Source organism: Triticum urartu, chromosome 4A (assembly GCF_056163025.1).
Source record: "Triticum urartu cultivar PI428250 chromosome 4A, HENAU_Tu73, whole genome shotgun sequence".
NCBI lineage: Eukaryota > Viridiplantae > Streptophyta > Magnoliopsida > Poales > Poaceae > Triticum > Triticum urartu.
The window spans coordinates 244,624,637-244,696,725 of NC_141876.1; the positions used below are offsets into that span (position 1 = coordinate 244,624,637).

Here is a 72,089-nt window from a genome sequence, read left to right on the forward strand (position 1 = left end):
GCTCGGAAGCGCTATGTCTGTTGTGTTCGGCCCGGCCGGATTTGTTGTATCCGGAGTGAAGATCATTGTCACATGCCGTAGGGCGCCTGCGCGATCCGTTGATCGATCTTGTTTGTCTTGCCTTATCCTCCAGTATGTCTCGCAGGTCAGGCGCATTTTCCCGTGCCTTAGTTGAGCGGTGTCGGGGCATGGCTTGGGTGGAGGGCCGAGAGGCCTCTCTATCGCGGCCGCGAGGTGGCCGGTCTGCCACGTCATGCGCTGGTGATGTAGGTGCTTCCTCCTCTGATCGGGGTAGCGGCCTGCGCTTCGGGTAACTCTTGGAGGGGCGTTCGAGTTCATACTCTTCGGCCGTAAGGACTTCAGTCCATCTGTCAGCTAGCAAATCTTGGGCAGCTTTAAGCTGTTGCTGCTTTTTCTTGAGGCTGCTTGCCGTGGCTAAAAGCCTGCGTTTAAAACGCTCCTGTTCGGCGGGGTTTGATGGTATGACGAATTCGTCGTCATTGAGGCTTGCCTCGTCTTCGGAGGGAGGCGTATAGTTATCATCCTCGACCTCTCGGTTTGCCGCTCTCTCATGAGGGTTGGCTTCTCCATCTTCCTATGCCGAATCTTGCTGAGGTGGGTGTTCTTCGGCGTTATCCGGGGTAGTATTATCTCCCGTGCCGGAATCACCGTTTTTGCTTTGGCGGGATTTAGGGCGGCGCCGCTGACGCCGACGCTTCGGCTGTTTCTTGGGGGCGTCATCCCCCACTGTTCCATCGCCATCTCTATCTTTTGGAGTATCCACCATATATATGTCATATGACGAGGTGGCCTTCCAGCGCCCTACAGGTGCTGGCTCCTGTTCGTCTCCTACATCGTCGTCCATGCCATTGATGTCTTCGGAGCTGAAGTCAAGCATGTCGGTTAGATCGTCGACAGTGGCTACAAAGTGGGTGGTGGGTGGGCTTTGAATTTCCTTATTGTCCGTATCCCACCCTCGCTGACCGTAGTCCGGCCAGGGCTCTCCTAATAAAGAGAGAGACTTAAGAGAGTTCAGGATGTCGCCAAAAGGCGAATGCTGAAAGATGTCTGCGGCGGTGAACTCCATTATCGGCGCCCAATCGGATTCGATTGGCAGGGGCACGGGGGGTTCGGAGTCCGGGGAGGAGTCCGGATCCTCGGAGTCACGGGCCATGCGGAGTGCGGGGCTGGAGTTCGGCTCGATCGCCTCTGAGATCTCAGCCCCTGAGGCAGCGTCTAACCGCTGATCCTTGATCGGCGCAGTATGCTCCGAATCAATGGTCGAAACTGATGCGTATGCGACCTCCAAGGTGCTGTTCGGCGGCAGAGCTATATCATGCCCATCAAGACAGTGTGGCGCGCTTGGCTGTGGCTCGAATCCGTCGAAGATCAAGTCCCCGTAGATGTCAGCCGTGTAGTTTAGGCTTCCAAACCTGACCTGATGGCCAGGGGCGTAGCTTTCGATCTGCTCCAGGTGGCCGAGTGAATTGGCCAGCAGAGCGAAGCCGCCGAAGACGAAGATCTGTCCGGGGAGAAAAGTTTCACCCTGGACCGTATCGTTGTTGATGATCAAAGGAGCCATCGGGCCTAAAGGCAACGACACAGAGGAACTCTCAATGAAAGCACCAATGTCGGTGTCAAAACCGGCGGATCTCGGGTAGGGGGTCCCGAACTGTGCGTCAAGGCCGGATGGTAACAGGAGACAAGGGACAAGATGTTTTTTACCCAGGTTCGGGCCCTCTCGATGGAGGTAATACCCTACTCCTGCTTGATTAATATTGATGATATGGGTAGTACAAGAGTAGATCTACCATGAGATCAAGGAGGCTAAACCCTAGAAGCTAGCCTATGGTATGATTGTTGTGTATGGAGTTGATTGCCTATGGACTACAACCCTCTGGTTTATATAGACACCGGATAGGGTTAGGGTTACATAAAGTCGGTTACAATGGTACGAGATCTTGAATATCCGCATCGCCAAGCTTGCCTTCCACACCAAGGAAAGTCCCATCCAGACACGGATGAAGTCTTCAATCTTGTATCTTCATAGTCTAGGAGTCCGGCTGAAGGTATAGTCCGGCTACCCGAACACCCCATAATCCAGGACTCCCTCAGTTTCCAAAGGCACTATGTCTCTCAATGGTATATCAGCCATCTCCGCGTGACATTTCTTTAACTGAGAAACGTGGAACACATCATGTACTCTTGACAATCCTTCGGGCAATTCCAACTTGTAGGCCACTTCTCCCATATGCTCCAAAACTCGATATGGTCCTACAAATCGTGGCGCTAACTTCCCTTTAACTCCAAAACGCTTTGTTCCCCAAAGTGGAGATACTCGAAGATAAGCTCTATCTCCGACTTCGTAAACTGTCTCCTTGCGTTTAGAATCTGCATAACTTTTCTGTCTGGACTGGGCTACCTTGAGCCTATCGTGAATCAACTTCACCTTCTGTTCAGACTCTTTAATCAAGTCAGGTCCAAACAACTGGCGGTCTCCAACTTCGTCCCATGACAACGGTGTCCTGCACCTCCTTCCGTACAAAGCTTCGAAACGGGCCATCTTCAAATTGGTTTGGTAACCATTGTCGTAAGAGAACTCTGCATATGGCAAATTATCGTCCCAACTAGATCCGTAATCTAGCGCACAAGCTCTCAGCATATCCTCCAAAATTTGATTGACTCTCTCGGTCTGTCCATCTGTCTGTGGATGAAAAGTTGTACTGAATTCTAACCTGGTACCAAAGTTTCATGCAACTGTTTCCAGAACTTTGAGGTAAACTGGGTTCCTCTATCTGATACGATACTCCTCAGAACTCCATGCAGACATACGATCCTGGTCGTGTATATCTTTGCCAACTTAGCACTGGTATAAGTGGTCTTTACTGGGATGAAATGAGCTACTTTCGTCAATCGATCAACTACAACCCAAATCGAGTCATAGCCTGAACGAGTCTTGGGCAATCCCATGATAAAATCCATGCCTAGCTTATCCCACTTCCATTCAGGTATCGGCAATGGTTGTAACAATCCTGCTGGCTTCTGATGCTCTGCCTTTACTCTCTGATATACATCACAAACTGCTACATACTCCGCAATATCCTTCTTCATTCTGGTCCACCAGAAAATATCCTTCAAATCCAGATACATCTTGGTATTTCCTGGGTGAATTGAATACAGTGAATCATGTGCCTCTTGCAAAATCAACTTCCTGATCTCCGGGTCATTGGGCACGTAAACGCGGTCTTCAAACCATAGGGTGTCGTGCTCATCCTCACGAAATCCTTTAGCTTTTCCTTTGCTCAGTTTCTCCTTTATAGCGGCAATCTCTTTGTTAGCTTTCTGAGCTTCTCTGATTCTATCCATCAAAGTTGACTGAATCTCCAATGCTGCTGCGTAGCCTCTTGGAACTATTTCCAAACATAGTTCACGAAGATTTTCTGCTAACTCCTTGGGTATTTCTCCCGTCATTAATGTATTGACATGGCTCTTATGGCTTAATGCGTCAGCTACTACATTAGCCTTTCCAGGATGATAATGCAATTTCATATCATAATCCTTGATAAGCTCCAACCATCTCCTTTGTCTGAGATTCAACTCCTTCTGGGTGAAAATGTACTTCAAACTCTTATGATCCGTGTACACCTCACAATGATTTCCAATGAGGAAATGTCTCCATGTTTTCAATGCATGCACTACGGCTGCTAATTCCAAATCATGTGTGGCATAATTCAATTCATGAGGCTTCAGTTGTCTTGAGGCATATGAAACAACTCTCCCTTCCTGCATAAGCACTGCTCCAAGTCCTAGATGTGAAGCGTCGCAATACACCTCATAATCCTTGGTCTGGTCTGGCAAAATCAACACTGGTGAGGTAACCAAACGTTTCTTCAACTCCTGGAAACTAGCCTCACATTCCTCTATCCATATGAACTTGGTATCTTTCTTCAACAACTCAGTCATAGGCTTCGCAATATTTGAGAAATTCTCAATAAATCTCCGGTAGTATCCTGCGAGTCCAAGAAAACTCCGGATCTCTCCAACTGTTGTTGGGGCTTCCCACTTGGTCACGGTTTCAACTTTAGCGGGATCTACTGCTATTCCTTCTCTAGATATAACATGTCCGAGGAATCCTACTTCCTTCAACCAAAACTCACATTTGCTGAACTTGGCATATAATTGATGTTCTCTGAGCTTTCCAAGTACCAAACGCAAATGCTCCTTATGTTCCTCTTCATTCTTCGAATAAACCAGGATATCATCAATGAACACTACGACGAACTTATCCAAAAACTCCATAAACACATTGTTCATCATGTTCATAAAATATGCAGGTGCGTTAGTCAGACCAAATGACATAATGGTATACTCGTGCAGCCCATACCTGGTGGTAAAAGCTGTCTTAGGAATATCCTGTTCTCGAATCTTCAACTGGTGGTATCCTGATCGCAGATCGATCTTGGAAAATACCTTAGCTCCTTGCAATCGATCAAACAGATCGTTGATCATTGGTAGTGGGTACTTGTTTTTGATCGTTACTTCATTCAATCCTCGATAATCAACAACCATCCTCAACGATCCATCCTTCTTTTCCACTAGAAGTACTGGCGATCCCCAAGGTGAAGAACTTGGGCGAATATATCCCTTATCCAGTAACTCCTTAATCTGCTTCTTAATTTCCACCAAATCCTTTGTTGGCATCCTATATGGTCTCTTTGATATTGGCCCTGTGCCTGGCAATAGCTCAAGTAGCTCAATCAAAAACTCAATATCTCTATCCAGTGGCATGCCTGGCAACTCCTCTGGAAATACATCAGGGAAATCCCTTACCACTGGTACTTCCTCCTTCACAACTCCTCTTAGGAAATTTACTTGAGTCCTCTTTGGCACATGTCGGGATACATACTTGATCCTTCTCCCTTCCGGGGTGGTAAGCAAAATTGACTTACTAGCACATTCAATATTCCCTTCATACTTTGATAACCAATCCATGCCTAATATCACATCCAATCCTTGAGATTCCAATACTATTAGGTCTGAGGGAAAAACATAGTTACCAATCCTTAATGGTAACCGATCACACCATAGACTAGCCACATACTCTGCTCCGGGTGAGGTTACTAACATGGGTGACCTAAGGGCTTGGGTTGATAGGTTATACTTATCCACAAATCCCCTTGAGATGTATGAATGCGATGCACCAGTATCAAAAAGAACGAGTGCAGTAAATGACTTAACCAAAAACTTACCTATTACTGCATCGGGCTGAGCTTCAACCTCCTCCATGCTAATGTGGTTCACCTGTCCCCTATTGAAAGGGTTCGGCTTCTTCCCAGAACTTCCATTGCCATTTTGGCCTTCAGGAAATTCATTGGCATAATGTCCGGTCTTCTGACACTTAAAACAAGTGACTTGGCTTAGGTCCTTCTTGGCTGGGGTTGATGGGTTGGTGCAGTTCTCGTCGTTGCTTCCTCCATTGCCATTACCATTCTTGGTTCCATTGTGATTGTGCGAGCTACCTCCTCCATGGGTATGCTGAAAATGTCCTCCCGGTCTAGGGGTAAAACGTGGCTTCTGCTGAACTCCTGAATTGTACTTTCCTTGTCCATACTTCCTCTTGCGGTTCTCAATTTGCTGTTGCTTCCCTTCAATCATAAGAGCACGATCTACCAGCTCCTGGTAGTTGTTGAAGGTGGCTACCATCAACTGCATGCTCAACTCATCATTCAGTCCTTCCAGAAACTTCTCCTGCTTAGCTGCATCCGTAGCGACGTCATCTGGGGCATAACGTGCTAGCTTACTAAAATCCTCCACATACTGGCCAACTGTCCGTCCTCCTTGGTGCAAGTTGCGAAACTCACGCTTCTTCATGGCCATAGCTCCTGCTGAAACATGTGCAGTATGAAAAGCCTGCTGAAACTGGTCCCATGTGACAGTGTCGACAGGGAAAGTGGCGGTGAAATTCTCCCACCATGATGCTGCGGGTCCTTCTAACTGATGTGTGGCAAACTTCACCTTCTCCGCATCTGTGCATCCTGCTGTGGTTAACTCCCTAGCTGTCTTGCGGAGCCAATCATCTGCTACTATCGGCTCGGTGCTGCTGGAAAACACCGGCGGATTCAGCCTAAAAAAACGGGCTAAGTGGTCAACAGGTGCTGGTGGTGGTGGGTTGTTGTTGTTGTTCCCCTGATTCTGATTCTGGACTAGCAACCACATCAATGTGTTCTGCTGCTGGATCAACTGGGTGAGATCCGGTAGGAAGGCAAATCCGGGGTCATGTCTCGGAGGCATCTGAGGGTTTAGAAAAGATGAGATATAAGAATAGAGGGGGTCTAAAGAGAAAACACTACCCATATGCACATGAGGCAAAAGCAAACAATTCACTTCAATCAATCAAACAAGGGCATACAATCGATCTATCTATCGCAGAAGTGCTCGGACTACTATGTTTACATGGTGGACTACTACTAATAATGAGGTGGTCTACTAGAAATATTCTTCGGTTGCAGACTCCATGATATCTGCTCCAGCTTCATCAACATAGTCATCATCACTACTATCTGGTTCCGAGTCGGTGCCGTCGATGATGATGTGGTCTTCCGGGCTAATCTCCTAGGGCTCTTCGTCTTCATCTACTGGCGTAGGGCCTCCCATAAATATTCCAATCTTCTTGATCAGGTCATCATTCTTCTCCACCAATACTTCAATTTCTTCTTCATAATCTTCACATGTAGCCTTGAGTTCTTCCTCCAGTTCCTTGATTCTAGTCTTAGCCTTCTTCAGGTCTATCATGTCGGCGCACATCTGGTTCTCCTGTCGTGGAATGTGCTGGTTTAACTCCTGGATAAAAGCTGCAATTGATCTATCCTTTCGGGTGTTGATCATCTCCCATTGCTCATCTCAGCGCCCACCAATCTGGTAGATAGTATCCTTGAGATCCTTGCGGTATACTTCTCCAATGCGTCCCATGGCGATGTTAGCTGCCATGCTCTTTCCTAGACTCCAAGTTGGTGCATCAAAAGAAAACTCTATGGGCTCAGTGACTGGCATGAACGTCCTTCCTGGAACTTGAACTTGAATCATCCAGCGCTCTTCTTTAGGTAAAGTGGCGTTGTAGGTTGCCGTGAAGCTTGGTACTCCTATGTTCAGGTATCTAGTGACTTCCTTCAAGTGTCGTCCAAAGGGTGTATCTTCATCCGGTTGTGTGAACTTATTCCTTGCATCCGCCATCCTAAAGAGTAGAAAAGATGATAGGTCAGAAGAGAAGAGAGTGAATAGTGATCTAGGTCTTTTGCTTAGTGGCCGTGTCCTATAGTCAGCGTGTGCTCCGATACCATCTCTATAGCGACCAGACCTCAAACAATCTGATCTCTGTGCTCCGGTGTCATCCCTGGATCAGTAATGCTGACACCACACAGTACTCGGAGGATTTATAGTAGAGTAGCAATCACACACTTATTACATCGAGTGTCTCAAAAGAGAACCTATTACAATAAATATGGCTTAAGTCCATCTAATAACGATAACAGCGGAAGGCCTAGAAGATAAGTGAGTCCATCAACTCCAATGGCATCACTGAGTATAGAACCACGACCTAAAAACTCCTTAAGCGTCGTCTGAAAAGTCTGCAACATTAACGTTGCAGCCCGAAAATGGGTCAGCACATGGAATATGCTGGCAATGTAACACATAGAGAGTAATGGAATGAAATAACTATACTATATGCATATTTGGCTGGTGGAAAGCTCTATGGTTACAGTTTTGCGTAAAGCCAATTTTTCCCTACTTCAAAGAAATAAAATTTATTTAACTATCATGGTAGTTGTTAAACATTGAGAATGGTTGACAGCATCCTCAATCCCAATTAAGCATCATCATTAAACATAACCCAACAAAATTAATTTAGAGTAACATGTTGAGATTCACATGATAATCCAAGTACTAGATACTCAAGATGTCCATAACCGGGGACACGGCTAACCATGATTAGTTTATTACACTCTGCAAAGGTTTGCGCACTTTTCCCCACAAGACTCGATCGCCTCCGTTTGGTTTCTCGCACTACATGGTGTTTGAGAAGACGGATGACCGAGACATAGTCTTTCAGAAGCGCTAGCACCTTACGATCGGGTAGACCGTACCACCTACATCCCCTACATCTGCTAGTCTACCACTGTAAGAGTTCGCACAACTAAGTCAACTATGCTAGAGCCCATAATAGCTTGTGGCTACACACGGAAGTTTCTAGTATGAATAGTCTCATGATCCCTTTGAGCCTGGGTGGCGGTCCAAAAGAAAACAGGCAAGTCCTGGAATACCCAGGTGCCTCAATCCACCCAGATGTGTGTTTAAGTTGCCACCTTAGATAAACAATTAATTAACAATCTCACATCTGTCATAGATTTCACTCACCCAATCCACGTCTACTGGCATAGCACGGCATAATAAGCAAAACGCGGAAGTAACTCCCAAAGGTTTGATAATAACAGGTAATAGGTACTACCTCATCTACTTCCCATCCCACAATTTAATTAGATCCTAATCATGCAATGTGTGAGGATTGATCTAATGCAATAAAACTGGGTAGTAGAAAAGGTATGATCAAAGTGTTACTTGCCTTGCTGATGATCCGCGAAACCTAACGATTTGAAGTAACAGGCGGCGCACTATGGGTACTCTATCGCAAACAAACAAACAAGCATACAATAAGTACTCATCTAATGCACGGGTAAAATTGAAATAAGAGATCTAACCAGAAGGTTCAACTTAAGAACTCCGGTTGGCAAAAGAATCAAATCGAACGAAGCAACGAAAGTCAAATGGCGAAAGAAAACAACTTCGTTCTAGTAATCTGGATCTAGGGCAAATTTTATAGTAGCAAAATCTTGTTTAAGTTGGTTAAACGGATAGAGGGTTTCGATACGAAACTCTAGGCGCTTGAATCGCCTGATTCCGATAAACGAGCGAAAAGTTATACTAAAACGAAAATCGGATCAGGAATCGCGATCAGAAAAATCGCGGATTTAATTCGAGAGAAAGAAAAACGACGAACGCTGATCTTTTTTTTAATATATTCCGCTCGGAAGAAAAAATAAAAAGAAATACTAAACGGACTCCAAAAATTCCGAAATAAATTTTCACGGGCTTCTAAAATCAAGCCGCACAAGGTGAACATTTACTTAGGACCTAAATGCAATTTTGAAAACGCACATTTTTTTCCTAAATTCAAATAAAACACCGAAAAACTCCGAAATAAAATCTTATTTGATTTTATTATTAAATCCTCAATATTTCTTTATTTTGGGAAAGTCATTTTATTCCCTCTCTCATATTTTTGTAATAGGAATAATTGATGATAAAATAAATAAAATCAAATGATCCTATTCTCAAAATTTGAGAGAACTCAAATATGAAAATAACGAAATCCCCAACTCTCTCCGTGGGTCATTGAGTTGCGTAGAATTTCCAGGATCAACCAAAATGCAAAATAAAAATGATATGCATGATGATCTAATGTATAACATTCCAAATTGAAAATTTGGGATGTTACAAGCACCGAGACCTTGCAGGGAAGCATCACAGAAAACTTCGAATGGTTTGGATTCATCAGGAGGAGTCAGAACTGGAGCTGTGACTAGCTTCTCTTTGAGGGTGTTGCAAGTTATGTCACATTCAGGCGTCCAGACATACTTCACATGCTTCTTGAGGAGGTTGGAAAGAGGCTTTGCAATCTTAGAGAAATTCTCAACGAATCTTCGACAATAGCTTGCAAGCCCAAGGAAACCGCGGAGCTGCTTCACATTCTGAGGCGGTTCCCAATTCACAATTGCAGACACCTTCTCAGGATTAACAGCTATGCCCTTGGCGGAGATGATATGGCCAAGGTAGAGAACCTCATCGAGCCAAAACTCGCACTTTGAGAACTTCGCATAGAACTGATGTTCTCTGAGTTTGTCTAGCACAAATCTCAAATGCTTGGCATGATCTTCCTTGTTCTTGGAAAAGACCAAAATGTCATCGAGATACACCAAGACGAAATCATTTGTGTAGGGGTTGAAGATGAAGTTCATCATGCGAGAGACCGTTGGAGGAGCATTGACAAGGCCGAAAGACATGACAGTATACTCATAAGAACCATAGCTTGTTCTGAATGTTGTCTTGGGGATATCTTGTTCACGAATGCGAATCTGATGATAACCCATACGGAGGTCAAGATTGGAGAATACTTGAGCACCTTTGAGTTGTTCGAAAATCTCATTAATGTTGGGAAGTGGGTACTTGTTCTTTATGGTCTTCTTGTTCAAACAGTAGTCGACACAAAGTCGGTTCATGCCATCCTTCTTCTTGACAAAAAGAACACCACAACTTCCTGATCTCCGGGTCATTGGGCACGTAAACACGGTCTTCAAACCATAGGGTGTCGTGCTCATCCTCATGAAATCCTTTAGCTTTTCCTTTGCTCAGTTTCTCCTTTATAGCGGCAATCTCTTTATCAGCTTTCTGAGCTTCTCTGATTCTATCCATCAAAGTTGACTGAATCTCCAATGCTGCTACATAGCCTCTCGGAACTATTTCCAAACATAGTTCAAGAAGATTTTCGGCTAACTCCCTTGGTATTTTTCCCGTCATTAACGTATTGACATGGCTCTTGCGGCTTAATGCGTCTGCTACTACATTAGCCTTTTCAGGATGATAATGCAATTTCATATCATAATCCTTGATAAGCTCCAACCATCTCCTTTGTCTGAGATTTAACTCCTTCTGTGTGAAAATGTACTTCAAACTCTTATGATCCGTGTACACCTCATAATGATTTCCAATGAGGAAATGTCTCCATGTCTTCAATGCATGCACTACGGCTGCTAACTCCAAATCATGCGTAGCATAATTCAACTCATGAGGCTTCAGTTGTCTTGAGGCATATGAAACAACTCTCCCTTCCTGCATAAGCACTGCTCCAAGTCCTCGACGTGAAGCATCACAATACACCTCATAATCTTTGGTCTGGTCCGGCAAAATCAACACTGGTGAGGTAACTAAGCGTTTCTTCAACTCCTAGAAACTAGCCTCACATTCCTCTGTCCATATGAACTTGGTATTCTTCTTTAACAACTCAGTCATAGGCTTCGCAATCTTTGAGAAATTCTCAATAAATCTCCGGTAGTATCCTGCGAGTCCAAGAAAACTCCGGATCTCTCCAACTGTTGTTGGGGCTTCCCACTTGGTCACGGTTTCAACTTTAGTGGGATCAACTACTATACCTTCTCCAGATATAACGTGTCCGAGGAATCCTACTTCCTTCAACCAAAACTCACATTTGCTGAACTTGGCATATAATTGATGTTCTCTGAGCTTTCCAAGTACCAAGCGCAAATGCTCCTTATGCTCCTCTTCATTCTTCGAGTAACCAGGATATCATCAATGAACACCACGAAGAACTTATCCAAAAGCTCCATAAATACTTTGTTCATCATGTTCATAAAATAGACAGGTGCATTAGTCAGACCAAATGACATAACGGTATACTCATACAACCCATACCTGGTGGTAAAAGCTGTCTTCGGAATATCCTGTTCTCGAATCTTCAACTGGTGGTATCCTGATCGCAGATCGATCTTGGAAAATACCTTAGCTCCTTGCAATCGATCAAACAGATCGTTGATCATTGGTAGTGGGTACTTGTTCTTGATCGTTACTTCATTCAATCCTCGATAATCAACAACCATCCTTAACGATCCATCCTTCTTCTCCACTAGAAGTACTGGCGATCCCCAAGGCAAAGAACTTGGGCGAATATATCCCTTATCCAGTAACTACTTAATCTGCTTCTTAATTTCCACCAAATCCTTTGCTGGCATCCTATATGGTCTCTTTGATATTGGACCTGTGCCTGGCAATAGCTCAATCAAAAACTCAATATCTCTATCCGGTGGCATGCCTGGAAACTCCTCTGGAAATACATCAGGGAGTCCCTTACCACTGGTACTTCCTCCTGCACAACTCCTGTTAAGCAATTTACTTGAGTCCTCTTTGGCACATGCCGGGATACATACTTGATCCTTCTCCCTTCCGGGGTGGTAAGAAAAATTGACTTACTAGCACATTCAATATTCCCTTCATACTTTGATAGCCAATCCATGCCTAATATCACATCCAATCCTTGAGATTCCAATACTATTAGGTCTGAGGGAAAAACATAGTTACCAATCTTTAATGGTAACCGATCACACCATAGACTAGCCACATACTCTGCTCCGGGCAAGGTTACTAACATGGGTGACCTAAGGGCTTGGGTTGGTAGGTTATACTTATCCACAAATCCCCTTGATATGTATGAATGCGATGCACCAGTATCAAAAAGAACGAGTGCAGTAAATGACTTAACCAAAAACTTACCTATTACTGCATCGGGCTGAGCTTCAACCTCCTCCACGCTAACATGGTTCACTTGTCCCCTGTTAAAAGGGTTCAGCTTCTTTCCAGAACTTCCATTGCTATTTCCCTTTTGTAATTCAGGACATTCATTGGCATAATGTTCGGTCTTCGAACACTTAAAGCAAGTGACTTGGCTCAAGTCCTTCTTGGCTGGGGTTGAGGGGTTGGTGCGGTTCTTGCCGTTGCTTCCTCCGTTGCCATTACCATTCTTGGTGACATTGTGATTATGCGAGCTACCTCCTCCATGGGTATGCTGAAAATGTCCTCCCGGTCTAGGGGTAAAACATGGCTTCTGCTGAGCTCCTGAATTGTACTTTCCTTGTCCATACTTCCTCTTGCGATTCTCAATTTGCTGCTGCTTCCCTTCAATCATAAGAGCATGATCTACCAACTCCTGGTAGTTGTTGAAGGTGGCTACCATCAACTGCATGCTCAACTCATCATTCAGTCCTTCCAGAAACTTCTCCTGCTTAGATGCATCCGTAGCGACGTCATATGGGGCATAACGTGCTAACTTACTAAATTCCTCCACGTACTGGCCAACAGTCCGTCCTCCTTGGCGCAAGTTGCGAAACTCACGCTTCTTCATGGCCATAGCTCCTGCTGAAACATGTGCAGTACGAAAAGCCTGCTGAAACTGGTCCCATGTGACAGTGTCAACTGGGAAAGTGGCTGTGAAATTCTCCCACCATGATGTTGCGGGTCCTTCTAGCTGATGTGCGGCAAACTTCACCTTCTCCGCATCTGTGCATCCTGCTGTGGTCAACTCCCTAGCTGTCTTGTGGAGCCAATCATCTGCTACTATCGGCTCGGTGCTACTGAAAAACACCGGTGGATTCAGCCTAAGAAAACGGGCTAAGTGGTCAACAGGTGGTGGTGGTGGTGGGTTGTTGTTGTTGTTCCCCTGATTCTGATTCTGGACTAGCAACTGCATCAATGTGTTCTGCTGTTGGATCAACTGGGTGAGCTCCGGTGGAAAGGCAAATCCGGGGTCATGTCTCAGAGGCATCTGAGGGTTTTGAAAATATGAGATATAAGAATAGAGGGGGCCTAAAGAGAAAACACTACCCATATGCACATGAGGCAAAAGCAAACAATTCACTTCAATCAATCAAACAAGGGCATACAATCGATCTAACTATCGCAAAAGTGCTCGAACTACTATATTTACATGGTGGACTACTACTACTGATGAGGTGGTCTACTAGAAATATTCTTCGGTTGCAGACTCCATGATATCTGCTCCAGCTTCATCAACATAGTCATCATCGCTAATATCTGGTTCCGAGTCAGTGCCGTCAATGATGATGTAGTCTTCCTGGCTAATCTCCTGGGGTTCTGCGTCTTCATCTACTGGCGTAGGGCCTCCCATAAATACTGCTAGCTTCATAGTTAGGTCGGCATTCTTATCCACCAATACTTCAATTTCCTCTTCATAATCTTCACGTGTAGCCTTGAGTTCTTCCTCCAGTTTCTTGATTCTAGTCTTAGCCTTCTTCAGATCTATCATGTCGGTGCACATCTGGTTCTCCTGTCATCGAATGTGCCGGTTTAACTCCTGGATAAAAGCTGCAATTGATCTATCCTTCCGGGTGTTGATCATCTCCCAGTGCTCATCTCGGCGCCCACAAATCTGGTAGATAGTATCATTGAGATCCTTGCGGTAGACTTCTCCAATGCGTCCCATGGCGATGTGAGCTGCCATGCTCTTTCCTAGACTCCAAGTTGGTGCTTCAAAAGAAAATTCTATGGGCTCAGTGACTGGCATGAACGTCCTTCCTGGAACTTGAACTTGAATCATCCAGCGCTCTTCTTCAGGTAAAGTGGCGTTGTAGGTTCCTGTGAAGCTTGGTACTCCTATGTTCAGGTATCTAGTGACTTCCTTCAAGTGACATCCAAAGGGTGTATCTTCATCCGGTTGTGTGAACTTGTTCCTTGCATCCGCCATCCTAAAGAGTAGAAAAGATGAGAGGTCAGAAGAGAAGAGAGTGAATTGTGATCTAGGTCTCTAACTTAGTGGTAGTGTCCTACAGTCAGCGTGTGCTCTGATACCATCTCTATAGCGAGCAGACCTCAAACAGTCTGATCTCTGTGCTCCGGTGTCATCCCTGGATCAGTAATGCTGATACCACACAGTACTCAGAGGATTTATAGCAGAGTAGCAATCACACACTTATTACATCGAGTGTCTCAAAAGAGAACTTATTACAATAAATATGGCTTAAGGCCATCTAATAACGATAACAACGGAAGGCTTGGAAGATAAGTGAGTCCATCAACTCCAACGGCATCACTGAGTATAGAACCACGACCTAAAACTCCTTAATCGTTGTCTGAAAAGTCTGCAACATTAACGTTGCAGCCCAAAACGGGTCAGCACATGGAATATGCTGGCAATGTAACACATAGAGAGTAATGGAATGAAATAGCTATACTATATGCATATTTGGCTGGTGGAAAGCTCTATGGTTACAGTTTTGCATAAAGCCAATTTTTCCCTACTTCAAAGGAATAAATTTATTTAACTATCATGATGGTTGTTAAACATTGAGAATGGTTGACAGCATTCTCAATCCCAATTAAGCATCATCATTAAACATAACCTAACAAAATTAATTTAGAGTAACATATTGAGATTCACATGATAATCCAAGTACTAGATACTCAAGATGTCCATAACCGGGGACACGGCTAACCATGATTAGTTTATTACACTCTGTAGAGGTTTGCGCACTTTTCCCCACAAGACTCGATCGCCTCCGTTTGGTTTCTCGCACTACATGGTGTTTGAGAAGACGGATGACCGAGACATAGTATTTCAGAAGCGCTAGCACCTTACGATCGGGTAGACCGTACCACCTACATCCCCTACATCTGCTAGTCTACCACTGTAAGAGTTCGCACGACTTAGTCAACTATGCTAGAGCCCACAATAGCTTGTGGCTGCACACGGAAGTTTCTAGTATGAATAGTCTCATGATCCCTTTGAGCCTGGGTGGCGGTCCAAAAGAAAACAGGCAAGTCCTGGAATACCCAGGTGCCTCAATCCACCCAGATGTGTGTTTAAATTGTCACCTTAGATAAACAATTAATTAACAATCTCACATCTATCATGGATATCACTCACCCAATCCACGTCTACTAGCATAGCATGGCATAATAAGCAAAGTAGAAGTAACTCCCAAAGGTTTGATAATAACAGGTAATAGGTACTACCTCATCTACTTCCCATCCCACAATTTAATTAGATCCTAATCATGCAATGTGTGAGGATTGATCTAATGCAATAAAACTGGGTAGTAGAAAAGATATGATCAAAGTGTTACTTGCCTTGCTGATGATCCGCGAAACCTAACGATTCGAAGTAACAGGCGGCGCACTCCGGGTATTCTATCGCAGACAAACAAACAAGCATACAATAAGTACTCATCTAATGCACGGGTAAAACTCAAATAAGAGATCTAACCAGAAGGTTCAACTTAAGAACTCCGGTTGGCAAAAAGTATCAAATCAAATGAAGCAACGAAAGTCAAACGGCGAAAGAAAACAACTTCGTTCTAGTAATCTGGATCTAGGGAAAATTTTACAGTAGCAAAATCTTGTTTAAGTTGGTTAAACGGATAGAGGGTTTCGAGACGAAACTCTAGGCGCTTGAATCGCCTGATTCCGATAAACGAGCGAAAAGTTATACTAAAACGAAAATCGGATCAGAAATCGTGATCAGAAAAATCACGGATTTAATCCGAGAAAAAAAAACGACGAACGCCGATTTTTTTACGATGGCACGGAAAACGAGGCGGCGACAAACCTCAGGCGACGTGTGGCGGCGGCGGCGGGCGGCGGCGCGGCGAGGCGGCACGGCGGCGGCGGGGGTGCAGCGCTACGGTTGGGGCGCGGGTGGCTGGCTTCGGCTGGGCCTCCCCCCGGCTTTTAAAGCCTAGTGGGCCGGGAGTCCGGGTTGGACACGGCCCCTAGGTCGGTGCGTTTTTTTTAAATTATTCCGCTCGGAAGAAAAATAAAAAGAAATACTAAACGGACTCCAAAAATTCTGAAATAAATTTTCACGGGCTTCTAAAATCAAGCCGCACAAGGTGAACATTTATTTGGGACCTAAATGCAATTTTGAAAAACACACATTTTTCCTAAATTCAAATAAAACACCGAAAAACTCCCAAATAAAATCTTATTTGATTTTATTATTAAATCCTCAATATTTCTTTATTTTGGGAAAGTCATTTTATTCCCTCTCTCATATTTTTGTAATAGAAATAATTGATGATAAAATAAATAAAATCAAATGATCCTATTCTCAAAATTTGAGAAAACTCAAATATGAAAATAAGGAAATCCCCAACTCTCTCCGTGGGTCATTGAGTTGCGTAGAATTTTCTAGGATCAACCAAAATGCAAAATAAAATATGATATGCATGATGATCTAATGTATAACATTTCAAATTGAAAATTTGGGATGTTACACCTCTCAAGTATGTCAGACGGATCGAGAGTCTTGAAATCAGGGCGTCCTTGATTCATCAGGGCCAGGGTGTCGAATGAGCTATCAAGCGATCTCAGAAGTGTTTTGACGATTTCGTGCTTGGTGATTTCAGTGGTGCCGAGTGCACGAAGCTCATTTGTGATATCAGTGAGGCGATCGAGTATGAGTTGGAAATTCTCATTATCATTTGCCTTGAAGCGGTTGAAGTGGTTGCGGAGAACACTAATCCTTGAGTCTCTCTGGGTTGAGACACCTTTGTTGATCTTGGAGAGCCAGTCCCAGACTAGCTTCGCAGTTTCTAGAGCACTCACACGGCCATACTGTCCTTTGGTCAGATGACCACAAATGATGTTCTTGGCAGTCGAGTCCAGTTGAATGAACCTCTTGACATCAGCAACATTGACACCTTCACCGACCTTGGGAACGTCGTTCTTGACGACATACCAGAGGTCGACGTCAATGACTTCAAGATGCATGCGCATATTATTCTTCCAGTAGGGGTAATCAGTGCCATCGAAGACAGGGCACACAACGGAGACTTTGATTATTCCTGCAATCGACATAGCTAAAACTTCAGGTAGTTAAACCGAATCACACAAAACAAGGGAGCACATTGCTCTGATACTAATTGAAAGTGCTAGTTATCGACTAGAGGGGGCGAATAGGCGATTTTTATGAAAGTCTTCAAAACACGGTGGCTTTGAAGACAAACAGTAGAAATGAACCTATTGATATCCAGCGGAAGGTAGACTACACTAGACAAGCCATAGTCAAGTAAGCAATGAAGTGAAAGTACGAAGACTATCAGTAGCTAGGTAGTATGGATCAGGATGGAAAATAGTATGAAGCCAAACAGCAACAGACTTCACACAATGAAGTCAATCAGAACATGCAAGCAGGCAATGACTTCACGAAGACAAATTGTAAGTAAAGAGAGGTAAAGGATAGAACCAGTTGCTTGGTGAGGACAAGGATTTGTTGGACCAGTTCCAGTTGCTGTGACAACTGCACGTCTGGTTAGGGTGGCTGAGATTCAACTCAGAAGACCGCGTCTTCACCTTATTTCCCTTGAGCTAAGAACACACAGTCCTCGCCCAATCACTCTGGTAAGTCTTCAAGGTAGACTTCCAAACCTTCACGGTCTTCGTTCACCAGCAATCCACAATGACTCTTGGATGCTCAGAACGCGACGCCTAACCGGATGGAGGATCCACAGTCCTCAAGTGTAACAAGTCTTCAGATCACGCAGACAGAAAGACTTCAGTGATGCCTAACACTCTTTGGCTCTGCGTGTTTAGGGCTTTGTCCTCGCAAGGATTTCTCTCTCAAATACTTCGGAGGTGGGTTGCTCTCAAACGAGAAAAGCCGTGCACTAACTCTGAGCAGCCTCGAATTTATGGTGTAGGGGGTGGGCTATTTATAGCCAGAAGGCAACCCGACCTGATTTGTCCGAAATGACCCTGGGTCACTAAGGAACTGACACGTGTCCAACGGTCAGATTCCAAACACACGCTGCAGCTTGACTTGGGCTACAAGTAAAGCTGACTCATCCAGCTCTGGATAAGATTTGCTCTCACTATCTTCGCTCGAAGACATAGGATTTGGTTGAGCATCACTTCAGTCACTCTGACTTTGTTCACTTGGCCCCCACTTAATAGTGCAGTGGTTCCTATGATTCAACAAAGAAGAAAAGGAAACTATGAAACAACTATGTCTTCGCACTCCATAGTCTTCACGTGAATATCTTCTCGAGTCATAATCTTCGTCGTGAATATCTTCACAGACCATCATTGTCTTCAATGTCTTCACACATTTTTAAGGGTCATCTCTGGTAGGTAAACCGAATCAATGAGGGACTACTACATGTGTTATCCTGCAATTCTCACAAACACATTAGTTCCTCAACCAAGTTTGTCGTCAATACTCCAAAACCAACTAGGGGTGGCACTAGGTACACTTACACAAGCCGTACACGAGTATATGATCCACCTGCGACCTTCTTTTCAAATGTCCACGTACGTTCTTTAAAGCCCAAATCTAATAATCCACGGCTATCAAGGGCGTCTCTGAAATTGCCCATTTGTGCTTGGCTGCCTTGAGATACTCCATTGTATTTAGATTGATGGATGACTTCCGTAAAATCCCCAATGGCTAGCCAAGGGAGGCCCGAGAAACCAGCGAGAGCACATAAGGTCTCCCCAATTTTATACCTCTTGCTTATATCAGCCTCTCCGTAAATACTCCCTCCGTTCCAAAATAGATGACTCAACTTTGTACTAACTTTAGTACAAAGTTAGTATAAAGTTGGGTCATCTATTTTGGAACAGAGGAATTACAAGTTAGACGCAGCCTCTTCATAAATACAAGTTAAACACGACGGAGTAGTCCCTAATTCAGCAATACTAGTACCAATATGATATTTTGAGTGGCCCAAAACTTCAAGTTTTATCTCATCATTCCAATACAAAACTAGACCACCGCTCCTTTCTGAGCTGCTAAGGGCATGTACAATGCATAGCGGGAAGGTGATGCCTCGCATGTTATGTAGGATCAAATATGACGTAAAGTAGGTTCGGATAGGGAAGCGGGATCCTCTCCAGGAGGCGGGTGCTTGAAGAGAAAAAGTGTGATCCTGTGACAAAAGCTGAAAATGTTAGAGTAAAAAGTAGAGATACATATGTACTAGTCTTTATTTTCTATTTCTTAATGAGGCCCACTAATAATAACTTGCATTGGAGAAAACAATTAATGTAGATGCCTCAAATTACTTTTTGTCATGGGGCATACGTATCTATATGTCATCACATGCCCTAACTGGAAAAGATTTATTAAATCCAAAAGAGGACGCTAAGTTCTCGGCACAGTAGATTTGTTTTTTTAGCAACCTCGGCACAGTAGATGGGAAGCGGTCTAGACCCAGTTTGACTTGTGGGTTCAACCCGCACAACTGTAAACGGGCTAGGCTAAAAAAAGGATGTAAACGGGCTGGTCTGAGGACGGGTTGGATTCAGAAAATTGACCCAACCCACGCAGCTCCAGTCGAAATCCTCAAGGCGGTCGTGGCGGCGCATCGGTGAGGGCTTGGATGGTAGCTGGAAGGCCGACGGCGGCAAGGGCGAAACGGAGGTGGGGAGGGGGACTGCAGGCGCGGAAGTGAGCTCATCGACCCCGCCGACGGCAAGGTCTAGCCTTGCTCACCATACTCCGGCACCCCGCGTGGCACAGGTGACGCATACACCGGCCTCGCCTCCTCCTCCCTCTTACTGCTTGTGACCACTCCGAACTCAGATCGGCTCCTCCGAGGGGTTACCTCTTAATATTGCCGGATACATGCAAACGAATTTCTCAACGATGGCAGACGATACTTTCAGTACTGTATCCTGCCATGTGCCAACAATAGTACTAGTACTATGTGGTACTGCAGAAATGGAAACACATCCTTAATTATGCTGTTTTGTTTTTCTTGCGGGTGACATGCTATGCTATAGATCGTGCTAGTTGACTTCATATTTCTCGTTAACAATAATTTGTTCTCTATCTTTTGCTTCGGCTCAGTGTCCCAGACCGTGTTAGTTCTGCATGTGTCTTCTTTGTTTACTGAAACTAGCAGTAACAACAGTGCAATATAGTGTTGTTTGGAAAATTTCAGTAGAAAAAATGGTTCCGTTAAGAGAGTGTTGTCGTGAAATAGAGCCCCAATTCATTTGAAAACTTACTGAAGTCCCTAGCTGTTCTTCGTATTTCTGTTCATCAAAGTAGAAAACCAGCTTAATATCTGTTCTCTTCTTATTTTTTCTCTTATTATTACTATAGCTAACTATACTCTGAAAAGAATAATCTTGTTGTCGCTGATAGCTTTGCTACAATGAAGATAGCAAACTAACGACCTCTTCCAGATACTTAAAGGCCCTTAGCACATGCCAGCTCTTTGCCCTATATTTGAAAGATTAAGAAAGCAGTATAAATAATATGTAGAATATCATAGGCTTTAGTTATATGCTATATTCTCTTAACCATCTGTTACACAACCTATCTTCCATATCCATTGCGCATCTGCATGGGAAATAAAGAGACAGCTATTGAGGAGCACATTCAGCTTCCTCCAATCAAAGCAGCTGATACCTTTGACCACTGTTGCCCTTTCACCAAATTATGGTGACCAATCTGTCTTATTCTTTGATTTTATATTTCTATGCAAAGATTTGCAGTAGGCTATATAAGGGAAAATTTGCGCAGCTTCTCAGTTATTGATATTTTTGATACACTAGCTAAACTCAACAGTTCATGTTCTTTCTTATATGTACATAATCTTGTGACGTGATCTTTTGTGACAATGGTCAAAACAGGTTTGATTATTTTATGATTGTTGTATGTAGGCAATGGTGAGGAAAGAGGTGAACTGTTAGTGAAGATTTATCTTTGGTGTCTCTATAGTTTAGTGAGCAGAGTAATAAGAATTTAGGGTTGGATTGGACCCATGAAGGTGCTGCATGCTGATTTATACGAAGATTACTCAACCTCTGTGTTTGTGTATCTTAGAATCCAGGATCTGGACTGTTAGAACTCAAAACTTGAATTTAACTGAGAACAGGCTGATCCATCCATTCAGGTTTCACAAGCAATTCAAAAAGTAGAGGGAGAGTGGTCTGAGTGTGTGATGCATGTGGTGCTTCTGACACTGCAGGAAGTAGTGATCCAGCAACAGAGCAAAGTCGGTTGGTACTGCAGCTACCCACGTGGAAATAGAATCACAAGAGAGTGATCCTGGTTCTTGTTAAATCTGGTGTCGTGGTTAAATACGGGATTGCTGCTGACCCTAGGGACACTGAAATGGCTGATGAGCCTAGAGATCCAGCGCTTCATGACCCCACAGAGCTAGTAAACCTGAAAACTTTTGAATGTGAAGGAAATCAACCTGAGGATGCTTTAGACCTGCAAAACAGGTCAAAGGGTATTAGAGGAGTAGAAGCCAATTATGCTTTGAAGCTTGCGAACAATCCTCCAAAGAGATCTAAGTTAGATGAACACAAAGTAGCAATGCTTGGTAAAAAGCGAGCCAGACAAACTGTGATAATTAATCACGAGGATGCAAAGCAAGCTGGTATAATGACAATATCAACACCCAGGAGACAATCTCGTGCAGCTGGTGAAGTAGCTGCAGGAACACAGAACCAGCTGGCCATCAGGGACCAGAGGCAATCTGAAATGATGGGTCCAGAACGAAGTAATTCTGCCACCCCAAGTGATAGAAATGCAGATTCCAGTGTTGATGTTGAATTGGCATCTCCGAACTGGTCAAAGAAAATGAATGCTGAAATGCCCCCCTCAGATGGGTACCAACAATCTGTACCAAGGCAGGCCACTTTGAGGCAAAGTATGGATTCCAAGCAGTTCAAGGGCCGACCACTCTCTTCTCAGAGAGCAGATGTAACAGGGCAGAACATGGCAGATCAGAAACGAGCCAACAAGAGGTCTTTTGTTTCCAAGAAAGAAGCTTCAGCAAATAATACACAATATCATGACACATCTGTTGAACGACTTCTACAGGAAGTGACAAGTGATAAGTTCTGGCATAATCCAGGTTAGTTCTCCTAAATTATCCATGTTTCTTTTGGATCTCTTTAGTTTAATTAACACAGTTGAATACAGTTGCTTAATCTGGAAAATTATATGCTGTGTGATGAGAATGAATTATGTATGATTGCTTGCTTAATCTGAACAATTATAAGCTCACTGCTTTGTGTATGTATTCAAGGTTGTTATAGTTTGCTCAATGTATGTTTTTTTTTGTGTGTGTTCTCATTTTTTTATACTCTGGCACCTTTTCTTTTGCGTCTTCACTATTTCATCATTGATGGAAAGACTACTTTTGCACGTGTGCCTGTAATTTAACAAAGCACATTTTATCTGAGCAGAGGAGTCGGAACTTCAATCTGTTCCTGGAAGCTTTGAATCTGCTGAGGAGTACATTAGAGTTTTTGAGCCTTTGCTTTTTGAGGAATGCAGAGCTCAGCTACACAATTCTTATGAGGAATCCCTTGAGGCTGTCTCAAGGGATGCACATGTAATGGTGCGCATTAGAACCGTGGATAGGCGTGAAAGAGGTATATCTTCCACTTTTTTATTCATGGCATGTTCTGTAGTATGCACTCTCGTTTCTTGATGCAATCATCACCTGACCAAATCATGATTAATGTGTCCAGGGTGGTATGATGTTCTTGTTCTACCAGCACATGAATATAAATGGACTTTTAAAGAAGGAGAAGTTGCAGTTTTGTCATTCCCTCGGCCTGATTCAGGTGGCTCCACTGTATTTCTCTTTTAGTAGTTTATTAACTGAGCAAATATTTTACTCTCGAGAAAGTGTTTTGACAACTCCGCTTATTTACCCATTTCATTGTTTTTAGCTGCACAGTCAAGTAATTCTAATAGGAAGACTGTTGGTTCAAATGAAGATGCCGAGTCAGAGTGTGGACGGCTTGTTGGTAGAGTCCGGCGCCATATGCCTAATGATACACGTGATCCCATTGGAGCAATTATCCGTTTTTATGCTGGGAACCCTTCTGATTCTAGCTGGTAATCTGATGTTTCCGATATCACTGTTTATTTGTTTCTTAGCTGGCTAACAACATATTGGATGCATTTGAACTAGTATTTATTGAACTTGGTTTTGTTGGAGCCTTGCTTTCTCTGCAAATGGATTTATCATTGTGAATGCTCATTCTTTAACAATCCGCCACTCTGAAAGTAAATACTATCTCCGTTGTTGTTTGCTCATTAAGACTTCACTCTGCTCTCGTCATACATGCGTATAGTATCCACAATAAATGAGATTTTCTGCAAGATAGATCTATTGTTTTATTCTTAGGCATAGTTTTTTATTTGTATCAAGGGTTACTTGTTGAAAAAAATGCAGATTTTTCACTCACTGTTAAATTGAACTCTTGGACATGCATGCAACATCTGCTCTGCAACTCATTGCAGCTTCATATATCATACCTGATGCCGACAACCATAGCAGCCTATTGCCCAATGGATAGATTTAAGCTACACCGCAGCTAAACGTCACTCATCAGAACATGCTTTGTCGTAAGGTTCATGGGCATATTTGTTTTGTGGTTTTAGCTGTTAGGTTGATAGGTTCAACTCATATTCTTTGCTGATTTTGCTTGATGTTAGGAACACTATAACTTGACCATTTATCTATTGTTTATACATTTGTTAACTGAATCCTGTATGTTCAGTCGTCTTATTATTCTTTTTGTGTTGTATTTGTGACAGTGGGATTAATGTTCTGGGGAAACTCCAACCTCAAAGCACCTGGTATCTAACTGGTCTCGGTTCTCTCGCAACAACACAAAGGGAGTATATTGCGTTGCACGCATTCCGCCGTCTTAATGTGCAGGTGATATACAGTTATACTTAGTTAAATGCTATCTGGATTTCTTGGTTAATATTTTTTCAGTTGGTTTTGATCGAAATGTTTCCATTAGATGCAAAATGCAATTCTTCAGCCGAGTCCAGAGCACTTCCCCAAGTACCAAGAGCAGCCACCTGCTATGCCTGACTGCTTCACTCCAAATTTTTCTTGTCATCTCCATCATACATTCAATGGGCCTCAGCTATCAGCAATCCATTGGGCTGCAATGCATACAGCTGCTGGCACAGGCAATGGAGTAGTGAAGAAACAAGAACCATGGCCTTTCACATTGGTACAAGGTCCTCCAGGGACAGGGAAAACTCATACTGTTTGGGGAATGCTAAATGTTATTCATCTTGTTCAGTATCAACATTACTATGCTGCTCTGCTAAAAAAACTTGCTCCTGAAAGTTATGAGCAAGTTGGTGGTAGTGCTAGCAGCACCTCAGAAGCTGTTGCTGCAGGCTCAATGGATGAAGTTTTGCAGAGCATGAATCAGAACCTGTTTCGCACTCTTCCCAAGCTTTGCCCCAAACCGCGGATGCTTGTTTGTGCCCCATCAAATGCTGCAACAGATGAGCTGCTTGCTCGTGTTCTAGATCGTGGTTTCATAGATGGTGAGATGAGGGTCTACCGCCCTGACGTTGCCCGTGTTGGAGTTGATTCACAGTCCCGTGCTGCACAAGCTGTTTCAGTTGAGCGACGGACGCAACAGCTTTTAATGAAGGGACGTGAGGAAGTAATTGGGTGGCTGCATCAACTAAAAGTCCGTGAACAACAATTATCACAAGAGATAACACTTCTGCAGAGGGAACTTAATATGGTTGCAGAGGCTGGTAGATCTCAGGGTTCGTTTGGAGTAGATCCAGACATGCTTGCTCAAAGGGATCGTAACCGTGATATACTGCTTCAGAAACTTGCTGCTTCTGTGGAAAGCAGGGATAAAGTACTGGTTGAGATGTCACGCCTGCTGATATCAGAAAGCAGGTTCCGTGTTGGCAGAAACTTCAATCTGGAAGATGCTAGGGCTAGTCTGGAAGCTAGTTTTGCCAGTGAAGCGGAAATTGTTTTTACTACAGTATCAAGCAGTGGTCGCAAGTTATTTTCCGCCCTTAATCATGGCTTTGATATGGTTGTTATTGATGAGGCTGCTCAGGCCAGTGAAGTAGGAGTCCTCCCTCCACTTTCACTTGGTGCAGCTAGATGTGTCTTGGTTGGTGATCCACAGCAGCTCCCTGCCACTGTTATTAGCAAAGCAGCAGGAACTTTACTCTACAGCAGGAGTCTTTTTGAGAGGTTTCAGCAAGCTGGTTGCCCTACCATTTTGCTGTCAGTGCAATATCGGATGCATCCCCAGATCCGTGAATTTCCATCAAGATACTTTTACCAAGGCCGCCTTACAGATAGTGAAAGTATCGCCAACTTGCCCGATGAGGCATTCTATAAAGATGCATTAATGACACCTTACATTTTCTATGACATCTCGCATGGGCGTGAGTCCCATAGAGGCGGGTCATCTTCATACCAGAATGTCCATGAAGCACAGTTTGCATTGTGTTTGTATGAGCATCTTCAGAAGTTCCTGAGAGCTAATGGTGGCAAGAAAGCATCTGTTGGTATAATCACTCCTTATAAGTTGCAGTTGAAGTGTCTTCAGCGGGAATTTGCGGAGGTTATGAATACCGAGGAAGGGAAAGATATCTACATAAACACAGTTGATGCTTTTCAAGGCCAGGAGCGTGATGTGATTATTATGTCATGTGTCCGTGCCTCAAACCACGGTGTCGGTTTTGTTGCAGATATACGTCGTATGAATGTTGCTCTTACTCGAGCTAGGAGAGCTCTATGGGTATCCCCTCCATCCTCCTTCAAAAATATGCATCAAGAGCAATGTACTAGTGTTGTTTTGCTGCTAGTTTTGTGCCATTGTACTGATATATCTTTGTTGTTTTCTAGGTTATTGGTAATGCCAATGCCCTCATGCAGTCAGAGGATTGGGCGGCACTGGTAGCAGATGCAAAGGCGAGGAAATGTTTCATGGACTTGAGTAGCATCCCGAGTGACTTCCTAGCTATGAACAAGTTTTCAAACGCCCGGGGCCTGAATTCTTCAAGCAGCACAAGGTACATGAGGACTAGTGGACCGAGACCGACGCATTTTGACATGCTTCCGGCACCAAGGATGGGTATGACGGCCGGTGAGGATGGCCATCCCAATTCTGTTGCGAGAAATGGTAGTTACCGGAATCTGTCCAATGATGTGGGGCATCCTGGTGATAGGTCTAGAGATAATTTGCAGTTTGGGAGGATCAGGGGGCCGAATCCGTCCAATGATCTGAGGAGACAAGCCTAAGGAGAACAAATTGGTGTCTGCAGTTTTTTGCGTGGAGTGGTGCAGCATGGAAGAAGGATGATGAAGCAGGATGTTGCCTGTTGCTACTAATCGGATGCTGTTGTATTGGGGCATGTGCTATGGGCTCTTGATTTTGTTGGCTGCTGAACAGATGGCTGCCTCAGGCCCTCGGCGTTGTGGAACCGTGCAGGACGGAGTTACATGGACCATGTTTGAAAAAAGGCTGTCAGCTGGACAGATGTTGCCGGGCATTGCTTTAATCTGCTTTCTATAGATTTATGTATTGTACACGCGAGCGAGCATTTTCATTTTTAAAACCTGATCTATAGGGGGTAAATCTGGGCTAGGTCATTTTGAAACGCTCATATGACGGGTTAGGGCTAAAGGTTTGCGACCAGATATGCCATGTATGACTGGTTTGCTGTTGTAGACCGCCTGCATAAATTCCGTCTGTGTGTACATACAGAAATCCGCATGTAGAACAAGTCCATAATCTGGTTTGGGTATTCTGTTTGGCATGGCTGAGTCTTGGATGCTGCGTTGGTCGATGCTTCTGTGCTTGCAGTGTCTTAATATTGTAAGTACTCCTTCTGTAAACATCCGTCTGTAAACAAATACTTGGTATAATAAGAAATATAAGAGCGTTTAAATCATTATTCCTCCGGCGGATCTAAACAGTCTTATATTTCTTTATAAAATATAAAACGTTTCAAATCACTAAATGTCTTATAGTATTTGTTTACATAGGAAGTACCAGTGTGTTTATCAACGGGATAATCACAAGTGTACCTAGCTGCCGGCAGGAGAGTCCATTCGCAGCCTTCCTCTGGTGGCTCTCCTCCGCCGATGATCCTGGTCGTTAGTGGCGAGGGGGGTTCATCGAATCTACACGTGTGGATCGTGTAGTTTTAGGTTAGGCAGTAGTAGCTTAGGTGTTTTGGTTGTTCATTGTCTTTGGTTTCAAAAGCGACGATGGTGGCGTTGGATAAAGAAGCTTCATATCTCTTCCCGACAAGGCAATCGGTCCTATGGCTGGGAATGGATTTGAAAACCAGTCTATTCAAGTAAGGTGGTGTGGCGGCAGCGTCATCTTTGTGGTGGACTTGTGTCCTCAGGCTCCATCACTGCGACATGCTCCAACGCCGGCACATAGCTTGGGAGGTTGTTCAGGAGCAAATGCAGATTTTGGTCTGCATCGGCGACATATGGAAGATGATGAATCGTGGTTTCCTCCTTTGACGTCTTGGTCATGCTGGTGTGGCAGATTTGGAGTTCGATGGCGCGTCCCGGGTGTTTCCCTGGTCTGACTCGTTCAACGGTAATGGCTTCACCTTTGATGAGTCACCTTGGAGGTTCACAAAACTGCGTATTAGTGATAGTCGCGTCGAGCTCAGGTGAGGAGGTGATCCATTATTTTTTTACTTTGGTGGCTGTTGTGGTGATGCAGAAGGCAAGTGACGGGAGATGGTGTCATGCTCAGGAGATTCTTCGGTCTTGATTGCAATTTTCTTTTTTGGACTGATGTTTCTTTATATAAAGGCTAGCGTTCTGCCATCTTTTAAGTTTTCTAACGTTGATGTTTACAAGGCTTATATTATGATTCTTATAATACAAATATTATGATGGAAAAAAATCACAAGTATACCACCTTCTCAAAATGATTCGGAATTTCCAAAGGTAAACACAAATAATTAGTTATTATCACTGGGACAATGCCCGTGCTTGCTTGCTACGGGCAACATTTAGTAATTTCATCTACTAATAAATGAAGAATTACTTGATATCATAGTTGCATGCTCATGTGTTATGATAAAATATATATAACCGTGATGACTAAAGGCGTAAGGAAGATCAAAAATCAAGCATAACCAAATATTTCCCCAACAACCACAAAAAGAAAAAGTGCCGACAACTTAGAAATTAAGGAAAGCCACAATATGATTTTGAACTAAGTTCCTAAACACATGCATGATTTAAATTTTCATTCTAAGTATGCTAAGTATAATGCTCTAAAATTTATTACCTCATGAGATCAACATATTCGAAGAAATCAGACAATTCTGGGTGATATGAATTTAGGCAGCCCTAAATGACATACAACTATGTAATGTTGGCATTGTTCAACCGGTTTTAGATCAGTCTTAACTGAAGCCCGCCTTTGACTAATTTCTCTGCAAATAGAAAATATATAGAGAAATCAGTGTGACTTCTCTAAAACAAACTGCACAAAAGTAGACACAACATCACCTTGCTCGTCGACTCCCCCCCCCCCCCCCGGGTGCACGTGCGAAGCTGCCCTCCTATCTTGAAATCCATAGGGAAAAGATAAAATCAAAATAAGAGATTATCTCACAAAATATGCACCTGATTGAATAGGAAGCAAAGTTGAAAAGATCTATCGCATGCATACTATTCGATGGGAGTCCTAGTTACTTTAATCTTTGGGAGTCCTAACCTTACATTCTTAATAAGTTGGTCCGAATTTTCTTAACATGCAAAATGTCCACCTCAATGTCCCACTAAGCAAAGCATTTAAGCCTTCTCTCGCACTAAGTCATGAAAAAACTACCACATGCAGCCTATCCACCTAATCACGCATGCCACATCAGCAAGTCAACTAAGACCAGCAATTTTTCGTTTTGTTCTTACGCCACCTCATAAAAAATCTGGCTCTTCGTCGCTTGCCATTCAGCAGTATCAATTGGGCTCATCACCCATCATTTCGATTCATAGAAAAATAAATGCTACTCCGCTTCTCTGTTTCGTTTTTTCTCTCAAATTGTTCTCCATTTTTTCCTTCCGAAACTCAACCTCTTGTCCATGAAATAAAGGGCCAGCCTTGCACGTTGTACCTCACCAGTTTCTCTCCTCCACAATATCTACCAAAAAGTAACCAATGGAGGAATCGGAGCAGCCCACAGATGAAACTGAGGGAGGATCTAAGGGGACGTGTGTGTGCCATTAAAACTCAGACTATTCGTCCTCATGGACTATCCGCCACACTCCACCCAACTATTTATTCATCCTTCCCCGCGGTTGTGCCTTTCCATCCACTACACATATATCCCTGGCACTGGTGTGATGCATCTCCCCTCATGAGCTCACCATTCGAGTTAGGTAGGTGCCAAATGGTTGGTTTGGACAATGCAACCGACACTTGGAACCGTGAAGGTTAGGATGAGGCCAGTGTCGTCGGTCCATGGAGAGAAGAAGCAGAGGATTCGACAACACGAAGGAGGGGGTGGCCATCTTGCGTCCTGCGGTGGTGTGCAGGGCGCGCTAGGATTTGGTACTGCAGATTTGGGGATCAATTTCCTGTGTTTTTTTTACCATAGATCAATTTCTCATGTGCGTTTTTTTGAGAGAGAATCATGTGTGTTTTGTACCTGTATGATGAAGAGCCTTATCCTATTCTGGGCTGGGCTAAAGGACAAAAGGAAACATGCCCAAATAATCCATGTAGTGCTTAAAGCCCATATCCTTTTATCGACTTTTCTTCCTAAATTGTAGGAAATGCCTCGATAAGAAACAGATGCAACGCCATCGCCATGGCGGGGGAACCTGCTCTACCGCCAGCAACTCCAGATGGTTGCCCCTACTTGGGAACGATCTAGCATGATATGGTACATAGTTCTTTTGTCTGTTGATTCAACCTTAAACCCCAATCTGAATACAAACTAACATCTGGTTTGCATTTCATTACTAATGAGTTATATGTATAGAAGCACCTGAGTAGACTCAATGCAGTGGGGACCAAAGCCCATGTTAGAAGTTTGCCGATGTTTATTTCTACTTTGGTTTATGATTATCTTATCGTGCTATCGTTGTCATGCAAATGACCTAATGTATGTAGCGATAAAATATACAGTAACTAATATCTATTTATATTCTTATGAAATTACATTTTTATTTGTGCTTTTTTCTATAGCCTTTTTTCTGCTCAACCTACAGAGATGTGGTGACACATGACATGTAGAACTCTTTTTTGCAGCTCAATAGATGCCATTATTAGGTACTCTAGTCAATTTCAAAGCAACTTTGTTACTAATAAATCACAATGTAATTTCCCTGAAAATAGCTAGACGATTTTTTGGCAGTCTGGTGACATTTTACATGAGAAAATTCATGCTATACTTAACTTTATGTGCTGCAGTATGTCACTTAATACTCATGCTCATTGCCTTCTTTTCATTTATTCACATATATATACTTAAATTATTTCTTAATTTTCCACCGCAACGCATGGGGTATCCTCTAGTTACTTTAATCTTTGCGAGCAAGCAAGTCTTATTGCAACAATCCTTTCACCCTGACATCTCTTGAGTAATTGTGTGTGTAGCAATATGGAATTAAATTGGCATGTGGATGTTGTATAGAGAGACCTTGGTGGGCAAGAGGCTCCTAAACACCTTCTCGTTCTTCATCTCCTAGGTGCACCGCTTTAGCGTGTGCAACCTCGCCGCGTCCATGCACGCATCCTGGCTAGTGGCGGTCGACCTCTAGACGTTTGTGCTACTTGTAATCTGCGTTAGGATTTCCCCGAAGAGGAGGGGGTGATGAAGCACACCAGAGGTAAGAATTTTTCTCAGTTATGAAATCAAGGTTATCAATCTAGTAGGAGAACCAAGCAACACTATGTAAACAACACCTGCACACAAACAACAAATACTTGCAACCCAACGCGTAGAGGGGTTGTCAATCCCTCAACGCTATTGAGATAGATTAAATTGCATGAGATTTGATAAATAGATCTAACTAAAAAACAAAAGAAAATAAATATAAGAAAATTGCAGCAAGGTATTTTGGGTTTTAATATATGATAGGAAATAGACCCCGGGGCCATAGTTTTCACTAGAGGCTTCTCTCGAGAAAATAACATACGGCATGTAAACAAATTACTATTAGGCGATTGATAGAAAAGCAAATAATTATGACGAAGGCAATGATCATGTATATAGGCATCACGTCCAAGATTAGTAGACTAAAACGATTCTTCATCTACTATTATTACTCCACACATCGACCGTTATCAAGTATGCATCTAGTGCATTAAGTTCATGGGAAATTGGAGTAATGCATTAGGCAAGATGACATGATGTAGGCAATATAAACTCATGTATGAATAAACCCCATCATGTTACCCTTAATAGCAACGATACATGCATGTCATGTCTCTTTCTGTCACTGAGATTGAGCACCGCAAGATCGAACTCATCACAAAGCACCTCTTCCCATGGCAGGACAAATCAATCTAGTTGGCCAAACCAAACAAATAAATCAGAGAAGAAATATGAAGCTATTGTTGGGGAACGTAGTAATTTCAAAAAATTTCCTACGCACACGCAAGATCATGGTGATGCATAGCAACGAGAGGGGAGAGTGTGATCTACATACCTTGTAGATCGACAACGGAAGCGTTTGGTTGATGTAGTCGTACGTCTTCATGGCCCGACCGATCAAGCACTGAAACTACGGCACCTCCGAGTTTTAGCACACGTTCAGCTCGATGACGATCCCCGGACTCCGATCCAGCAAAGTGTCGGGGAAGAGTTCCGTCAGCACGACGGCGTGGTGACGATCTTGATGTACTACTGCTGTAGGGCTTCGCCTAAGCACCGCTACAATATTATCGAGGACTATGGTGGCTGGGGGCGCCGCACACGGCTAAGGAATAGATCACGTGGATCAACTTGTGTCTTTGGGGTGCCCCTTGCCTCAGTATATAAAGGATGGAGGAGGAGGAGGCCGGCCAAGGTTGGTGCGGCCAGAATGTGGAGTCCTACTAGGACTCCAAGTCCTAGTAGGAGTCCACCAAGAGGGGAGGAAGGGAGAAGGAAGTGGAGGAGAAGGAGAGGTGGCCGGCCCCCCTTTTCCCTAGTCCAATTCGGACTAGAGGGGAGGGGGGCGCAGCAGCCCCTTGGCCCTTTCTCCTCTTCCCACTAAAGCCCATCAAGGCCCATTGCTTCCCCTATAACTACCCGGTACTCCGAAAAATACCCGAATCACTCGGAACCTTTCCGATGTCCGAATATAGTCGTCCAATATATCAATCTTTACGTCTCGACCATTTCGAGACTCCTCGTCATGTCCCCGATCTCATCCGGGACTCCGAACTCCTTCGGTACATCAAAACTCATAAACTCATAATATAACTGTCATCGAAACCTTAAGCGTGCGGACCCTACGGGTTCGAGAACAATGTAGACATGACCGAGACATGTCTCCGGTCAATAACCAATAGCGGAACCTGGATGCCCATATTGGCTCCTACATATTCTACGAAGATCTTTATCGGTCAGACCGCATAACAACATACGTTGTTCCCTTTGTCATCGGTATGTTACTTGCCCGAGATTCGATCGTCGATATTCGAAATACCTAGTTCAATCTTGTTACCGGCAAGTCTCTTTACTCGTTCTGTAATACATCATCCCGCAACTAACTCATTAGTTGCAATGCTTGCAAGGCTTAAGTGATGTGCATTACCGAGAGGGCCCAGAGATACCTCTCCGACAATCGGAGTGACAAATCCTGATCTCGAAATACGCCAACCCAACATGTACCTTTGGAGACACCTGTAGAGCTCCTTTATAATCACCCAGTTACGTTGTGACGTTTGGTAGCACACTAAGTGTTCCTCCGGCAAACGGGAGTTGCATAATCTCATAGTCATAGGAACATGTATAAGTCATGAAGAAAGCAATAGCAACATATTAAACGATTGGGTGCTAAGCTAATGGAATGGGTCATGTCAATCAGATCATTCACCTAATGATGTGATCCCGTTAATCAAATAACAACTCTTTGTCCATGGTTAGGAAACATAACCATCTTTGATTAACGAGCTAGTCAAGTAGAGGCATACTAGTGACACTCTGTTTGTCTATGTATTCACACATGTATTATGTTTCCGGTTAATACAATTCTAGCATGAATAATAAACATTTATCATGAAATAAGGAAATAAATAATAACTTTATTATTGCCTCTAGGGCATATTTCCTTCAGTCTCCCACTTGCACTAGAGTCAATAATCTAGTTCACATCGCCATGTGATTTAACAGCAATAGTTCACATCACCATGTAATTAACACCCATAGTTTCACATCGATATGTGATCAACACCCAAAGGGTTTACTAGAGTCAGTAATCTAGTTCACATTGCTATGTGATTAACACCCAAAGAGTACTAAGGTGTGATCATGTTTTGCTTGTGAGATAATTTTAGTCAACGGGTCTATCACATTCAGATCCGTAAGTATTTTGTGAATTTCTATGTCAACAATGATCTGCACGGAGCTACTCTAGCTTATTGCTCCCACTTTCAATATGTATCTAGATCGAGACTTAGAGTCATCCAGATCTGTGTCAAAACTTGCATCGACGTAACTTTTTACGACAAACCTTTTTGTCACCTCCATAATTGAGAAATATTTCCTTATTCCACTAAGGATAATTTTGACCGCTGTCCAGTGATCTACTCTTAGATCACTATTGTACTCCCTTGCTTAACACAGTGTAGGGTATATAATAGATCTGGTACACAGCATGGCATACTTTATAGAACCTATGGCTGATGCATAGGGAATGACTTTCATTCTATTTCTATCTTCTGCCGTGGTCGGGCTTTGAGTCTTACTCAATTTCACACCTTGCAACACAGGCAAGAACTCTTTCTTTGACTGTTCCATTTTGAACTACTTCAAAATCTTGTCAAGGTATGTACTCATTGAAAAAACTTATCAAGCGTCTTGATCTATCTCTATAGATCTTGATGCTCAATATGTAAGCAGCTTTACCGAGGTCTTTCTTTGGAAAATTCCTTTCAAACACTCCTTTATGCTTTGCAGAATAATTCTACATTATTTCCGATTAACAATATGTCATACACATATACTTATCAGAAATGCTGTAGTGCTCCCACTCACTTTCTTGTAAATACAGGCTTCACCGCAAGTCTGTATAAAACTATATGCTTTGATCAACTTATCAAAGCGTATATTCCAACTCCGAGATGCTTGCACCAGTCCATAGATGGATCGCTGGAGCTTGCATATTTTGTTAGCACCTTTAGGATTGACAAAACCTTCTGGTTGTATCATATACAACTCTTCTTTAATAAATCTATTAAGGAATGCAGTTTTGTTTATCCATTTGCCAGATTTCATAAAATGCGGCAATTGCTAACATGATTCGGACAGACTTAAGCATAGATACGAGTGAGAAACTCTCATCGTAGTCAACACCTTGAACTTGTCGAAAACCTTTTGCGACAATTCTAGCTTTGTAGATAGTAACACTACTATCGGCGTCCGTCTTCCTCTTGAAGATCCATTTATTCTCAATTGCTTGCCGATCATCGGGCAAGCCAACCAAAGTCCATACTTTGTTCTCATACATGGATCCCATCTCAGATTTCATGGCCTCAAGCCATTTTGCGGAATCTGGGCTCACCATCGCTTCTTCATAGTTCGTAGGTTCGTCATGGTCAAGTAGCATGACCTCCAGAACAGGATTATCGTACCACTCTGGTGCGGATCTCACTCTGGTTTACCTACGAGATTCGGTAGTAACTTGATCTGAAGTTTCATGATCAATATCATTAGCTTCCTCACTAATTGGTATAGGTGTCACAGAAACAGATTTCTGTGATGAACTACTTTCCAATAAGGGAGCAGGTACAGTTACCTCATCAAGTTCTACTTTCCTCCCACTCACTTCTTTCGAGAGAAACTCCTCTAGAAAAACTCCGAATTTAGCAACAAAAGTCTTGCCTTCGGATCTATGATAGAAGGTGTACCCAACAGTCTCCTTTGGGTATCCTATGAAGACATATTTCTCCGATTTGGGTTTGAGCTTATTACAATGAAACTTTTTCATATAAGCATCACAACCCCAAACTTTAAGAAACGACAACTTTGGTTTCTTGCCAAACCACAGTTCAGATTGTGTCGTCTCGAAGGACTTAGATGGTGCCCTATTTAACGTGAATGCAGTTGTCTCTAATGCATAACCCCAAAACGATAGTGGTAGATCGGTAAGAGACATCATAAATCGCACTATATCTAATAAAGTACGGTTATGACGTTCGGACACACCATTACACTATGTTGTTCCAGGTGGCGTGAGTAGTGAAACTATTTCACATTGTTTTAATTGAAGACCAAACTCGTAACTCAAATATTTTACTTCTGCGATCATATCGTAGAAATTTTCATTTTTGTTACGATGATTCTCCTCTTCACTCTGAAATTCTTTGAACTTTTCAAATGTTTCAGACCTTTGTTTCATCAAGTAGATATACTCATATCTGCTCAAATCATCTGTGAAGATTAGAAAATAATGATACCTATCACGAGCCTCAATATTCATCGGACCACATACATCAGTATGTATGACTTCCAACAAATCTGTTGCTCGTTCCATTGTTCCGAAGAACAGAATCTTAGTCATCTTGCCCATGAGGCATGGTTCGCAAGCATCAACTGATTCATAATCAAGTGATTCCAAAAGCCCATCAGCATGGAGTTTCTTCATGCGCTTTACACCAATATGACCTAAACGGTAGTGCCACAAATAAGTTGCACTATCATTATTAACTTTGCATCTTTTGGTTTCAATATTATGATTATGTGTATCACTATGATCGAGATCCAATGAACTATTTTCATTGGGTGTGTAACCATATAAGGTTTTATTCATGTAAACAGAACAACAATTTATTCTCTTACTTAAATGAATAACCGTATTACAATAAACATGATCAAATCATATTCATGCTTAACGCAAACACCAAATAACACTTATTCAGGTTCAACACTAATCCCGAAAGTATAGGGAGTGTGCGATGATGATCATATCAATCTTGGAACCACTTCCAACACACATCGTCACTTCACCCTTAACTAGTCTCTGTTTATTCTGCAACTCCCGTTTCGAGTTACTATTCTTAGCAACTGAACTAGTATCAAATACTGAGGGGTTGCTATAAACACTAGTAAAGTACACATCAATAACATGTATATCAAATATACTTATGTTCACTTTTCCATCCTTCTTATCTGCCAATCACTTGGGGTAGTTCCGCTTCCAGTGACCAGTCCCTTTGCAGTAGAAACACTTAGTCTCAGGCTTAGGACCAGACTTGGGCTTCTTCACTTGAGCAGCAACTTGCTTGCTGTTCTTCTTGAAGTTCCCCTTCTTCCCTCTGCCCTTTTCTTGAAACTAGTGGTCTTGTCTACCATCAACACTTGATGTTTTTTCGATTTCTACCTTCGTCAATTTCCGCATTACGAAGAGCTTGGGAATCGTTTCCGTTATCCCTTGCATATCATAGTTCATCACGAAGTTCTACTAACTTGGTGATGGTGACTAGAGAATTCTGTCAATCACCATCTTATCTGGAAGATTAACTCCCACTTGATTCAAGCGATTGTAGTACTCAGTCAATCTGAGCACATGCTCACTAGTTGAGCGATTCTCCTCCATCTTTTAGCTATAGAACTTGTTGGAGACTTCATATCTCTCAACTCGGGTATTTGCATGAAATATTAACTTCAACTCCTGGAACATCTCATATGCTCCATGACGTTCAAAACGTCTTTGAAGTCCCGATTCTAAGCCGTTAAGCATGGTGCACTAAACTATCAAGTAGTCATCATATTTAGCTAACCAAACGTTCATAACGTCAGCATCTGCTCCTGCAATAGGTTTATCACCTAGCGGTGCATCAAGGACATAATTCCTCTGTGCAGCAATGAGGATAAACCTCAGATCACGGATCCAATCCGCATCATTGCTACTAACATCTTTCAACACATTTTTTCTCTAGGAACATATCAAAATAAACATATGAAAGCAATAACGCGAGCTATTGATCTACAACATAATTTGCAAAATACTACCAGGACTAAGTTCATGATAAATTTAAGTTCAATTAATCATATTACTTAAGAACTCCCACTTAGATAGACATCCCTCTAATCCTCTAAGTGATTACGTGATCCAAATCAACTAAACCATGTCCGATCATCACATGAGATGGAGTAGTTTCATTGGTGAACATCGCTATGTTGATCATATCTACTATATGATTCACGCTCGACCTTTCAGTCTCCGTGTTCCGAGGCCATATCTGTATATGCTTGGCTCGTCAAGTATAACCTGAGTATTCCGCGTGTGCAACTGTTTTGCACCCGTTGTATTTGAACATAGAGCCTATCACACCCGATCATCACGTGGTGTCTCAGCACGAAGAACTTTCGCAATGGTGCATACTCAGGGAGAACACTTCTTGATAATTTAGTGAGAGATCATCTTATAATGCTACCGTCAATCAAAGCAAGATAAGATGCATAAAAGATAAACATCACATGCAATCAATATAAGTGATATGATATGGCCATCATCATCTTGTGCTTGTGATCTCCATCTTCGAAGCACCGTCGTGATCAGCATCATCACCGGCGCGACACCTTGATCTCCATCGTAGCATCGTTGTCGTCTCGCCAAGCTTGTGCTTCCACGACTATCGCTACCGTTTAGTGATAAAGTAAAGCATTACATCGCGATTGCATTGCATACAATAAAACGACAACCATATGGCTCCTGCCAGTTGCCGATAACTCGGTTACAAAACATGATCGTCTCATACAATAAAAATCAGCATCATGTCTTGACCATAACACATCACAACATACCCTGCAAAAACAAGTTAGACGTCCTCTACTTTGTTGTTGCAAGTTTTACGTGGTTGCTACGGGCTTAAGCAAGAACCAATCTTACCTACGCATCAAAACCACAACGATAGTTTGTCAAGTTGGTGCTGTTTTAACCTTCGCAAGGACCGGGCGTAGCCACACTCGATTCAACTAAAGTTGGAGAAACTGTCACCCGCAAGCCACCTATGTGCAAAGCACGTCGAGAGAACCGGTCTCGCGTAAGCGTACGCGTAATGTCGGTCCGGGCCACTTCGTCCAACAATACTGCCGAACCAAAGTATGACATGCTGGTAAGCAGTATGACTTATATCGCCCACAACTCACTTGTGTTCTACTCGTGCATATATCATCAACATATAAAACCTAGGCTCTGATACCACTGTTGGGGAACGTAGTAATTTCAAAAAAATTCCTATGCACACGCAAGATCATGGTGATGCATAGCAACGAGAGGGGAGAGTGTGATCTACATACCTTGTAGATCGACAACGGAAGCGTTTGGTTGATGTAGTCGTACGTCTTCACGGCCCGATCGATCAAGCACCGAAACTACGGCACCTCCGAGTTTTAGCACACGTTCAGCTCGATGATGATCCCCAGACTCCGATCCAGCAAAGTGTCGGGGAAGAGTTCCGTCAGCACGACGGCGTGGTGACGATCTTGATGTACTACTGCTGTAGGGCTTTGCCTAAGCACCGCTACAATATTATCGAGGACTATGGTGGCTGGGGGCGCCGCACACGGCTAAGGAATAGATCACGTGGATCAACTTGTGTCTTTGGGGTGCCCCTTGCCTCAGTATATAAAGGATGGAGGAGGAGGAGGCCGGCCAAGGTTGGTGCGGCCAGAATGTGGAGTCCTACTAGGACTCCAAGTCCTAGTAGGAGTCCACCAAGAGGGGAGGAAGGGAGAAGGAAGTGGAGGAGAAGGAGAGGTGGCCGGCCCCCCTTTTCCCTAGTCCAATTCGGACTAGAGGGGAGGGGGGGCGCAGCAGCCCCTTGGCCCTTTCTCCTCTTCCCACTAAAGCCCATCAAGGCCCATTGCTTCTCCTGTAACTACCCGGTACTCCGAAAAATACCCGAATCACTCGGAACCTTTCCGATGTCCGAATATAGTCGTCCAATATATCAATCTTTACGTCTCGACCATTTCGAGACTCCTCGTCATGTCCCCGATCTCATCCGGGACTCCGAACTCCTTCGGTACATCAAAACTCATAATATAACTGTCATCGAAACCTTAAGCGTGCGGACCCTACGGGTTCGAGAACAATGTAGACATGACCGAGACATGTCTCCGGTCAATAACCAATAGCGGGACCTGGATGCCCATATTAGCTCCTACATATTCTACGAAGATCTTTATCGGTCAGACCGCATAACAACATACGTTGTTCCCTTTGTCATCGGTATGTTACTTGCCCGAGATTCGATCGTCGGTATTCCAAATACCTAGTTTAATCTCGTTACCCGCAAGTCTCTTTACTCGTTCTGTAATACATCATCCCGCAACTAACTCATTAGTTGCAATTCTTGCAAGGCTTAAGTGATGTGCATTACTGAGAGGGCCCAGAGATACCTCTCCGACAATCGGAGTGAAAAATCCTAATCTCGAAATACGCCAACCCAACATGTACCTTTGGAGACACCTGTAGAGCTCCTTTATAATCACCCAGTTACGTTGTGACGTTTGGTAGAACACAAAGTGTTCCTCCGGCAAACAGGAGTTGCATAATCTCATAGTCATAGGAACATGTATAAGTCATGAAGAAAGAAATAGCAACATACTAAACGATCGGGTGCTAAGCTAATGGAATGGGTCATGTCAATCAGATCATTCACCTAATGATGTGATCCCGTTAATCAAATAACAACTCTTTGTCCATGGTTAGGAAACATAACCATCTTTGATTAACGAGCTAGTCAAGTAGAGGCATACTAGTGACACTCTGTTTGTCTATGTATTCACACATGTATTATGTTTCCGGTTAATACAATTCTAGCATGAATAATAAACATTTATCATGAAATAAGGAAATAAATAATAACTTTATTATTGCCTCTAGGGCATATTTCCTTCAGCTATAACAATCATGCATAAAAGAGAGAAGAAGCCATCTAGCTACTAACTCATAATTCATGTATAGATCTGATCATACACTCATAATTCATCGGATCCCAACAAACACACCGCAAAAAAGAGTTACATAAAATAGATCTCCAAGAACAATGTATTGAAGATCAAAAAGAGAGAAGAAGCCATCTAGCTACTAACTACAAACCTGTAGGTCTGTGGTAAACTACTCATGCATCATCGAAGGGGCAACAAGGATGATGAAGAACCCCTTCATGATCGTTGCCCCCCGGTAGAGTGCTGGAAAAGGCCTCGAGATTGGATCTCGTGGTTCCGGAACTTGCGGCGACGGAAAAAGTATTTCGTCGACTCTCCTAGGGTTTTTGGGACTTTAGAGTATTTATAGAGGCGGAGGTAGGTCAATGGGTGCATGTGGGCCCTACTACCCATCAGGGCGCGATAGAGGCCTCTGGTGCGCCCTGGTGTCTAGTGGGCCCAACAGGCCTCCTCTCATGTACTCCAGAAGCTTCCAGGGTCTCTTATTATCAGAAAAAATCTCTAAAAAGTTTCGTGGCAATTGGACTTCGTTTGGTATTGATATTATGCAAAGTAAAAAACAAGCAAAAAAAACAACTGGCACTAGGCTCTAGGTCAATAGGTTAGTCCCAAAAAATGATATAAAGTTGCTAGTAAATGTATATAAAACATCCAAGATTGATACTTTAATAGCATGGAACAATAAAAAATTGTAGATACGTTGGAGACGTATCGAACATCCCCAAGCTTAATTCATGCTCGTCCTTGAGTAGGTAAATGATAAAAACTAAGTTTTTTATGTGGAATGCTACCTATCATGTTCATCACATATTCTTTTCTTTTGTAGCATGGAAATTTGGACTTTAAGTGATTCAAAGCAATAGTCTATAATTTGACCTGAAGACATCAATACTCAAGCATATCAACAAGCAAACATGTCTTTCAAAATATCAACACTAAACAAAGCTACCCCTAGCCCATTATGCTCAATCATTGATCCTTTCATGAAACACACTCAAATATTAGCTATATCCAATGCACAAGTATGATAATAGTGTTCCCTAGTTGGTGCTTTATAAGAGAAGATGGAGACTCAGTAAAAGTAAAAATTGCATAAAAGTAAATAGATATGCCCTTCATAGAGGGAAGCATAGATTTGTAGAGGTGCCAGAGCTCATAGCTTAAACTGAGAGATAAAATTGTTTTGAGAGGCATGCTTTTCCTGTCAACGAAAATGACCGAAATTTCCAATATCTTCCATGCTAGATAAATCATAGGTGGTTCACAAACATAAAATAAATTTTATTTCCTTTCCTATCCACCCTTCTTCAGAATCCATAGCTAGCCGTATCCATGGGTGCCTTCCATACTAACACTTTCCAAGGAATTTATTATTATAGAATTTTTTTCATTTTGGGACTGGGAATCCCTATTACCCGCCACACTCACGTGCAATGACAAGTGAATAAACACTCATCTTGAGAATAACCTACCTTCCATGGAAAATATTGGCTACCTCCTGTCGCTTCATGAGCGGCACGGGCACACAAAAAGGAAATTCATTTTGAAAATTAGAGTTGGCACATACAAATTTACTTGGAACAACATGTAAATACCACATATAGGTAGGTATGATGGACTCATCTGGCACAACTTTATTTAGGATTTGGATGCACAAGCAGTATTCATGCTTAGTACAAGGAAAGGCTAGCAAATAGATTGAGAAGCAACCAAACAAAAAACAAAGACGATCATAAACAAGCATTGAACATAACTAACACCGAATAATGCTCCACAAGTAGGTTGTAACTTCATTGCATAACTATTGACTTTGTGCTTGCATAGGGAATCACAAACCTTAACACCAATAGTCTTACTAAAGCATAATTACTCACCAACATGACTCACATACTACTGTCTCCATGTCGCAAAACTATTGCAAGGAATCAAGTTTTAATATCCAATGATCTTCATGAAAGTTTTATTATATCCCTCTTGAATATCTATCACTTTGGGACCAAATTCACATTTTAAGCACCATTGCTAATAACAAGCTCTCAAACAAATTTAAGTGAAGCACGAGAGCATAAATATTTCTTCAAAATTTTCAACTTTCAAAATGATATAAGTGAAGCATGGGAGGATTTTCTTCAAAATTTTACTAACTCTCAAAATAATATAAGTGAAGCATGAGAGTATTTATTCAAAATTTTACTAACTTTCAAAATAATCAAGTGAAGCATGAGAGTATTTCTTGAAAAATTAAACCACCACCGTGCTCCAAAAGATATAAGTGAAGTACTAGAGAAATTCCATAGCTAATAAATAAATAAATAAATAAGTCGAGTGAAGTACTAGAGCAATAAACCACCACCAAACGGGCGACGCTTGGTATACCCGGCCATAGTGCCTAGTCTGTCCCAAGCCCACCTGTACCGGGTGCCACTTGGTAGACTACTAACACTACCTACAAACACTAGAAACTAGTTGCAACTCCTGGACAGAGATCGGGTTGATTAATAAGTCGAGAGAGCTTGGAGTGCCCGGAGCCCAATGTGTGGTAGTAACTGTTCATGGATCACAAACACAGGACTCAGTTCCTGAGGATGGCTTCAATGAGACAACCCACCATGTACTCCTACATGGCCTCTCACCGCTACCTTTACCAAATCATGTTCACACACTTAGCTCTCAATAGTAGGACATGTTCACGACTTTCCAATTCATCCCTGACGAATCAGACCTGACACAACTCTAAGCAATAGCAGGCATCCTACTTATGGTGCATTATTCAGTGTTAGTTATGTTCAATGCATGTTTATGACCATTTTTGCTTTTTGGTTGGCCGCTTCTCAACCTATTTGCTAGCCTTCATTTGCACTCAGAGGTAATGCTACTTGTGCACCCAACTCCTTAAAATCAAAGTTGTGCCAAATGAGTCCACCATACCTACCTATATGCGGTATTTCCATGCCATTCCAAGTATATTTGCATGTGCTAACTCTATTTTTTAAATCTCCCCGTACCGCCCATGAATCGGCAGGGGGTGGCCAATATTTTCCATGCTAGGTATTTTATTCTCGCGATGAGAGTTTATCCACTTGTCATTGCACGAGAGTGTTGTGACGCCCCCAATTCAATCGTACACTAATTATACACGCAAACGTGTACGATCAAGATCAGGGACTCACGGGAAGATATCACAACACAACTCTACAAATAAAATAAGTCATACAAGCATCATATTACAAGCCAGGGGCCTCAAAGGCTCGAATACAAGAGCTCGATCATAGACGAGTCAGCGGAAGCAACAATAGCTGAGTACAGACATAAGTTAAACAAGTTTGCCTTAAGAAGGCTAGCACAAACTGGGATACAGAATGAAAGAGGCGCATGCCTCCTGCCTGGGATCCTCCTAAACTACTCCTGGTCGTCGACAGTGGGCTGCACGTAGTAGTAGGCACCTCCAGTGTAGTAGGAGCCGTCGTCAATGGTGGCGTCTGTCTCCTGGGCTCCATCGTCTGGTCGCAGCAATCGGGTATAGAAAGGGGGAAAAGAGGGAGCAAAGCAACCGTGAGTACTCATCCAAAGTACTCGCAAGCAAGGAGCTACACTACATATGTATGCATTGGTATCAAATGGATTAACGGTATCATATGTGGACTGAACTGCAGAATGCCGGAATAAGAGGGGGATAGCTAGTCCTATCGTAGACTACGCTTCTGGCCACCTCCATCTTGCAGCAGGAGAAGAGAGTAGATGGTAAGTTCACCAAGTAGCATCGTGTAGCATAATCCTAACCGATGATCCTCCCCTCGTCACCCTATGAGAGAGCGATCACCGGTTGTATCTGGCACTTGGAAGGGTGTGTTTTATTAAGTATCCGGTTCTAGTTGTCATAAGGTCAAGGTACAACTCCAAGTCGTCCTATTACCGAAGATCGCGACTATTCGAATAGATTAACTTCCCTGCAGGGGTGCACCACATAACCCAACACGCTCGATCCCATTTGGCCGGACACACTTTTCTGGGCCATGCCCGGCCTCGGAAGATCAACACGTCGCAGCCCTACCTAGGCACAACAGAGAGGTCAGCACGCCGGTCTAAATCCTATGGCGCAGGGGTTTGGGCCCATCGCCCATTGCACACCTGCACGTTGCGAGGGCGGCCGGAAGCAGAACTAGCCCCCTTAATACAAGAGTAGGCTTACGTTCCAATCTGGCGCGCGCCGCTCAGTCGCTGATGTCACGAAGGCTTCGGCTGATACCACGACGTTGAGTGCCCATAACTGTCCCCGCGTAGATGGTTAGTGCGTATAGGCCAGTGGCCAGACTCAGTTCAAATACCAAGATCTCGTTAAACGTGTTAAGTATCCGCGAACGTCGACCAGGACCAGGCCCACCTCTCTCCTAGGTGGTCTCAACCTGCCCTGTTGCTCTGCCACAAAGTAACAATCGGGGGCCGTCGGGAACCCAGGCCCACCTCTACCAGGATGGAGCCACCTGCCCCTTCAGCCCCCAACTCCGATCAGTACCACAGGTAATGTAACAGTGTAAAGTATTTAGTATATGCCCGTGATCACCTCCCGAAGTGATCACGGCCCAGTAGTATAGCATGGCAGACGGACAAGAGTGTAGGGCCACTGATGGAACACTAGCATCCTATACTAAGAAGTAGGATAGCAGGTAAAGGTAACAACAGTAGTAATAAGGATAGGCGATATCTGGTGATCAAGGGGGGGGGGCTTGCCTAGATGCTCTGGCAAGAAAGAGGGGTCGTCAACACCGTAGTCGTACTGGGTAGCAGCGGCGTCGGTCTCGATGTCTAGCGAGAGAAGAGGGGGAAGAAACAATAAATATAATGCAAACAAATGCATGACGATGCATGACATGACAAAGCGTGATGCTAGGTGTGCCCTAACGCGGTACGAGGTGGTACCGGTGAAGGGGGAAAACATCCGGGAAAATATCCCCGGTGTTTCGCGTTTTCGGACAGATGAACCGGAGGGGGAAAGTTGCGTGTTTGCTATGCTAGGGATGCGTGGCGGACGAACGGGCTACGTATCCGGATTCGTCTCGTCGTTCTGAGCAACTTTCATGTAAAAGTTTTTCCATCCGAGCTACGGTTTATTTTATATTAATTTTAAAAGAATTAAATCATTTTTAGGATTTATTCAATTATTTTAATCCAACATTATCCAGAATAGTGTTGGCTGACGTCAGCATGACATCAGCAGTTGACCTAGTCAACCTGACAGGTGGGTCCCACCTGTCAGTGACACATCTAGTTATCCAGTTTAATTAACCTAATCAGGATTAATTAGGGGTGGGCCCCACTGTCATTGACTGATTAATTAATTACCTAATAGTTTAATTAGTTTAGTTATTTGATTATTTTAATTAATCAAAATCAATTAAGTTAATTAATTAATTAATTAATTAATTATTTTTATTATTTTTGTTTTAAAAAAATGTTCTGGGCAGGGCCCATGTGTCATAGGCCCAAAGGGTCCATGCGGGTTAGCGGGCGCGCGGGCGTGCGGGTGCGGACGATGGGGCGCTGGAGGTGCCCGACCAGGACGAGGGCCAGCGGCACGGAGGGGCGCCGGGCGCCGGAGATGGCACCGGCGAGGCCACGGCGGGGCAGCACCGGGGCTGGGCGGCGCAGGGCAAGGGAGGCACAGGGGAGCGGGGAAGGGGGCGCATCGGGCAAGGCCGGCGAGCAAGGAGGGGCCGGTGAGGTGTGGCGTGGCCGGTAGCGGCACGGGGCGCGGCGGGGCAGCGGGGTCGCTGTGCGGCGGCGGCGGCACAACGAGGCCAACACGGTGGAGGCGTAGCAGCAGGCCGCGGCGGGCGGCGCGGCAGGAACGGTCGAAACTCAACCGGAGCTGCGCGAGCGGAAAGCCGCGGTGGAGCGGGGCAAGGCGCGCCCGGGGCGCGCGTGGGCGTGCGAGGAACCGCGATGGGGCGCGGCCACGCAGAGGCGGCGAGGCCAGGAGGGCGCGAGCGCGGCGCTGGGTGCGCACGGGGAGGGGGCCGTGGATGCGGTGACCGCGGCCACGAGCGGGGCACGTGCGCGGTGAGCGGGGGGGGGGTCGACGACGGGAGAGAGGGAGTGAGGAGGGGAGGCGGCGGCTCACAGGGGTGCTGCAGGGGTTCGGGCAGCGGGGGAACGAGGAGGTGGACGGGGACGACAGGGCGATGGGGAGGCGAGCGGCAGCAGTGATCCGGGCGGTGTGCATCGACGACGTCCGGTGAGGAGGGGGTGAGGACGAGGGCGGTGATGGGGTCGACGACGGCGGGGACGAGGCAACGGGGTCAGGGTGGCGCGGGGCTCCGGCCATTTGGCTCCAGGCGGCGATATGGCTCCAGGTGTCGGGGTCGTTGCCCCCGATCCAGATCGGGGGGGGGGGAGGGGAATGGAAGGGGATCGTGGGAGAAGTGGGGAAGGGGGTTAGGGTTTGGCCAGGGGAGGCCATATAAGGGACGGGGTGGGCCGGCCTAGGTGGTGGCCTGGTGGGCCTTGGCCGTTTGGCCAACTGGGCCATGGCCCGGGGGTGGGGGGTTCTTTGTTTTCTTTCTTTTGTTTTCTATTTTTTTGTGTTTTTTTTCTTTATTTATTTTCTTCTCTATTTTTATTTTAGTTCCACTTTATTTTTACTTAGTAAAATATGACAATAGCTCCGAAATTAATGTTTCAAAACAACCCTCATCCACAAAAGGTTTTAACCCAAAATAAAATAGTTTAGTGTTTTATAAAATACCAAAGGCATTTAAATAATGTTTTTGCTACTGTTTAAATCATTTCAGTGCATATCTACATTATATAAAAATGTGGATTCTTCATCATAATCATCTATGCATTAGCTGGCACAACCCGAACATTTTAGTTCTAATATTTGAAAACTTTTATCGTTTTGCTTGATTGTGATTTTGAATTCGAACCGGTTTCGAACTAACGCAAGATTAGCAACAGTAATTGAGGTGACGTGGCATCATTAGCAGAGGTTCACTGTAGCTTAATTATTTGGGCGTCACAATTCTCCTCCACTATAAGAAGTCTTGTCCCGAGATTTAAGAGGTGGGATAAGGGGGAAAGGTCTGGTTACGAAATTCTAACGAATCTTATCGGTCTTGGTTGCTATTCTCAACGAGGTCGATCCATTACATTGACGTCTTCATTTGTCTGCTTCAGGTCACCATGATGAAGTCATCATCTTTTCTTCAGAATTTCACCGTACTTACAAAAGAATAAAGGGTGGGCATTCCGGGAGAACAGACCTCTGCAAGGTCGACTATCTGGTCGATAACATCGGGGAAGGTGTCGAAAAGTAACTCTCAAATTGAACTTAAGAAGATATCGAGAGCAAGTAATAAGGTACCATGAGAAGTTTCAAGCGGGCAGGCAATCGTTCGATGCCTGAAACAGGGCGTGAAAAGGGGTTCAGAGGAATGAGAATAAGTATTGCGTCTGATACCAGAATAGGTCACTAGGAAGGTGGCTCGTGAATTACATACGAGGTCACGCGCGAGGAACAACCTTAAGAACATGGGGTGTATAGGAGAGTCAGGTTTCGATCCTGTGGAACTGTGGGTTATGGGCCCACCATGTGGTTTACAAGTAGGAAGGTCGGTGACATCTTGTACAATCAGGTAAGCCAGGCATGTCAGAGGATAGTCTGTCGGTTATGTCGGCAACAACATCGGTACCAAGGGCGAGGGACGAAGGGAACCATTTTCCTGCTCAATCAACGAGGCGGACCAGTAGGCAAAGTTCTCGTCCATCGGTGGTTACCAGAATGTCATCAACAAAAGTAACAGGGTCTTTCTGACAGAATTGTACACCGAGGTGTTTGCAAAAGCAGGAGAATATTACTGCTTAGATCATATAGATCACAAGAAAGGTTAAACCAAACAATGGAAAGGAAAATGTGATTATCAGATTAAATAGAACAATGGAAAGGAAAATGTGTTTAAACACATGTTCCAAGGGTATATCCTTCCCAAGGATAAACAGAGGATGATATCCATGACAGCGGTGTTTGGATAATTGAGCAGGAAACATTTAGCATTGGGCTTCAAATGTTCTTGTTGAAAATCGGAGTACCACCGACATGCATCGAGATAGCATTGACATGGTCTTTAGGTAAAGATCAGGCTATGGATACACAAAGGATCCATCAGGAGCAACTTATAGAATAAGTCTTACAATTTCCTCGTGGGAGAATGGATAACCTTGCCAAAAAGGATAATATAACAATAGGTCCTCCGCCTAGGTGTGCTAGGCATGACAACACCTTACCGGGTCTTAACTCTTGGAAAAATGTTCCAACCATCAAATCTGACTGAGATTCAGATCTGATTGGTGTTAGGATACCTCAGACTCAATATGCATGAGAAGAAAAGTGCAACACAAATTGACGAGATGACACTGTAAGATCCTCGAGAAATGAAGTATGGAAGCGAATCCCGAAACAAGAGTTCATCATTAAATCAAGGAGAGGGTGAGGAGGTGGCTGATGGACTCAGCGCCAATTCATTGAGATTTCCAAAAAGATGGATTTCCACAATTACATGAACAAGGACATAACATTAGCTAGATCAAATGACTTAATGATGTATGCTTGAGGAAAACATACACAGTTAAACATTGGTTGAAATGTGCACCCGAAATATGGGCTAGGTAGCATGATCAATGTTCAAATGATGATTCAATAAGCCATAGACGTAGCATGAAACTATAGACCAATAACTTCAAAGCAATAGGGTTGCTAGAAGTTTAGAATTTACACATCACATACCATTTGTCGGTATTCCGATTAGAAACAACACGGGGACCAAGAAAAGAATGCTGATGATGATCATGACAAATTTTGTCGAGAGGTTTCATGGAGATGTAATCGGTTAGCGATGACATCAAGTCAAAGGAATGATGAAGCGAAAAGTTATTGGAACCACGAGTACGCCACAAACTCAGAATCCAGCTTGTTGTTCAAGGCAAAAAAAGATCTGACGTGGAAAGTTGACGTAAGCTTAGCTCATCATCGAAAGTTGTGCTCCGGGATTAAGGACCAGGTAGCATAGTTAAAATTTAGCACGATAATGATATAGCCGATCAGGCTTGGAATGACTTGAAGGATTATTAAACTCATAAGCAACGAAGATTACTTAGAGTTATCGAACCATAGTGCGGAATCAGTTCACTTACCGGTGTTCTTGAGCGACTTAACAACTCAGAACCCATGAAAAATCAGAATCAGTGAGAAATAATAGCTGATGGAGACTCATAAGATGCAACACAGTTCTTAGAGATACTCGAGATACCAGAGGGTAATACTCGACTGTAGATCAAGGTAGAGGTTGGACTGGTGTATTGACTTGGAAAAGACAAGTGCTTTAACTTGTCCGAGAAATGGGATCAAAGAGAAAATATGGTCGAAACCACGATTGCATAGGATCAGTTCACAGATACCAGATGATATTATATCAACAAAATAGTTATTATTACAAGAAGCTTCTGTGGTAGGATCTACATCGTGTCCATGGGCATGAACACAAAGTTCAAGGTCGACTCCCGCTTCTTCAATGTATAACCTTCCATTCACCTCTCACTTTCGAAGAAGTCGTAGTGTTGAGATTTTTATCTAGCAAAACACCAGAAGAGTATGACTCGTGAAAACTTTCGAGTTCACACATATTAAGGAAGGCATAGGTTCAACCCGTCAGGGTATCGTGGAAACATATACCACAAGCTTCAATAGTAAATACCACAAGGTCGACAGCAGAGCATGGTCGGTCAATCAGAGGATAGGATTTACCAATGGAGAAAGAACTTCCAAAGTGATTGAATATGAAGGACGCTATCGGATAAAATCCAACAAAGGATCTGGTGGTCCATAATGGAGCTGATGTCAGTATCGGCACACGATCAGAGGACAAAACAAAGCAAGGGCTTTGGATTATAGAAACAACTGACTAATTCAAAGCTCAAGGCAAAGGAATTAAGATTTCCAAATCAAAGGATCAGAAGCAAACGCTTTGATTAAGGATGGATAAGTTGAGTAAGCTTAGGGGTAAAATCGACAAAAAATTGATTGGTCGAGATCCAGCTCATGTTTAAAAACGTCTGAGCCGGAAAGATAATTTAAAAGGATCAACTGATGATTGCGTGCATTCGCACTCATATTGAATCAAAAGGATCAAAATGATGGTGCCTAAGGATACTAACGAATATTGCCAGACATATGGAAAGCATCCATCATGCAAGCAGACAAGTATTGCAGAGCAATAAGCTACTAAGGATTTTTGGAGGATCGAATAGTATTTCGAAGACCATTGTGAAACACATGGACAACTGGGGGATGAGCGGATACTCGATAAGTGTGAGAATTATCCGTTGGGGTGTTCATGTGGGTAATGAACAGCAAGGCAGTAGGCACAAAGTATTCTCGGAACAATAGAGAGAATTTTCGGGGTATCTTGTAATAACAAGATCAATGGGATTGAATGGACAAGTGTATGTAGTTATCCATAATAATATAACAGTGGTAGGGAATTTGCAAGGGTGGTGGGCAGAAGTGTCTCGAGAGAACATCGGAGATTTATCTTCGGAATCTTCTGGTGAAGCAGTCGATGATCTGTAATGAAGGGGCTCTCCGGCAAGAAGTGGTAACGAGAACCTAGAGTTAGCTTTTAGCAAAATCATTTAACCCGAATAGAAGAGAGATCAGAGTCCCAAAGTATAGGTCGAGGAATAAAAGATCCTAATGCCACCCAATGGCGACGTGGGCCCATGGGGCGCACAGCCATGTTAGTAAAACAGTTTTCATCGACTAGACTCAACTTCGGCCAAGGAGTGTGGAAGGGGGATTCCTACAGGCACTTGGCTCTGATACCAACTTGTGACGCCCCCGATTCAATCGTACACTAATCATACACGCAAACGTGTACGATCAAGATCAGGGACTCACGGGAAGATATCACAACACAACTCTACAAATAAAATAAGTCATACAAGCATCATATTACAAGCCAGGGGCCTCGAAGGCTCGAATACAAGAGCTCGATCATAGACGAGTCAGCGGAAGCAACAATATCTGAGTACAAACATAAGTTAAACAAGTTTGCCTTAAGAAGGCTAGCACAAACTGGGATACAGAATGAAAGAGGCGCATGCCTCCTGCCTGGGATCCTCCTAAACTACTCCTGGTCGTCGACAGTGGGCTGCACGTAGTAGTAGGCACCTCCAGTGAAGTAGGAGCCGTCGTCAACGGTGGCGTCTGTCTCCTGGGCTCCATCGTCTAGTCGCAGCAATCGGGTATAGAAAGGGGGAAAAGAGGGAGCAAAGCAACCGTGAGTACTCATCCAAAGTACTCGCAAGCAAGGAGCTACACTACATATGTATGCATTGGTATCAAATGGATTAACGGTATCATATGTGGACTGAACTGCAGAATGCCGGAATAAGAGGGGGATAGCTAGTCCTATCGTAGACTACGCTTCTGGCCACCTCCATCTTGCAGCAGGAGAAGAGAGTAGATGGTAAGTTCACCAAGTAGCATCGTGTAGCATAATCCTAACCGATGATCCTCCCCTCGTCGCCCTGTGAGAGAGCGATCACCGGTTGCATCTGGCACTTGGAAGGGTGTGTTTTATTAAGTATCCGGTTCTAGTTGTCATAAGGTCAAGGTACAACTCCAAGTCGTCATGTTACCGAAGATCATGGCTATTCGAATAGATTAACTTCCCTGCAGGGGTGCACCACATAACCCAACACGCTCGATCCCATTTGGCCAGACACACTTTTCTGGGCCATGCCCGGCCTCGGAAGATCAACACGTCGCAGCCCTACCTTGGCACAACAGAGACGTCAGCACGCCGGTCTAAATCCTATGGCGCAGGGGTCTGGGCCCATCGCCCATTGCACACCTGCACGTTGCGAGGGCGGCCGGAAGCAGAACTAGCCCCCTTAATACAAGAGCAGGCTTACGTTCCAATCCGGCGCGCGCCGCTCAGTCGCTGACGTCACGAAGGCTTCGGCTGATACCACGGCGTCGAGTGCCCATAACTGTCCCTGCGTAGATGGTTAGTGCGTATAGGCCAGTGGCCAGACTCAGATCAAATACCAAGATCTCGTTAAACGTGTTAAGTATCCGCAAACGCCGACCAGGACCAGGCCCACCTCTCTCCTAGGTGGTCTCAACCTGCCCTGTTGCTCCGCCACAAAGTAACAGTCGGGGGCCGTCGGAAACCCAGGCCCACCTCTACCGGGATGGAGCCACCTGCCCCTTCAGCCCCCAACTCCGAACAGTACCACAGGTAATGTAACAGTGTAAAGTATTTAGTATATGCCCGTGATCACCTCCCGAAGTGATCACGGCCTAGTAGTATAGCATGGCAGACAGACAAGAGTGTAGGGCCACTGATGGAACACTAGCATCCTATACTAAGCAGTAGGATAGTAGGTAAAGGTAACAACAGTAGTAATAAGGACAGGCTATGCAGCAGTATAGGATTAACTAAAAGCAGTAACATGCTACACTACTCTAATGCAAGAAGTATAGGGAAGAATAGGCGATATCTGGTGATCAAGGGGGGGGGGCTTGCCTGGATGCTCTGGCAAGAAAGAGGGGTCGTCAACACCGTAGTCGTACTGGGTAGCAGCAGCGTCGGTCTCGATGTCTAGCGATAGAAGAGGGGGAAGAAACAATAAATATAATGCAAACAAATGCATGATGATGCATGACATGACAAAGCGTGATGCTAGGTGTGCCCTCACGCGGTACGAGGTGGTACCGGTGAAGGGGGAAAACATCCGAGAAAATATCCCCGGTGTTTCGCGTTTTCAGACAGATGAACCGGAGGGGGAAAGTTGCATGTTCGCTATGCTAGGGATGCGTGGCGGACGAACGGGCTACGTATCCGGATTCGTCTCGTCGTTTTGAGCAACTTTCATGTACAAAGTTTTTCCATCCAAGCTACGGTTTATTTTATATTAATTTTAAAAGAATTAAATCATTTTTAGGATTTATTTAATTATTTTAATTCAACATTATCCAGAATAGTGTTGGCTGACGTCAGCATGATGTCAGCATGACATCAGCAGTTGACCTAGTCAACCTGACAGGTGGGTCCCACCTGTCAGTGACACATTTAGTTATCCAGTTTAATTAACCTAATCAGGATTAATTAGGGGTGGGCCCCACTGTCATTGACTGATTAATTAATTACCTAATAGTTTAATTAGTTTAGTTATTTGATTAGTTTAATTAATCAAAATTAATTAATTTAATTAATTCTTTATTTATTTTTATTATTTTTGTTTTTTTAAAACGTTCTGGGCAGGGCCCATGTGTCATAGGCCCAAAGGGTCCATGCGGGTTAGCGGGCGCGCGGGTGCGGACGATGGGGCGCTGGAGGTGCCCGACCCGGACGAGGGCCAGCGGCACGGAGGGGCGACTGGCGCCGGAGATGGCACCGGCGAGGCCACGGCGGGGTAGCACCGGGGCTGGGCGGCGCAGGGCAAGGGAGGCACAGGGGAGCGGGGAAGGGGGCGCGTCGGGCAAGGCCGGCGAGCAAGGAGGGGCCGGTGAGGTGTGGCGTGGCCGGTAGCGGCACGAGGCGCGGCGGGGCAGCGGGGTCGCTGTGCGGCGGCAGCGACACGACGAGGCCAGCATGATGGAGGCGTAGCAGCAGGCCGCGGCGGGCGGCGCGGTAGCAACGGTCGGAACTCAACCGGAGCTGCGCGAGCGGAAAGCCTTGGGCGGGGCGGGGCAAGGCGCGCCCGGTGCGCGCGCGGGCGTGCGAGGAACCGCGATGGGGCGCGGCCACGCAGAGGCGGCAAGGCCAGGAGGGCGCGGGCACGGCGCTGGGTGCGCATGGGGAGGGGGCCGCAGATGCGGTGACCACGGCCGCGAGCGGGGCACGTGCGCGGTGAGCGTGCGGGGGGGGGGGGGGGGGGTCGACGACGGGAGAGAGGAAGTGAGGAGGGGAGGCGGCGGCTCACAGGGGTGCTGCAGGGGTCCGGGCAGTGGGGGAACGAGGAGGTGGACGGGGACGACAGGGCGATGGGGAGGCGAGCAACAGTGGCGATCCGGGCGATGTGCATCGACGGCGTCCGGTGAGGAGGGGGTGAGGACGAGGGCGGTGATGGGGTCGACGACGCCGGGGACGAGGCGACGGGGTCGGGTGGCGCGGGGCTCCGGCCATTTGGCTCCAGGCGTCGGGGTCGTTGCCCCCGATCGAGATCGAGGGGGAAGGGGAATGGAAGGGGATCGTGGGAGAAGTGGGGAAGGGGGTTAGGGTTTGGCCAGGGGAGGCCATATAGGGGACGGGGTGGGCCGACCTAGGTGGTGGCCTGGTGGGCCGAGGCCGTTTGGCCAACTGGGCCGTGGCCCGGGGGTGGGGGGTTCTTTGTTTTCTTTGTTTTCTTTTCTGTTTTTTGTGTTTTCTTTTCTTTATTTATTTTCTTCTCTATTTTTATTTTAGTTCCACTTTATTTTTACTTAGTAAAATATGACAATAGCTCCTAAATTAATGTTTCAAAACAACCCTCATCCACAAAAGGTTTTAACCCAAAATAAAATAGTTTAGTGTTTTATAAAATAGCAAAGGCAGTTAAATAATGTTTTTGCTACTGTTTAAATCATTTTAGTGCATATCTATATTATATAAAAATGTGGATTCTTCATCATAATCATCTATGCATTAGCTGGCACAACCCGAACATTTTAGTTCTAATATTTGAAAACTTTTATCGTTTTGCTTGATTGTGATTTTGAATTCGAACTGGTTTCGAACTAACGCAAGATTAGCAACAGTAATCAAGGTGACGTGGCATCATTAGCAGAGTGTAGCGACCCGACCGGAATGGGTCAAGTCTCTGTGCTTACGTGTCATCCCTGGATCAGTATGCTGACACACACAGTACTCGAAGGATTTATAACAGAGGTAAATCACATGTATAAAGTAACGTAAATACTATTACCTCAATCCAAATAATAGCGGAAGCAACAAGGTTGTGGTTTCCCATCAACACCAACGGCAAAGTTGAGTGTAGAAATCGTAACCCTAACGTATCACTTACTCGTCGTAAGAAACCTGCAACATAAGACGTTGCAGCCCGAAACGGGTCAGTACATTGAATGTACTAGCAAATTCACACCATAGAGAATGATGAATAAAGGCTATCACTACATGCATATTTGGCTGGTGGAAAAGCTCTATGGTTATAAGGTTTTTGCGTAAAGCCAATTTTTCCCTACTGCAAAGGAATAAGTTTATTTAACTATCATGGTGGTTGTTAAACATTGAGAATGGTTGACAGCATTCTTAATCCCAATTAAAAATAATTAAAACCCAACAACATTAATTAGAAGTAACATGTTGAGATTCACAATGATATTCAAATACTAGATACTCAAGTTGTCCATAACCGGGGACACGGCTAATCATGATTAGTTTGTTACTCTGCAGAGGTTTGCGCACTTTTCCCCACAAGACTCGATCGCCTCCGTTTGTTTTCTCGCACTACATGGTGTTTGAGAAGACGGATGACCGAGACACAGTCTTTCAGAAGCGCTAGCACCTTACATGTGGGGTAGACCGTACCACCTACAACCCCTACATCTGCTAGTCCACCCCGTAAGAGTTCGCACAACTTAGTCAACTATGCCAGAGCCCATAATGGCATGTGGCTGCACACGTAAGTATTTAGCATGAAAGATCTTATGATCCCTTTGAGCCTGGGTGGCGGTCCGAAAAAAACAGGCAAGTCCTGATAGACATCAGGTGCCTCAATCCACCCAGATGTGTGTTAGGTTGCCACCTTAGATAAACCATTAAAATTATCAATCTCACATCTGTCATGGATATCACTCACCCAATCCACGTCTACTAGCATAGCATGGCATAAGAAGCAAACGTAGAAGTAACTCCCAAGGGTTTGATAATAATACAGGTAATAGGTACTACCTCATCTACTTCCCATCCCACAGTTTAATTAGATCCTAATCATGCAATGTGTGAGGATTGATCTAATGCAATAAAACATGGGTTGTAGAAAAGGTATGATCAAAGTGTGAACTTGCCTGCAATGTTGATGAAGATGATGCGCACTCAAAACTCTTGATAGATCTACTCGTCACACTCTGGTCAATCTATCGTAATCAAGAAATTGTAACCACACAATAAGTACTCATCTAATGCACAAGTAAAACTCGAATGAGAGAACGAACCAGATAGTTCAACTTAAGAACTCCGGTTGCAAAGAAAGAAGGAACCGAACAAACGACGGAAAACGGCGGAAAAACAACTCGGTTCTAGCAAGTTGAAACTAGGTCAAATTCTACTGGGGCAAAAACTTGTTCAAGTTGATTAGACGGAACGGCGGTTCGAGATGAAACTCCAGGCGCTTGAATCACCTGATTCCGATAAACGAGCGAGAAGAAAAACTAGAACGAAGATCGGATCTGAGATCGCGATCGCGGAATAAATCCGACAAAAAAAAGAAGAACGGTTATACGAATGGACGTCGTTAACCGGGAAAGAATCGGTGATCACGTTCGTTGAGACGAACGGTCCGAAAGAAGAACGAAAACCAATCTAGGGTTTTCGGAGAAAAAGACCGGAAAGAAACGGAAAACCGATCTAGAAAACCGGAACGGTTTAGCGAAGAAACGAATCGGTAGAGAAGAAAAGAATCGGAACGGTTTATAAGAAAACCGAACCGAGGGAAAGAAGAGACGCGGCGCGGTACCTCCGGCGAACGGCGTTGACGGCGGCGTTGGGCGGCGGCGGCGGTGCACAAGGCGGCGGCGGTGGTGACGCAGGGCGGCGGCGGCGCGGCAAGGTGCGGCGGTGACGCAGGGCGGCGGCGGCGCGGCAAGGTGCGGCGGTGACGCAGGGCGGCGGCGGCGCGGCAAGGTGCGGCGGCGGCGGTGACGCAGGGCGCGGGTGAGAGGCGCGGGGTGTGGTGCGGCGGCGGCGCGGGTGTGCTGTGGCGGCGGGTGAGGCGCGGCACGGGTGAGAGGCGCGGCTCGGTGGTGGTGAGGTGGTGGTGCGGCGCGGCGCGGTGCACAAGGGGCGCGGTGGAGGCTTGGGGCTTTTGGGTTTGATAATTTAGAGGGGGGTGTTTGGGTATTTATATTGGGGAGGGGTGAGGAGACTTGGGGTAGGGGACAAGAAATAAGAATAAGAGTAGGAAAGATCTAGAAAAAGAAATGGAATAAACGGAAGTAGGACAAAAGTCCTACTAGGACTTCCAAAGACAAAGGCGGCGGCTCCTGGAGCCTGGGCACGCGCGCGGCGCGGTGATGGCCTTGGCCTTGGCTGGCCGGCCGGCGGCTTGGGCGTTTGGCCCAAGGCGCTGAGGTTTTTTTTTAAACGGTTCCGCGCTCGGAAAAACATAGAAAAACAAAATTTATCGGACTCCAAAACTAATAAAGTAAATTTTCCCCGACTCTTAAAAATGAGTCGAACAAAATGAACTTTTCTCCGGGCCTAAAATAAAATTTTCAAAAACACGCATTTTTCCCTATCCAAATAAAACGCAAACAAACACCGAAAAACGAAATTTGATCTATTTATTAAATCTTCATTTTTCCTATATTTGGGAAAGTCATATTATTCCCTCTCTCATATTTTTTTGATAACGGAAAAATAATTGAAGATGAAATAAATAAATCAAATGATCCTCTTTTCCAATTCGAGAAAACTCTCAAATAAGAAAATAACGAAATCTCCAACTCTCTCCGAAGGTCCTTGAGCTGCGTGAAATTTCTAGGATCGACCAAAAGCAAGAAAATAAGATATGCATGATGATCTAATATTCCAAATTGAAAATAAAATAAATTCAAGGAACTTTGAATTTAATTCTTTGAAACTCCCAACTCATATTTCATATAATTTGAAGAAGTCATTTTATCTTCTCTCGTGAAAATCATTGAGTCGCATAAAGTTTCAGAATTGGAATATTTTCAAATGAAATTCAAATATTTTCAACACCCCTTGTCATTTAAATAAATGGAAGAAGTCATGTCATCTTCTCTCCGGGGTTTAGTGTTTGAAAAGCATTTGAATTCATAGAGATCAGAAAGCAAATATGAAAGTTTGGGAAAGTCCTTTTATTCCCTCTCATTTAATTTTCAAAAGAATTCGAATTTCACTCAATTTCACGCAATCAATCAAACAATCAATCAAATCTATCTATTTGTTTATAACATTCCAAAATTTAGAATTTTGGGATGTTACACAGAGGTTCACTGTAGCTTAATTATCTGGGCTCACAAGTGTGGCAGGTAATAGGGATGCCCAGTCATGGAATGAAAATAATAATATGGTGATAATAATAAATTCCTTGGGAAGTGTTGGTATGGAAGGCACCCGTGAATATGGCTAGCCATGGATTGTGAAAAAATGGTGGAAAAGAAATAAAATTTATTTTCCATTTGGGAACTGCCTATGAGTTGTCTAGCATGGAAGATATTGGGAATCTCGGTCGTTTTTGTTGATAGGAAAAGCATGCCTCTCAAAATAATTTTATCTCTCAATTTAAGCTTTGAGCTCTGGAACCACTGCAAATCTCTGCTTCCGTCTGCGAAAGGCCTATCTATTTACTTTTATGAATTTTTTTATTTTGAGTCTCCATCTTATCTTATAAAGCACCAACTAGAGAGCACTGTTTTCATACTTTTGTATTGAATGTAGTTAATATTTGAGTGTGTTTCATGAATGGATCAATGATTGAGCATAATGGGCTAGGGATAACTTTCTTTAGCGTTAATATTTTGGAAGACATGGTTGCTTGTTAGTATGCTTGAGCATTGATGTCTTCATGTAAAATTATAGACTATCATTTTGAATCATTCAAGTTCAAATATCCATGCCACAAAAGAAAAGATTATATGATGAATATGTTATTGGCATTCCACATCAAAAATTCTGTTTTTAATTGCTAGTTTATCATGACGAGTTTTGTGAGTAAGAGTTACTATTATGATGCTAGGAAAAGTGATTGAAATTATCATTGATCAAACTTATACACTATGCTAGCATTCACACTTCATAAATTGTTTCTTGTATCATTTACCTACTCGAGGACGAGCAGGAATTAAGCTTGGGGATGCTTATACGTCTCCAACGTATCTATAGTTTATGAAGTGTTTACAACAATTTTATATGGTTTTGGTACGATTTGGATGGAACTAACCCGAACTGACGCTGTTTTCACCAGAACTACCATGGTGTTGTCGTTTATTTTGTGCAGAAATAAAAGTTCTCCAAATGCTGCAAAACTTTTTGACGGTTTTTCTTGAACAAAAGAGGCACTAGAAGCTTCATGCGAGGACCAAAAGGAGAAGGATGTGGCCACTACCCACCAGGGTGCACCAGGGGCCTTGGCCCTGGGTTGGTGGGTAGTGGGCACCCTGTGGCCCATCTTGAGACTAACGCCAAAAAATCCTATAAATAGAGAAACCACCAAAAATAATCCTAGTACTTCGACTCCGCCGCCGCAAGCCTCTATACCTTTGAAATACCATTTGGAGCCCTGTTCCGGCACCCTGCCGGAGGGGGAAATCATGACCGGAGGCCATCTTCATTATCCCGACGGCCACCATGATGAGGAAGGAGTAGTCCATCCTCGGGGCTGAGGGTTTGTACTAGTAGCTATGTGTTTGTTCTCTCTCTCTCTCATGTTCTTGATTTGGCATGATTTTGATGTATCACGAGATTTGTTAATATAGTTGGATCATATGGTGTTTTCCCCTCTCTATCTTGTTTTGATGAATTGAGTTTTGCCTTTGAGATTTCATTATTATCGGATTGAATACTTTTATGAATTTGAGAACACTTGATGTATGTCTTGCTATGAATACCAGTGGTGACAGTGGGGTATCATATTGATTCACTTGATGTATGTTTTGGCACTCAACTCGCAGAATCCTGAGGTGACATTGGGGTAATCTATGCATAGGGGTTGATGCACATTTTCATCTTTGTTTCTTCGATAGAAATCTTGGGCCACTCTTTGAAGTTCTTTGTGTTGGATTGAGTATTACAGATCTGATGTTGTTTGATGCATATCATATAATCAACTCATGGATACTCGTGGTGACAGTGGAGTATCTAGGTGACATTAGAGTTGGTTGATGTGTATCATATTGTGTTATTTTAGTAAGAACTCTTGGGATGTTTGTGACACTTATAGGAATAGCTCGATAGATCGATTGTAAAGGATAACTTTGAGGTGGTTTCGTACTCTACAAACAATTTTGTCTTATGTTCTCCGCTAGATAAGAACTTTGGAGTGATTCTTTATCGCACGTTGAGGGATTGCAATATGAACGAACTATGTTAGCACAGTTGAGAGATTGCACTAGTGAAAGTATGAACCCTAGGCCTTGTTTTCAAGCATTGCAATACCGTTTGTGCTCACTTTTGTTACTTGCTACCTTGCTGTTTTTTATTGTTCCTATTACAAAAATAAATATCTACTATCATTACTAGACTTGTATCACCATCTCTTCGCCGATATACATTTTACCATTGTATTTGGTGCGTTGGGGACACAAGAGACTCTTTATTATTTGGTTTGCAGGGTGATACGTCCATTTTGCATCATGCTTTTATATCGATATTTATTGCATTATGGACTGTTATTTCACTTTATGTCACAATACTTATGGCTATTCTCTCTTATTTTACAAGGTTTACATAAGGAGGGAGAATGCCGGCAGCTGGAATTCTGGGCTGGAAAAGGAGCAAATATTACAGACCTATTCTGCGCAACTCCAAAAGTCCTGAAACTCCACGGAACATCTTAAAATAAATAAAGAAAAAAATCCTCGCCAAAGATGAAGGCCAGGGGGCCCACACCCTGCTCACGAGGGTGGGGGCGCGCCCCCCTCCTAGGGCGCGCCCCCTACCTCGTGGGCCCCTTGGTGGGTCTCCGACGTCCATCTTCTGCTATATGAAGTCTTTCGATGAGAAAAAAAATAAGAAGGAACTTTTTGGGACGAGACTCCACCGCCACGAGGCGGAACCTTGGTGGAACCAATCTAGAGCTCTGGCAGAGCTGTCCTGTCGGGGATACTTCCCTCCGGGAGGGGGAAATCATCACCATCGTCATCACCAACGCTCCTCTCATCGGGAGAGGGCAATCTCCATTAACATCTTCACCAGCACCATCTCATCTCCAAACCCTAGTTCATCTCTTGTATCCAATTCTTGTCTCAAAGTCCGGGATTGGTGCTAGTAGGTTGCTAGTAGTGTTGATTACTCCTTGTAGTTGATGCTAGTTGGTTTATTTGGTGGAAGATCATATGTTCAGATCCTATATGCATATTATTACCCCTCTGATTATGAACATGAATATGCTTTGTGAGTAATTACGTTTGTTCCTGAGGACAAGGGAGAAGTCTCGCTATTAGTAGTCATGTGAATTTGGTATTCGTTTGATATTTTGATAAGATGTATGTTGTCTAGCCTCTAATGGTGTTATGTGAACGTCGACTACATAACACTTCACCATTATTTGGGCCTAGAGGAAGGCATTGGGAAGTAATAAGTAGATGATGGGTTGCTAGAGTGACAGAAGCTTAAACCCTAGTTTATGCGTTGCTTCGTAAGGGGCTGATTTGGATCCACATGTTTCATGCTATGGTTAGGTTTACCTTAATACTTTTGTTGTAGTTGCGGATTCTTGCAATAGAGGTTAATCATAAGTGGGATGCTTGTTCAAGTAAGAACAGCACCCAAGCACCGGTCCACCCACATATCAAATTATCAAAGTATCGAACGCGAATCATATAAACGTGATGAAAACTAGCTTGACGATATTCCCATGTGTCCTCGGGAGCGCTTTTCCTATTATAAGAGTTTGTTCCGGCTTGTCCTTTGCTACAAAAAGGATTGGGCCACCTTGATGCACTTTATTTACTTTTGTTACTTGTTGCTCGTTACAATTTATCTTATCACAAAACTATCTATTACCACTTATTTCAGTACTTGCAGAGAATACCTTGCTGAAAACCGCTTATCATTTCCTTCTGCTCCTCGTTGGGTTCGACACTCTTACTTATCGAAAGGACTATGATAGATCCCCTATACTTGTGGGTCATCAAGACTCTTTTCTTGCACCATTGCCGGGGAGTGTAGCGCCTTTGGTAGGTGGAATTTGGTAAGGAAAAATTTATATAGTGTGCTGAAATTTACTGTCGCTTGCTACTATGGAAAGTAATTCTCTGAGGGGCTTGTTCGGGGTATCTTCACCCCGTCCAGTAGAGCAAAGAGTTGCTCCTCAACCTACTGAACCTATTGAAAATGAAACTCCTTTTGAATTTCCTTCGGGTATGATGGAAAAACTGCTAGCTAACCATTTTACAGGAGATGGAACAAAGAATCCTGATGAGCACCTAATATATGTGGATGAATTTTCTGGATTATTTAAGCTTGCAGGTATACCCGATGATGTTGCTAAGAAGAATGTCTTCCCTTTATCTTTAAAGGGAGACGCATTAATATGGTATAGGCTATGTGATGATATGAGATCATGGGACTATAAAAGATTGAAGTTGGAATTTCATCAAAAGTATTACCCTATGCATCTTGTTCATCGTGATCGCAATTATATATATAATTTCTGGCCTCGCGAAGGAGAAAGCATCGCTCAAGCTTGGGGGAGGCTTAAATCAATGTTATATTCATGCCCCAATCATGAGCTCTCAAGAGAAATGATTATTCAAAATTTATATGCTCGACTTTCTGATAACAATCGCACCATGCTCGATACTTCTTGTGCTGGCTCTTTTATGATGAAGACTATTGAATTCAGATGGAATTTATTGGATAGAATTAAACGCAACTCTGAAGATTGGGACCTCGATGAAGGTAAGGAGTCAGGTATGACACCTAAGTTTGATTGTGTTAAATCTTTTATGGACACCGATATTTTCCATAAGTTTAGCACTAAATATGGACTTAACTCTGAGATAGTAGCTTCTTTCTGTGAATCTTTTGCTACTTATGTTGATCTCCCTAAGGAGAAGTGGTTTAAATATCATCCTCCCATAGAAGTAAAAGTACCTGCACCTATTAAAGTTGAAGAAAAGACTGTCACTTATAATGATCCTATTGTTCCTACTTCTTATGTTGAGAAACCACCTTTCCCTGTTAGAATAAAGGATCATGCTAAAGCTTCAACTGTTGTTCAATATTAGAACTTATACACCTCCTGAGCAAGTTAAAGTAGAACCTAATATTGCTATTGTTAAAGATCTCTTGTCTGATAATATAGATGGGCATGTTATTCAGTTTGAAGGTGAAACTGCTAGAATTGCTAAACCTTGTGATAAAGATAAACATAGACCTGTGGTAGGCGTGCCTGTTATTTCTGTTAAAATAGGAGATCATTGTTATCATGGCTTATGTGATATGGGTGCTAGTGCTAGTGCAATACCTATTGACTTATACAAAGAAATTATGCATGACATTGCACTTGTTGAGTTAGAAGAAATTGATGTTACTATTAAACTTGCTAATAGAGATACTATTTCACCAATGGGAATTGTTAGAGATGTTGAAGTCTTGTGTGGGAAAACTAAATATCCTGTTGATTTTTCTTGTTCTTGGTTCCCCACAAGATAGCTTTTGTCCCATTATATTTGGTAGACCCTTCTTAAATACTGTCAATGCTACCATAGATTGCACAAAGAATGTTGTTACTGTTGGCTTGGATGATATGGTTCATGAGTTTAATTTCTCTAAATTTAGTAAACAACATCGTGAGGAAGAATTACCTAGTAAGGATGAGATTATTGATCTTGCTTCTATTGCCGTACCTCCTAGTGATCCATTGGAACACTATTTGCTAGACCATGAAAATGATATGTTCATGAATGAAAGAATGGAAATAGATGAAGTATTCTTTAAACAGGAACCTATTCTGCAACACAACTTGCCTGTTGAAATTTTAGGGGATCCTCCTCCACCCAAGGGTGATCCCGTGTTTGAGCTTAAACCTTTGCCTGATAATCTTAAATATGCTTATCTTGATGAAAAGAAGATATATCCTGTTATTATTAGTGCAAACCTTTCAGAGAAGGAGGAAGAAAAAATATTGAAAACTCTAAAGAAGCACCGCGCTGCTATTGGATATACTCTTGATGATCCTAAAGGCATTAGTCCCACTCTATGTCAACACAAAATAAATTTGGAGAAATACGCCAAACTAGTTATTGATCACCAACGACGGCTGAATCCTAAGATGGAAGAAGTGGTAAGAAAGGAAATATTAAAGCTCCTTGAGGCAGGTATAATTTATCCTGTTGCTGATAGTCAGTGGGTAAGTCCTGTCCATTGTGTCCCTAAGAAGGGAGGTATTCCTGTCGTTCCTAATGATAAAGATGAATTGATTCCACAAAGAATTATCACAGGTTATAGGATGGTAATTGATTTTTGCAAATTAAATAAAGCCACTAAAAAAGATCATTACCCTTTGCCTTTCATTGATCAAATGCTAGAAAGATTATCCAAACATACACATTTTTGCTTTCTAGATGGTTATTCTGGTTTCTCTCAAATACCTGTGTCGGCTAGAGATCAATCAAAGACTACTTTTACATGCCCTTTTGGTACTTTTGCTTATAGACGTATGCCTTTTGGTTTATGTAATGCACCTACTACCTTTCAAAGATGCATGATGGCTATATTCTCTAACTTCTGTGAAAAGATTTGTGAGGTTTTCATGGACGACTTTTTTGTCTATGGTTCCTCTTTTGATGATTGCTTGAGCAATCTTGATCGAGTTTTGCAGAGATGTGAAGAAACTAATCTTGTCTTGAATTGGGAAAAGTGCCACTTTATGGTTAATGAAGGTATTGTCTTGGGGCATAAAGTTTCTGAAAGAGGTATTGAAGTTGATAAAGCCAAGGTCGATGCGATTGAAAAGATGCCATGTCCCAAGGACATCAAAGGTATAAGAAGTTTCCTTGGTCACGCCGGATTTTACAGGAGGTTCATTAAGGACTTCTCAAAAATTTCTCGGCCTCTGACTAATTTATTGCAAAAAGATATACCATTTGTCTTTGATGATGATTGTGTAGAAGCATTTGAAATACTTAAGAAAGCATTAGTCTCTGCACCTGTTGTTCAGCCACCTGATTGGAATTTACCCTTTGAAATTATGTGTGATGCTAGTGATTATGCTGTAGGTGCTGTTCTAGGGCAAAGAGTTGATAAGAAATTAAATGTTATTCATTATGCTAGTAAGACTCTAGACAATGCTCAAAGAAATTATGCTACTACTGAAAAAGAGCTTTTAGCAGTTGTATTTGCTTGTGATAAGTTCAGATCTTATATTGTTGATTCTAAAGTAACTATTCAAACTGATCATGCTGCTATTAAATATCTTATGGAAAAGAAAAATGCTAAACCTAGACTTATTAGATGGGTTCTCTTGCTACAAGAATTTGATTTGCATATTGTTGATAGAAAGGGAGCTGAGAACCCCGTTGCAGACAACTTGTCTAGGTTAGAAAATATTCTTGATGACCCACTACCTATTAATGATAGCTTTCCTGATGAACAATTAAATGTTATAAGTACTTCTCGTAGTACTCCATGGTATGTTGATTATGCTAATTATATTGTTGCTAAGTTTATACCACCTAGCTTCACATACCAGCAAAAGAAAAAGTTTTTCTATGATTTAAGACATTACTTTTGGGATGACCCACATCTTCATAAAGAAGGAGTAGATGGTGTTATTAGATGTTGTGTACCTAAGCATGAACAGGAACAGATCCTACGCAAGTGTCACTCCGAGTCTTATGGAGGACACCACGCTGGAGATAGAACTGCACATAAGGTATTGCAATCTGGTTTTTATTGGCCTACTCTCTTCAAGGATGCCCGTAAGTTTGTCTTGTCTTGTGATGAATGTCAAAGAATTGGTAATATTAATAGACTTCAAGAAATGCCTATGAATTATTCACTCATTATTGAACCATTTGATGTTTGGGGCTTTGATTATATGGGACCTTTTCCTGCCTCTAATGGATATACACATATTTTAGTTGCTGTTGATTACGTTACTAGGTGGGTAGAAGCTATTCCAACTAGTAGTGCTGATCATAACACTTCTATTAAAATGCTTAAGGAAGTTATTTTCCCGAGGTTTGGAGTCCATAGATATTTAATGACTGATAGTGGTTCACACTTTATTCATGGTGCTTTCCGTAAGATGCTTTCTAAATATGATGTTAATCATAGAATTGCATCTCCTTATCACCCACAGCCTAGTGGTCAAGTAGAGTTGAGCAATAGAGAGCTCAAATTAATTTTGCAAAAGACTGTTAATAGGTCTAGAAAGAATTGGTCCAAGAAACTTGATGATGCATTATGGGCTTATAGAACTGCATACAAAAATCCTATGGATATGTCTCCGTATAAAATGGTCTATGGAAAAGCATGTCACTTACCTCTCGAACTAGAACATAAGGCATATTGGGCTATTAAAGAGCTTAATTATGATTTTAAACTTGCCGGTGAGAAGAGGTTATTTGATATTAGCTCACTTGATGAATGGAGAACCCAAGCTTATGAAAATGCCAAGTTGTTTAAAGAAAAAGTTAAAAGATGGCATGATAAAAGGATACAAAAGTGCGAGTTTAATGTAGGTGATTATGTATTGCTATACAACTCTCGTTTAAGATTTTTTGCAGGCAAACTTCTCTCTAAATGGGAAGGCCCCTATGTTATCGAAGAGGTCTATCGTTCCGGTGCCATAAAAATCAACAACTTCGAGGGCACAAATCTGAAGGTGGTAAACGGTCAAAGAATCAAACATTATATCTTAGGTAATCCCATAAATGTTGAAACCAATATTATTGAAACCGTAACCCCGGAGGAATACATAAGGGACACCTTCCAGACCGTTTCAGACTCCGAAAAGGAATAGGTATGTGGTACGGTAAGTAAACCGACTCCAAAACAATTTTTAAGGCAATATTTCTCCATTTTGGAATATTTAGAAAAATAGAAAAATAAGTAGCAGTCCGGGAAGGACACGAGGGCCCCACGAGGGTGGTGGGCACGCCCTACCCCTCTGGGCGCGCCCCCTACCTCGTGAGCACCTCGTGTGCCTTCCAGACTCCGTTTTCTTGCACGATACGTATTTTGGTCGGTAAAAATTCATTATATAACCTCCCGAAGGTTTTGACTCCCGTATCACGCAAACCTCCTCTGTTCTTGTTTCGAGCTGTTTTTTGTCAGGGTTTTCCAGGCTAGGCATCATGTCATCTCCCTCCTCCAACAAGGGTGACAACGATGCTTGGCTAATGAAGATAGATCTGAAGAGGGAAGAACCCACGAGGGTCAACAAGGATGAAAGGATCAAGAAGGCCACGGAGGATCAAGCTCTAGCAACAAAAGACACCCTTCAACTTGATCATAACCTTCTTACCCCAACTGAGATCGAAGCTTTCAAGATGATTGAGTTAGCTCATATACAAAACAAGTATCTCACACAAGAAAATATTTTGTTGAAGGAGCATATTGTTGCACTTAAGGGAATTATTCGCAAGTTGGAGGACCTCTTACGCTCGATGTGTGATTATCCATCACCTCCACCTTCTTCACCGACAAAGGAGATATAATCACATGGGTATGGGCACTCCCCTTGGCAACTGCCAAGCTTGGGGGAGGTGCCCCGGTATCATATCACCATCACAACTCCTATCTTTATCGTTTTTCTTAGTTCGATCCTATTAGTAGTATCTTGATTTAGTAGAATAAAGTTTATGGCATGATCTAGTTTTGAGTTTTGCTTTATGATCTCTCTATGTAATCGAGTCCGTGAGCTATATATAATAAAGATTAGTGTTGAGTCAAGGGCTTGATTATTTTTCCATGATCTTGGGTGAATAAAAGAAAAGAGAAAAAGAATAAAAAGAAACAAAAATTTCATATTGATCTTATTGAGAGTAATGAATTCACATAGAAAGAGTATGATGATTAAAAGTTGTTGGGAGTTGGCAAACATAGCTTTGGTCATTGTTGCAATTAATAGGAAGTAATAAGGAAATAGAGATTTTCACATATAGATATATTATCATTGACATCTTTTATGATTGGGAGCACTCATTAAAATATGACATGCTAAAGAGTTGATGTTGGACAAGGAAGACAACGTAATGAGTTATGTCTTTCTTATATCTGAGATAAAGTATGTTGTCATGGATCCTCTAACTTGTTGAGCTTGCCTTCCCCCCTCATGCTAGCCAAATTCTCAGCACCAAGTAGAAATACTACTTGTGCTTCCAAATACCCTTAAACCAGTTTTGCCATGAGAGTCCACCATATCTACCTATGGATTGAGTAAGATCCTTCAAGTAAGTTGTCATCGGTGCAAAGCAATAAAAATTGCTCTAAATATGTATGGTTGATTGGTGTGGGAGAAATAAGCTTTATACGATCTTGTGATGTGGAAGTAATAAAAGCGACGGACTGCATAATAAAGGTTCATATCACAAGGGGCAATATAAAGTGACGTTCTTTCGCATTGAGATTTTATGCATCCAACCATAAAAGCGCATGGCAACCTCTGCTTCCCTCTGCGAAGGGCCTATCCTTTATTATTATCTTCTACCTTATGCAAGATTCATGGTGATCTTCACCTTTTCTTTTTCATTTTATCCTTTGGCAAGCTCAGCATGTTGGAAAGAACATGATATATATATATATATATCTAATTGGATATAGGGGAGCATGAACCATTATTGTTGACATTACCCTTGAGGTAAAAGGTTGTGGGGCAAAACTATAAGCCCCTATCTTTCTCTGTGTCCGACTAAAACTCCGTAACCACAAGTATTGCGTGAGTGTTAGCAATTATGGAGGACTAAATGATAGTTGAGTATGTGGACTTGCTTTTTAGCTCTGACATAGACTCTTTCCGATGTTATGATAAATTGCAATTGCTTCAATTTCTGAGATTATAGTTTGTCGGAGCCCAATAAGGTTTATGATTTATACTTTTGCATTGTGAATAGATCATCACTTGAACATAAGTAATCATATGACAAAATCTATATATGTTGATGTTATGAGAATAATCATGATGCTTTCATGTCCGTATTTTATTTTTATCGACGCCTCTACCTCTAAACATGAGGACATATTTATTGTTATCGGCTTTTCGCTTGAGGACAAGCGAGGTCTAAGCTTGGGGGAGTTGATACGTCCATTTTGCATCATGCTTTTATATCGATATTTATTGCATTATGGACTGTTATTTCACTTTATGTCACAATACTAATGGCTATTCTCTCTTATTTTACAAGGTTTACATAAGAGGGAGAATGCCGGCAGCTGGAATTCTGGGCTGGAAAAGGAGCAAATATTAGAGACCTATTCTGCGCAACTCCAAAAGTCCTGAAACTCCACGGAACATCTTAAAATAAATGAAGAAAAATCCTCGCCAAAGATGAAGGCTAGGGGGCCCACACTCTGCTCACGAGGGTGGGGGGCGCGCCCCCCTCCTAAAGCGCGCCCCTACCTCGTGGGCCCCCTGGTGGGTCTCCGACGTTCATCTTCTGCTATATGAAGTCTTTCGATGAGAAAAAAATAAGAAGGAACTTTTCGGGACGAGACTCCGCCGCCACGAGGCGGAACCTTGGCGGAACCAATCTAGAGCTCCGGCAGAGCTGTCCTGCCGGGGATACTTCCCTCCGGGAGGGGGAAATCATCACCATCATCATCACCAACGCTCCTCTCATCGGGAGAGGGCAATCTCCATCAACATCTTCACCAGCACCATCTCATCTCCAAACCCTAGTTCATCTCTTGTATCCAATTCTTGTCTCAAAGTTCGGGATTGGTGCTAGTAGGTTGCTAGTAGTGTTGATTACTCCTTGTAGTTGATGCTAGTTGGTTTATTTGGTGGAAGATCATATGTTCAGATCCTATATGCATATTATTACCCCTCTGATTATGAACATGAATATGCTTTGTGAGTAATTACGTTTGTTCCTGAGGACAAGGGAGAAGTCTTGCTATTAGTAGTCATGTGAATTTGGTATTCGTTTGATATTTTGATAAGATGTATGTTGTCTAGCCTCTAGTGGTGTTATGTGAACGTCGACTACATAACACTTCACCATTATTTGGGCCTAGAGGAAGGCATTGGGAAGTAATAAGTAGATGATGGGTTGCTAGAGTGACAGAAGCTTAAACCCTAGTTTATGCGTTGCTTCGTAAGGGGCTGATTTGGATCCACATGTTTCATGCTATGGTTAGGTTTACCTTAATACTTTTGTTGTAGTTGCGAATTCTTGCAATAGAGGTTAATCATAAGTGGGATGCTTGTTCAAGTAAGAACAGCACCCAAGCACCGGTCCACCCACATATCAAATTATCAAAGTATCGAACGCGAATCATATAAACGTGATGAAAACTAGCTTGACGATATTCCCATGTGTCCTCGGGAGCGCTTTTCCTATTATAAGAGTTTGTTCCGGCTTGTCCTTTGCTACAAAAAGGATTGGGCCACCTTGCTGCACTTTATTTACTTTTGTTACTTGTTGCTCGTTACAATTTATCTTATCACAAAACTATCTGTTACCACTTATTTCAGTACTTGCAGAGAATACCTTGCTGAAAACCGCTTATCATTTCCTTCTGCTCCTCGTTGGGTTCAACACTCTTGCTTATCGAAATGACTACGATAGATCCCCTATACTTGTGGGTCATCACAGGGTTTTTTGAGAGAGACCATCTTCATCCTACGCCTCCCACGGATTGATAAACCTTAGGTCATACACTTGAGGGAAAATTGCTACTGTCCTACAAAACTCTGCGCTTGGAGGCCCAACAAGAGTTTACAAGAATAAAGTTGCATAGTACATATCACCTGCATGATCGGTCCTCCTCGATCTAGCCATCGATGTTTTCTGGGACGGCCGCCGGAGATGTTGCTCATGATATCTGGATTGGTTAGATTTCGGTCGTGCGTGCTCATATCAGCCTATGTGGTTCTGAGGGCGGTGCACGAAGCTCTGTTGGTTGATGACACCTTAGGACATGTCGGCTTCTCGATTTACATGGTGAAGACAGCGGTGGAGAAGGTCATGATGGCCGAGATCGGAGGATCAGTTATACGGACGGAGCCTTGGAGGCGATGGAGTCACCTAGGTGTCAGATAACTCTCAGGAGCAGCAGTGATAAGGGGGTGGCAACACTGGCGGATTTCATTTTTTGGTGGTACTTCTCGAGTGTTGAGTCGTGACTTTCAGGGTGAAAACCTAAGGTCTGACCTTCATTGGTTATGCCTAGCGATTGCCTTGTTGAAGGAATTGTTTTGACAGCGTGAACTTTCTTTAGGGTGAAAACCTAAGATCTTGGATCGGACAACGACGGAGCTTGTGCACTGTTACCTTCTTGAAGGTGTTGCTTTTGGAGACCTTTTATGTTTTTTGGGTGTTGTATTAGGTGGTGGTAGGTGTGCTGCTGTTGAGAGGAGTCAATCGCTGTGGCGGAACTTTTCTTTTTTATTTATTTCTCTT

General features: G+C 43.3%; 1 protein-coding gene across 4 annotated transcripts; it reads left to right on the top strand.

Annotated features, from left to right (window-relative positions):
• The first annotated feature begins 19,896 nt into the window (after window positions 1-19,896).
• Window positions 19,897-27,358, top strand: LOC125551656 (uncharacterized). 4 transcript variants are annotated; one of them, XM_048714929.2, is made up of 9 exons: window positions 19,897-20,155; window positions 21,307-21,324; window positions 21,470-22,511; window positions 22,846-23,034; window positions 23,134-23,229; window positions 23,338-23,506; window positions 24,212-24,335; window positions 24,424-26,199; window positions 26,307-27,358. In XM_048714929.2, exons 3-9 carry the CDS (start codon window positions 21,761-21,763, stop codon window positions 26,700-26,702), a joined length of 3,501 nt encoding a protein of 1,166 aa, XP_048570886.2. In that variant the 5' UTR covers window positions 19,897-20,155; window positions 21,307-21,324; window positions 21,470-21,760; the 3' UTR covers window positions 26,703-27,358. The 4 variants fall into 4 exon arrangements, with proteins under 4 accessions (XP_048570886.2, XP_048570882.2, XP_048570887.2 ...); XM_048714925.2 differs by having other exon boundaries at window positions 21,307-22,511; XM_048714930.2 differs by lacking the exon at window positions 21,307-21,324.
• The last annotated feature ends 44,731 nt before the right edge of the window (window positions 27,359-72,089 follow it).

Excerpts from the sequence above, each read along its gene's own strand:
- LOC125551656 (XM_048714925.2), top strand. The coding sequence starts at position 21,761 with ATGGCTGATGAGCCTAGAGATCCAGCGCTTCATGACCCCACAGAGCTA. Across the intron at positions 23,035-23,133 it reads CGTGGATAGGCGTGAAAGAG|GGTGGTATGATGTTCTTGTT; the intron begins GTATATCTTCCA and ends TAATGTGTCCAG. Across the intron at positions 23,230-23,337 it reads ATTCCCTCGGCCTGATTCAG|CTGCACAGTCAAGTAATTCT; the intron begins GTGGCTCCACTG and ends CATTGTTTTTAG.